The sequence below is a fragment of the Rhinopithecus bieti genome, unplaced genomic scaffold, assembly GCF_001698545.2.
Source record: "Rhinopithecus bieti isolate Rb0 unplaced genomic scaffold, ASM169854v2 scaffold_40803, whole genome shotgun sequence".
NCBI lineage: Eukaryota > Metazoa > Chordata > Mammalia > Primates > Cercopithecidae > Rhinopithecus > Rhinopithecus bieti.
The window spans coordinates 87,922-158,303 of NW_016816762.1; the positions used below are offsets into that span (position 1 = coordinate 87,922).

Sequence of the window (70,382 nt, forward strand, 5' to 3'; positions counted from 1 at the left end):
GACAATTATTTTTTGAAGAATCTTGTCTAACTAAATTATCATCATTCTCTGCATCCTCAGCCATTAATGACCCTCAGTTCTGTTGAGGTCAGACAGTGTGAAATTGAATTAGTAAGTCCATTTTTAAAATCTATGTTGCTATTAATGTGATAAAAACCACCTGCCACAGCAAGGAAAAGAATCTCACTGTTTTCTGGGGTTCCTAGCTTGTCGGAGATGAGTGGGTGACTTCTTGGCTTTTCCTTAATCTGATGAAAACCTACCCAAACCCTTCTTTGCTTCTGCACGAGGGGCTGGGAAACTACAGCCCTGGTCCTGCAGCCTATTTTTGTAAATAAAGTTTTATTGGAATGCAGCTACACTCCTTCACTTACATATTGCCTAAGTGTGCTTTTATAAGACAACTGCAAATGTGAGTCTTTTCCACAGAGGCCTCATGGCCCTCAAAGCCAAAATTATTTACTGTATCATCTGCCCTTTGCAGAAAAAAATTGCTAATTTCTGCTCTACTCCAAGGATCCATTAGTTACCTCATTTTTCTCTTTTTAAAAATAATCTTTATTTTTATAACTATTTTAGGTTTTGTATTAGTCCATTTTCATGCTGATAAAATCATAGCCAAGACTGGGAAAAAAAGGTTTACCTGGACTTATAGTTCCACATGGCTGGGGAGGCCTCAGAATCATGGCAGGAGGCGAAACGCACCTCTTACATGATGCTGGCAAGAGAAAATGAGGAAGAAACAAAACAGAAACCCCATAAGCCCATCAGATCTCATGAGACTTATTCACTATCGTGAGAATAGTATGGGAAAGACTGGCTCCCATGATTCAGTTACCTCCTCCTGGGTCCCTCCCACAACAAGTGGGAATTCTGGGAGATACAATTCAAGTTGAGATTTGGGTGGGGACACAGCCAAACCATATCAGGTTTGTAGGAAAATTACGTAGATAGGACAGAGAGTCTCCCCATATTCCTTCTCCCTCACATACATTTGCCTATACTCAGCATCTTGCATTAATTAGTGTGGTCCACTGGTTACAACTGATGAACCAATAATTATAGATTATTAACTACAGTTCATAGTTCACGTTAGGTTTCACTCTTTCTGTAGTACATTTCCATAGGTTTTAACTAATCGTTTTATTTCTTCATTCAACATTTTATTGTTACTTTTTAACTATGAAAGTAAGCACATGCTCATTATAACAAGTTTGAACAATATAAACTGTGTAAAAGAAGCGAGGGAAGGTTCCCCACTGTACTTTCCGGGTCAATCCTAACACAGCTGACCACCTGCCCTTCCTGAGCTGTTCCCACACACACAACCCTGACACTCGTGGGAGTCTGGGTTTTTTCTAAATGTGGAACTATGCTAGGCAAGGTGGCTTGCAGACTCGCTTTTCCCACTTAACTGTCTTGGTTTTCTTCGTTTGCTTGTTTGTTTGCTTGTTTGTTTGTTTTGAGGTAGAGTTTTGCTCTTGTTGCCCAGGCTGGAGTGCAATGGCGAGATCTCAGCTCACCATAACCAGGTGCTGAATACTTTATTGAAGGTGTGTGCCTGTGTTTATACACTCAACACAGCCTGTCCATTCATCCTGAAGCACTTCTGGTAGCATTTATGTGAATGGAGTTCTAGAACTTGGACTGTCCAATCAGAAAATGTGAACATTTTTAACCTGGTGAGAAAAGGAACAACTTGGTAGCACTCACACACCCATCCTCCTGCACACAGAGTGAGGATGGGGGGCAGTGTAGATCCCAGGGCACCGGGAGATTAAGAAGGAGAGTGCACAGGGGTTAGGGCAACCCCAGGAGGCTTCCTGGAGAAGGTGGGTTATGAGAAGGTGAGCTGGATGCACAGGGTCTGGAGGAGTAGGGGAGCGGGTAATTCAGACAAGAACCACCTGAGCAAAGCCTGGGCCCTTTACGTGTCCCAAGGTCACAGGCTGCTCCTTAAAAATTGCATCATGCCTATTTCTACTGAGAAGGAAAAGATCTGGTAGCCAAGACTGAAAATCAGGTCTAGTCTGCACCCTCAGTAGGCCGGGAGGAGGAAGCACTGGGCAAGGGGCACCATGGCAGGCATTGGGGGGATCGGACACAGGTTTGCTTTCCTGGGTGCAGTCTCGATGGGGACCCTATGCTGCCCCAGTCGGGAGCAGACAGGACCTCACAGTCCTGTCCCAGGAAGCAGGAAGAAAGGGAGGGAGAAAGAAAGAGAGGGAAGGAGGATGGGTAGGAGGGAGAGAAGAAGGAAGGGAGAAAGGGGAGAATGCATCGGCCTTCGCACACTCCCTAGCAAGACACAGAGAGTTTATGGCAACATGTCATCATAGCCCCAGACTGAGACAGTCCAGAAGAGCATTCACAATGGAATCCCACAGCAGAATACCACACAGCCGTGAAGAAGAACAAAGGCCTGCTGCTCAGAGCATCGGGCGGGGATGGGCACACGGGGAGCCTGGGAACAACAAGGTCCTCATTGCTCTGTGTTCCTTCCCAATCCTAGTCCCCTCCGTCCCATCCCCCTCTTTTCTACCCAGAGAACTTTTGCCGTAATAACTCTTTTACTTTCCTTTATGGTTTACCGCCTAAGCCTGCTTTCCTAAATAGAGGATTGCTTTTTTTCTCCAGAAGGTGTTTCTTTTTCTTAAGGCAACGTGGAGGCAGGGCTGGTCAGTGCTGGCCACAGGGATCTGCTTTGTGATTACTATTGAGTTGTGTTGTTGTTTGTTTGTTTGTTTTGTGCACGTTCTTCTATGTGTGTCGTATTTAACAATAAAGAAGTTTCCCCACCTTTAAAAGTCTGAAAACGGTTGCTTTAGTCTGCTGGCTACATTATACATAAAGTAGATCAGTGTACACCTGTAGGTACTCCACTACATGCTTAGAGAGAGGGGGACCTATGTTTACTCCTCTGCGCTTACAGGATGTCCCCATGAATGCAGTGCAGCAGGTCCCCAAATAACATCATTTTGTCCAATGTCGTTTCATTACAATGTTGATGAGGCAAAAAAATCACTCCCCAACCAGGGGCCTCTGTCTGTGTGGAATCTGCACATTCCCCCAGTGTCCGCGCTAGTGTTCTCCTCTTGCAGCCCAAACTGTGCACATTAGGTGAATTCGCAGGTTTAAATTGTCCCCATCAGAAGGAATGTGGGTGTGGGTGCGCCCCGTGATGGAAGGGTGTCCTGTACACACTGGCTCATGCCTTCCACCCGGAGTTGCCGGGAGAAGCTCCAGACAATCCACCCTGAATGAAATAATTGAGTACATAATTATCTTACTTGTTTTTTGTTTATTTTGTTTTTCTAAATGTTTTAAATTGTCACATAATAATTGTACATATTTGTGGGGTACGTAGTAATGTTTCCATCCATATGATGGATAATAGAGCGGGTGGACTAAAGCAATGCTTTCAGACTGTTAAAGATAAGGAAACTTCTTTTTTGAGATGGAGTCTCGCTCTGTCACCCAGGCTGGAGTGCAATGGCGCGATCTCAGCTGGCTACAACCTCTGCCTCCCAGGTTCCAGTGATTCTCCTGCCTCAGCCTCCCAAGTAGCTGGCACTACAGGTGCCCGTCACCACACCCGGCTAATTTTTGTATTTTTGGTAGAGATGGGGTTTCACTATGTTGGCCAAGCTAGTCTCAAGCTCCTGACCTCAAGTGATCAGCCAGCTTCGGCCTCCCAAAGTTTTAGAATTACAGGTGTGGCCACCTCGCCCGGCCTAAAGATGGGGAAACTTCTTTATTGTTAAATATAACACAGATAGAAGAACATGTGCAAAACATTCGATGGTAACCAGATCAGGGCAATGCACCCAGCCCTCATCTCACACATTTATCATGTGTTTGTGTGGGCAACACTCACATCCTCCCTGTAGGTGTTTGAAACTATATGATATATTATCATTAACCAGTCATCCCACAGTTGCATAGAGCACGATGACTTATTCCTCCTATCTAGCTGTAATTTTGTGTCCTTTAACAAGTCTCTCTCTTTTCCCCTCTTCCCCCATCCTTCTCAGCCTCCAGCATCCCCTGTTCTACAATTTTTTTTTGAGACAGAGTTTCATTCTTGCTACCCAGGCTGGAGTGCAATGGCATGATCTCCACTCACCACAACCTCTGCCTCCCGGGTTCAAGCAATTCCCCTACCTCAGCTTCCCAAGTAGCTGGGATTACAGGCATGTGCCACCACGCCTGGCTAATTTTTGTATTTTTAGTAGAGATGGGGTTTCTCCATGTCAGTCAGGCTGGTCTTGAACTCCCAACCTCAGGAGATCCACCCGCCTTGGCCTCCCAAAGTGTTGGGATTACAGGTGTGAGCCACCACACCTGGCCCCTGGTTCTACTTTTCATGTCTATGAGATCCACTTTTTTTAGCTTCTGTGTGCGCGTGAGAGCATGCAGGGTTTAGCTTTCTGTTCCTGGCTTGTTTCACTCAGCATCATGCTCTCCAGTTCCGTCTGTCTGGAGTGAATGTGGATGTGGATCTGATCCTGCAATGGAAAGCCATTACCATGAATGACAGGATCTCATTCTTATTTATGGCTGAATAGTATTCCATGGTGTATCTATACCCCGTTTTTCTTTATCCATTCATCTGTTGTTGAGCACAAGCCAAGATTCCATATCTCAGCTATTGTGAATATAATAACACTGGGAGTGCAGATGTCAGCAGAATAAAACTAGGCCCCCCACTTCTCACCGCATACAAAAGCTAACTGAAAATGGATCAAAGATCTCAAATGCAAGACCCAAAACTATAAGACTCCTAGAAAAAGCAAAACAGGGGAAATGCTTTAGGACCTTGGTCTGGGAAAAGATTTTACGAATGAGACCTCAAAAACACAGGCAACAAACACAAGAATAAACAAATGGGACTATATCAAACTAAAAATCTTCTGCACAGCAAAGGAAACGATCCACAAAATGAAAACACAATCTATAGAATAGGTGAAAATATTTGTAAAGTATTCATGTGATGAAGGATTCGTATCCAGAATGTACAAGGAACTCAAACACCTCAAGAGCAAAACAACAACAACAACAAAACCAATTCAATTTAAAAATGGGCAAACGATCTGACAGACATTTCTGAGGATAGACATAGAAATGGCCAACACATACATGAAAAAAGGTAAAGAAGGCAGATTTCTGCCTTTCTCTCACGGGTGGTGACTAGCTAGGGCTGGTGTCACAGGTGGTAAAGGTGTTTGCCAAGACAGTAGTAGCTAAAGAAAGGCAGATTTATTAGAGTAGGTATGAGAATATGTTGCAAGCTTGCAAGGTTGCAATGGACTGTCTACAAAAAGGCAGGGGCTGGAGGGAAGTTTTATAGGATCATGCTAGAGGGGCCGATAGAAGGAGGTCATGATACTAGGGCCACCAGGAACTAGGTCATGGTCATCCTGCCATCAGGTTGTTTGTGATTGGCCATCTCTCAGAACAACTATTCATTGTTATTCCCCACCTGGGGACCTTCCCCACCTGGGGCCCTTCCCAATTGTTGCTTACTTATCTTATCAGGACTCCACACTTTTCCTGATGAGTGTTCTTGGTGCCTCTGTCAAATATCGGATCGCTATAGATACATGGATTAATTTCTGTCAGTAATTTGTTTCATTGGTCTATGTGTTTGTTTCTATGCCAGTGCCATGCTGTTTTGGTTACTATGGCCTTGCAACATATTTTGAAGTCAGGCAGTGTGATGTCTCCAGCTTTGTTCTTTTTGCTCAGGATTTCTTCGGCTATTTGGGGTCTTCTGTGGTTCCAGACAAATTTTAAGATTTTCTTTTCTGTTCCCCTGAACTATTTTGACAGAGATTGTACCAAATCTGTAGATTGCTTTGAACAGTGTTACTAGTTTTATATTAATTTTTCCTAAATGTATGAAAAGCTCGTATTTGTTTCAATGTTTAATATTAGAAGTGTTTTTATCTTTATTTCAAAATTTGGGCCAGGTGTGATGACTTATGCCCATAATCCCAGCACTTTGGGAGGCCAAAGGAGGAGGATTGCTTGAGACCAGAAATCAAGACCAGCATGGGTAACATAGTGAGACCTCATCTCTATAAAAATTTAAAAATTAGCTGGGTGCGGTGGCTTGTGTCTGTGATCCCAGCTACCTGGGGAGGCTGAGGTGGTAGGATCACTTGAGCCTGGGAGGTAGAGGATGCAGTGAGCTGTGATTGTGCCACTGCCCTCCAGCCTGGGCAACAGACGGAGATGATGTTTCAACAAAACAAAAAGCAAAATAAATAAATAAATAAGACCAACAATAAAAACTTGGTGATGTTTTCGCGACCAGAAACATGCCTTAGGAACTTAACTCTTGTTTATATCAACTAACCTGTGGTAAACTGGTCGCATTCTATGTCGTTTTGCCAAAAGTCACAGTTTCCAAGAACCTATCAAGCGTGTTAAGTGAAGACGTACTGTACATACCTATAAGAAAAAGAAACAACAGAATGAGGAGACGCCCCGACACGTGGGGGTACGCCTCTGTGGAAGGTTGCAGAATCGCTGCTCTCATAGTTCTGTGTCAGGCCGTCTACCCCAACACTGTTTCCTCGTCCACGTGAGTCAGTTCTGCAGAGGCCTGGCCTGGCAAGCGCAGCCGTGACTTCTCGCTAATCTTCCTGAGAAGCCGCTCCACCATCCATTCATCCTTAAGAACCCTGGGTGACTCATGACGCTCTGCACAGGATAATTGAAAATGTATGGGGCAATATGTTCGCCTTCACAAGCCATCTAAGCAATGATGAGCAATTCAGGCAGCTGTGATTAAAAAGAAAAAAAAATTGTTTTCCATCATGCAGTTCTCCTGAAGAAGCCAAAAGCACCGAGGGCTTGAGGTTGTGTTGACAGAATCTTAGCCAACTCCTTCCTAGGGATTTAAACTGTTGCACCATCAATCATTTGCAGAATTCATGGCGATTATCATTTACAACCACAGTTTGAGAGTCAAAATGATCAACCTCAGTCAATACCTACACATGAATTGACGGTCTCAGTCATTTGCCCTAAAGCTGGAATTCTGTTTTATTTTTTGACCTCTCCCTTTCCCAAAAAGACAAATCCCAAGTACACATGTCAAGCTGTGGTTCAAGCCGAGGTCTGTCTCCCCTTGGGGTGCCAAATGCATCTGGGGGTTCTCTCTCCCTGGGCCGGCTCTACACGGTCGTGGAGCCCACCTCACCCTGCCCTCACCGTGTTCCTTGTGCTTCCCTGTCGCTTGAAGGGAGGCCCTGGCCGCCACAGGGAAAGATCCAGCAGGAGAGAGGGTGGGGGGGCCGGCCTGGGCTGGGCTGCAGCTGCTGATGCGGTTGCCAGCCTCCACATGCGTTTGCCGAGGCTGCTGTGATAAAGCCCCACAAACCGGGGACTTAAAGTCACAGAAATCGATCCTCCCACAGTTCTGGAGGCTGAAAGTTTGCCATCAAGGTGACTGCAGGGCTAGTTTCATCGGGAGGCTCTGGGAGAATCGGTCCCTGCCTTTCTCCAGCTTCAGTGGCTCCAGCAATCCCTGGCTCTGCTTGGCTCATGGCCACATCACTCTCTGCCCGCACCTTCATGTGGCCTCCTCCTCTGTGTCTCAATGTGACATTTTCTGTCTCTGATAAGGACACTCTCATTGGATTTAGGGCCCACTACAGCCCAGTATGACCTCGTCTTAATTTCACTACAGCTGCAAAGAGCCGATTTCTAAATAAGTGCACATTCACAGGGACTGGGGATTGTGAACATATCCTTTTGAACATATCTTTTTAGGGGACACAATTCAACCACTACATCCTCTCACAGAGGAGAGCTGAGGCAGGTCTGGCATGGGGCCCAGGCAGGGCTGGAAGAGGGCAGCAGCCAGTGGGAGCACTTGAAGAGGCCCTCCCCCCACACAGCAGACGTCTCATTCATGAGCAGGAGTACGGGATGAGGTTTAAGATCCTGGCAGTCCAGGAGCTCTTGGAGGGAGAGTGGGTTATGTCCTTTCCCGAGAGTGGGTAGGCGTGGAGGTGGCACCTTCCTGGCAGCGGTGAGCAGGGGCAGATGGGAAGATGGGTGGGAAAGGGTTGCTTTGCCGCTGTGCCTATGGAGATGCCAGGAGAGGAGTGGTGGACACTGGATGTTCCGGAGCTGGCCCTGCAGAAGAGGAGATGGGGTGACCGGAATAATGTGTCTACTAGAGCTGCTGCATGAGGGCACAGGTGTCCCTCTGGAAGGAACAAGGGACACTGGGTGTCCTGCCCTGGGGTTTGGGGGTGGGGCACGATTCCACCTGTGACTGCAGCAAACAAGAGAAATAGGCCCAGCTGTGCAGCTGACGGCAGCTGGCGCGGTGCCCGGCCTGAGGGAGGATCTCCTCAAGCAGAGGCTTGACTGATGACCTGGAAGAGGTACGGGGTCGGGGAGTCATCAAAATAGCGTTTCTGAGCTGCAGGGGGGCTTTGGTTTGTCCTGTGTCGGGAGTGCCAGAGGGGCTCTCTGGCAGAATGAGGCAGAGGCAGGATGAGCGCCAGCCCGCACAGAGGCAACGTGTCTGGGGACACCCAGCAGAGAGGGCGGCAGCCCTGATGCTTGCAGTCCTTGGGCAAATGTCTCAATCCTGTGATGAGTGCACGGCACCCAGGCTCCGTCTGTGTGGTTGATGGGGCTGGGTGGAGGCCGGGGGGTGGGGGTCTCACCTCCAGCTCATAATTGTTTGCCACTGACTTGTGAATGTACCAGCAGTCAGGAGCCCTTTCAGGTGCTTTGGATTGAAGCTTAGACAATTTGCTCTCTTTAAGAAAAATAATATAAAGTCATTAAATCAAAGTAAGATACAAATACGAGTTCCGATTTAGAAGGTGAATAAATCACCAGAAAGTAGTAGCGCCATGGAGATTCGGGTCTCTTCCTCTGCCCTTCTGCAATCTCTTTTAAATAGATTGAATTCTGGTGTCCTCTCCTCACCTACAACCCTCTATAGCTCCCAGAAGCTCTGGGTGCTCCCTGGGTTGGAGTAGAAGTGGGACCCTGAAGTTTCGGCTCATTCGCTTCCAGGTACAGCCCCTGCCATCTGCAAAGGGGAGGGTTACTTCAGGCCAGGTGTGGGTGTCAAGGGCGGGGCTCCGCTGTGGGCTCAGGCAGATCCTCTGTGCCAAGAGGTTTGGAGGCCCCTCAGCCTGGGCGCCAGGCCCAACTGGAAGGCAGTGACCAACTTCCTCTTGCACCTGTCACCCTTCACTTGCTTCCCCAGATGGCCCTCAGAACTAATGCCAGAGGGGAGGACTCCCTCCAGCAGCAACACACAATTACGGCCCCTCCTTCTGACCCAGCTCAAGATCTCCACTGGCAGCTCATTAAGTCAGGAGTAGCTTGAGAGTCGCCACACTGAATGCCGCTGCACTGAATGCCAGTTTTACGTCACTTGTAAGAAGGGTGGGGGGCGGGTAATCACAGCCCTCTGCACCACATGAAAGGTGTGCAGGGAAAGGGTAGGTGTAATTGGGGGCCCCTGCAGCCCCTGTCCACAGAGCAGAGTCACTCCCCAGGTTAGACTCTCCCCAGAACTGCTAGCCTGGCCGGGGCCTGCCAGCTGACTTGGGGGAAAGGCAGAGGTGGAGGCCAGGGAAGCCGGGAGGCTGTGGCCCCCTATCCTCAGCCCCCCACAGCTCCTGAGCATCCCTTTCTCCCTCTGTCACTCTCCTCTCCTGCTCTGCACCTGTACATCTAAGCCTGGGTCCTGCATGTGCTGCTGGGGTAGAGGACAGAGGGGCTTCTCCTCCTTCTAAACACCCCATAGGTAAGCTTGGCTCTTTTCAGTATTTCATTGAATTGCCTGCCACAGTGGGGATTTGGGCAGGATCCCAAATATCTTCCTTGTGTCCCAGAATCCTGTTCATTTTTCTATCTGTGCATCCATCCACCCATGCACCATCCATTATCCATTTGTCCATCCATCCACCCACATGCATCCACTGTCCATCACTCATTCGTCGTCTGTCCATCCATCCTCTCATCTGTTCATTCCCCTTCTATCTATTTATCATCCATCCATCCTTTCATCATCCATTCACCATCCATCATTAATCTGTCACCCATCGGTCCATTATTCATCCATCATTAGCCCAACTGTCCATCCATCCATTCATCATCCACCCACCAACCATCACTCTCCATTATCTGTCCATCTGTGTATTAATCTCTACATCTATTCATCCTCCATCCATCCACCACCCATTCATTCATCATCCGTCCATCTCATAGAAAAGTTTTATGTACCTACTAGCATGCATGCCAGGAGCTGTACTTGTCCCTGGAGCTACAGAGGCTTTTGAGACCAGGGTCTTGCCCCCCGTGGCACCACTGGTCTACTGGGGAAGCAGACAGAGCAGATTGAATGGGCCCAGCCACAGTCATGGGGCACAAGTGTTGCCATGATCCCGCAGCAGCTGCTGAGCTGCCCCTCCTCCTTCCTTCTCCCAGTGTGTCTCTTAGCAGCCCTGCACTCACGGTTGGGTGCACCCCCAACCCCACTGCCCCCTCCCCTGCTCCGCAGCCTGGGAACGGTTCCTGGGAACCGGCAGGTAGAGGACTCATGGCCCCAGGCAAGGTGATTACCCGCCTTACCCCTGCCAGTCTCCACAAGACTTCCCCTGAGGCCCAGCCCAAGAATGCACTACATTTTTCTCATCTCAATAAAGGTACAAAGGGTACTTCTGGAGCCAAGAAGCCAAGAAACCTTTCAGGTGCATTCTTGGCTGCTGTGTTGAGGATTCTTTTTAGGGGGTTGGTAATGCTGCTTTATTGGATAGTTTACCTCTCTGACTCAGATCTGAGGAATGCCAGTCCGCCCCCTCCACCCTAACCTGCAAAACCCTCAACCTGTGACTGTGGTAACAAGAAGGATCTTAGTTAATCAAGGCAGGGAGGGATGTGGAAGCACAGGTTGGGAAAAGGGAGGCCCACCCAGCAAGGGGGGCAGCGAGATAAGGAACTGAGGTCCTGTGAAGCCAAGTGGCTTGAAGCCCCACACGGTGATGGCAGAGAGAGTACTCTGGGGGCTGCAGCAACTCTTGATTTCATCACTTTCCTGTGCAATGTTGGTTTGTGGACACACCAGCCAGGTGGCCTAAGGATAAACCTTGGCCTTCAAATCTTGAAATTCACCCATTCCCAGTTCCAACTTTGACACATCGAGTGACTTAGGAGGAGTCACTTGGCTTGCCCCAGTCTGGGCGTCCTTGGTTTGAATATGAGTCGGTTACAGCTGTGACCTCACAGTGTGTCGTGAGAACCAGTGACTTACTAATGCTTATGAATTCATGGTTGGGCTCTCTGAGAGCTAGGGCAGGGCAGACCATACAAGACACCAGGCCCACAGGGCGGTGAAGGGGGAAGTCNCTCTCCATTATCTGTCCATCTGTGTATTAATCTCTACATCTATTCATCCTCCATCCATCCACCACCCATTCATTCATCATCCGTCCATCTCATAGAAAAGTTTTATGTACCTACTAGCATGCATGCCAGGAGCTGTACTTGTCCCTGGAGCTACAGAGGCTTTTGAGACCAGGGTCTTGCCCCCCGTGGCACCACTGGTCTACTGGGGAAGCAGACAGAGCAGATTGAATGGGCCCAGCCACAGTCATGGGGCACAAGTGTTGCCATGATCCCGCAGCAGCTGCTGAGCTGCCCCTCCTCCTTCCTTCTCCCAGTGTGTCTCTTAGCAGCCCTGCACTCACGGTTGGGTGCACCCCAACCCCACTGCCCCTCCCCTGCTCCGCAGCCTGGGAACGGTTCCTGGGAACCGGCAGGTAGAGGACTCATGGCCCCAGGCAAGGTGATTACCCGCCTTACCCCTGCCAGTCTCCACAAGACTTCCCCTGAGGCCCAGCCCAAGAATGCACTACATTTTCTCATCTCAATAAAGGTACAAAGGGTACTTCTGGAGCCAAGAAGCCAAGAAACCTTTCAGGTGCATTCTTGGCTGCTGTGTTGAGGATTCTTTTAGGGGTTGGTAATGCTGCTTTATTGGATAGTTTACCTCTCTGACTCAGATCTGAGGAATGCCAGTCCGCCCCTCCACCCTAACCTGCAAAACCCTCAACCTGTGACTGTGGTAACAAGAAGGATCTTAGTTAATCAAGGCAGGGAGGGATGTGGAAGCACAGGTTGGGAAAAGGGAGGCCCACCCAGCAAGGGGGGCAGCGAGATAAGGAACTGAGGTCCTGTGAAGCCAAGTGGCTTGAAGCCCCACACGGTGATGGCAGAGAGAGTACTCTGGGGCTGCAGCAACTCTTGATTTCATCACTTTCCTGTGCAATGTTGGTTTGTGGACACACCAGCCAGGTGGCCTAAGGATAAACCTTGGCCTTCAAATCTTGAAATTCACCCATTCCCAGTTCCAACTTTGACACATCGAGTGACTTAGGAGGAGTCACTTGGCTTGCCCCAGTCTGGGCGTCCTTGGTTTGAATATGAGTCGGTTACAGCTGTGACCTCACAGTGTGTCGTGAGAACCAGTGACTTACTAATGCTTATGAATTCATGGTTGGGCTCTCTGAGAGCTAGGGCAGGGCAGACCATACAAGACACCAGGCCCACAGGGCGGTGAAGGGGGAAGTCAGGGGAGGGAATGTTTCCCCTGTGTGCCCAGCCCTATGCCCTTCTAGGGCCTGCCTCTAGTGCCCTATGACCTTGGGCAAGTCCCTGCACCTCTCTGGGTCTCATTGCCTCAGCAATAAATGGTGTTATTAATAGCACATCTCTGTCTTCCCTGCTGGAACGTCAAGCAGTTTCACAGCATCAATAAAAGGCTTTGAGCTTCTGGGAGAAGGCGCCAAGGAACTCCAAGGTGTTATTAGAAGTAATTGGGTCTGCAATTGAGGAAACCTTCAAAGCTGCCAGACTCAGTTTACTTTACCCACTTTCTCTCTTTCACCTTTCTCCTCCCCCCACTACCTTGCTATTGCCCTCCTTTCCCTCTCCGTCCTGCAACAATTCTTTCTCATCCTGTCTCACCTGCAAATTGCTCTCACACTTTCCCTGCCAGCATAAGAACCACCCTCACCCCCCACAGCCAGCAGTCTGATTCTACAGCGATGGACCCTCACACAACCAGGACTGGCAGGAACCCTGGAGAGCATGGACTCCAAACCTCAAACCAGAGAGATGAAGGTTGTCCATCCATCCATCCACCCACTCATTCATCCTTTTATCATCCATCCATCTATCCATCTACTCACTCCATCATCCATCTTTTTGTCTATTTACCCATCATCCCTCTATCCATCCACCTGTCCATCATTCATCCACCCAGCCAGCTACTCCATTTGTCATCCGTCTATCCATTCATTCATCTACCCACTCCATCCATCACCCATTCGTCTTTTCATCCACCCATCCATCATCCCTCCATTCATCCACCCACTCCATCCATCCATCCACTCATCCATCTATCTATTCATTAATCCATTCATTCATGTATCTATCTACCCACTCATCTATCCATCCTTCCGCCCACCCATCCATTGCTGACTCTGCCAGGCCTGTGTTTCTTCTGAACATACCCACATAAAGAATTTAGGCCTGCCTCTAATGTCTAGTCAAGATGCGGAAGACAGAACCCTCCTGTCTGGACAGGACAAACGTGGGGCAGTGCCCTGGCTTCTTACAGGGAGCCCCTTATCCTGCCCTACACAGCCCTGTGGGGCCTTTCTTCATTCTCATTGCCCTGACTCACACTCCATGTTGCTCTTCGCAGGGGTTGGGGTGAAGGGACAGGGGGATGACTCCAATGCTCCCCTCCCTGTTCTTCTGACCTCATGACTCCTGGATGTTCTCTGCTGGGGAGATCATGTGCAGACAGGTAAATATGGGTCCTGGAGAAAGAATCAAAGGTTGGGGCAGTTTCATGAGAGGGAGGTCCAGCAAAGAGAGAGTGATCAGAGGGGACCGCCAGCTCTGCTGGCCCCTCCTCTGCCCACAGTGGGTTCTGAGGACTCTCTGTCATCTTTGACACACATCAGAGTCCTGGGGAAGGCAAAAAGTTCCCAGGGAGCAGGACCGCCCAGAGTGGCCCAGGCACTATCTGCATCAGAATCTGGAATCGCAGAGGAGCTTGTTAAAAGCATACATATGTCTGGGCCCAGCCCTTTTGAATTAGGATCTAGGCCGGGCCCAGGAATCTGCATGTTAACAAATTCCCAGTGTTCTTTGTACACAGTGTTTGAGAACTGTGGCTCCAGAAACTCAGTGTGTGGTTGAGGGTGGGATGTTCCCAAACACCCTGAAGCTGATAGTGCCACAGTCTTGCCTATGTGGCTGAGATCCATGCACAGCAGAAGGGCTCTTGCTACTGTTGGGTGGCCCTGTGGAGATTCCCCTTCTTGTTCTCAATCCTGAACCCAGGGGATGCAGGAGAAGCCTTGGATTTGCAGGGGAAGGGGAGACAGCCAGGCTGGCTTCTTCCTCCACTCAGGACAAAAGCCAGGGGTTGAAGCCAAGCCAACCCCACACAGAAAAATTCAGAGTGTTTTGAGCCCATCTTCAGCTCCAGCCCCCTGCTCTGAGCCCTCTCCCCTTTCATCTGCCTCCCTCCCCTCAGTTCCCATGCTGTCCGCATTGATCCTCTCCGAGGGGATCTGTGGAGTGGGACGCTTTGCTTTATGGGTCTTCTGTGATGTGCTGGGCAGCCTGCCAGGTGTTTTCTGTAACAACCTACTTACGAAGTGGGCTGGCCTTCCTTCCTTCTTCCTTTCCTCTTTCTGCTCTGCCTTTGTGTCTTTCCTTCTCTCTTCTTTCCCTCCCCTCTTCCTCCCTCTCTCCTTCTTTTTTTATGTTTTATTTACATATATATATATTTTTTTTTTTTCTGAAATGGACTCTTGCTCTATCGCCCAGGCTGGAGTGCAGTGGAACAATCTCGGCTCACTGCAATCTCCACCTCCTGGGTTCAAGCGATTCTCTTGTCTCAGCCTCCTGAGTAGCTGGGATTACAGGCAGGTGCCACCACACTGGGCTAACTTTTGTATTTTTAGTAGAGATGGGGTTTCACCATGTTGGCCAGGCTGCTCTCGAACTCCTGACCTCAAGTGATCCACTCGCCTCGGCCTCCCAAAGTGCTGGGATTACAGGTATGAGCCACTGCGCCCAGCCTTTTCTCCCTCTTTGTTTCTCCTTACTTCCCTCTTTTCTTCCCTCCTTCTCTCCCTCTTTCTTTCCTTCCTTCCTGTTTTTTGCTGAGTGCCTATAATGTGCCATGCATACTCTAGACCCTGAGAAAGGCCCCACCTCAAGGAATTCACATTCTTGAGGGGGAGACAGACACACAGAAATAAGCAGATAAATCTGGGAAGCCTCCAATGGTGGTAAGTCCTTTGGAAAAGATGAAGCTGGGGAGAGAGATTGAGAGGGTCAGAATTTTAAATTGGGTATTCAGGCGAGATTTGAGCAGAAGCCTAAAGAGGTGTGGGAACACCCCAAGCAGGTAGCTGGGAGAAAAGAAGGTCAGGCTGGGAGACTATTAAGTGCAAAAATCCTAAAGCAGGACCGTGCTTGTGGTGTTTGACAACAGCAAAAGGCACATGACCTGAGGTCAGAGAAGAAGCAGAAATGACAAACCACCCCCACACTGCACAGCTGAAAACAACCCATTTTATTTCTTCATGTCTGCAATCTGGGCTGGGCTCTTCTGGGCAGCTCTTCTGCTGGTCTTGCTGGTGGCCCTCCATGTGGCTGTCATTAGCAGGGTATCAGCTGGGCTGGCCAGAATGGGGGTGCTGGAATGACTGGATTTCTCTCTCTATGTCTCTCCATGCGGTCCCAGGGCCTCTCTCCCTTCTGTGCCCTTTCTGTGTGTTCTGTCCATGAAACTCTTGGCAGGGTAGCTGGCCTTCTTATGTGGTGGCTCAGAGCTCCCAAGAGTGCAAAAGCGGAGGCTGCCAAGTCTTCTTAAGGCTTAGGCCTTTAAGTGGCACAGCACCACTTCTGCCACATTTAATTAATTAAAGTGAGTCCTGGGGTCCACCAAATTTAGGAGGAGAGGACCATGTAAGGGCATGCATGTGTGAGGTGTATGTTCTGTAGTGGGCAGGTCTATGCAAACCTACCTCCAAAGTCTGAGGAAGCTGAGAGGCTGAAGAAAGAGGCTGAAAAATCCAGTTTCTTAGAAAGAAACATTTATTTATTCATTAATTATTTTAGAGACAGGGTCTTGCTCTGTCACCCAGGCTGGAGTACAGTGATTCAATCATAGCTCGCTGCTGAGTTAAACTTCTGGGCTCAAGCGATCCTCTAGCCTCTGCCTCCCTAGGAGCTGGGACTACAGGTGTGAGCCACCACAGTAATCCAGAAAGAAACATTTAACAGGGACTTGCAAACAGAAGCCATGTCTATATCTCTGCCAGCAGCAAGACAAGATGGTGGATCCCCATTACTCCTCAGGCTTACATAGTACCAGAAGGAAGGTGTAGGATAATTGTAGGGAAATTTCATATATGCAAGAATGCTATGTGAATTTGCCTAAGGACAGGAGTTATGGTCAAGGTTGTTCTGACCTAGGGGTGGGATTTCAGTGGGTGCTCTTACACAACAAACAGCAGATAACTTAGAAATCGTAGAGGCCTTCCAGAACTGGGGTCAATTCAAAGTCAACACGGCGGGTTGGCATCCAAGCTGGAGTTGCTTTTGCCTCCACATGTGGTTCCCGGGGGCCCACCCCAGGCCTGCTGCCTCCGAACCACGCTGGCAGGGGTTCTGGGGCTCCTCACGCTGCCGGCTCTCCAGCTCTCTGTTGTTTGAGAACAGTGAATATGGGGCTGTGTAGGCTGTTGAAAGGACTTTGGCTCTTGCTTTGTGTGAAGCTGGAAGCCGTTGGAGAAATGGCTTAGAGCAGAGGCGTGCTCAGAGAATCCCTGCGAACGGGGCAGGGCTCTCAAGACCAGGTGGGGGCTGTGGCCAGGACACAGGTGAGAGCCTGATGGCGACGTGGCCCAGGGTGGTGTGAAGGGGAGAGTGAGAGGTACCTAGGTGGGGACGGTTGAAGTGGAGCCACTAGGAGTTCCCAACATGCTTGATATAGACTGTGAGGGGGGCAAGGGTTGTGAGGCAGGATCATGCCTGCGATGTTCGGGAAACCGAGAACACTGACAGGCTAGAGGCAGTGCAGTGGAGAGACAGAGCAAGTGAAATGAGTGCTGCTTCCAGCTGTGAAGTTCCGGGGTGTTTGTTACCCCCTAGTTCCTCTCAGGCCTCAGCTGGACCAATCAGAAGAGTGCCATTTCCACTGTGGAGCTAAGGAGAAAGATTGCTCTGGGTGCGGGAGGCAGCCAGGAGCTCAGCTGGGATGAGTTCAATGTGGATGCTCTAAAGACATGAACACCATGCAGGTTGAGAGGCCTGGGGGAGCCATACAGCCATGGAGGTGGAGAGCTCTCCATCCTAGAGATGGATCAATTTTGTAGTCAGCTTCTAGGTACCTAAAGTCTTGAGACTAGATGGATTTTCTTTTCCTTTCTTTTCTTTTCTTTTTTTTTTGAGAGGGAGTTTTGCTCTCGTCCCCCTAGCTGGAGTGCAATGGTGCGATCTTGGCTCACTGCAACCTCCGCCTCCTGGGTTCCAGTGATTCTCCTGCCTCAGCCTCCCAAGTAGCTGGGATTACAGATGCCCACCACCACAGCTGGCTAATTTTGTGTATTTTTAGTAGAGATGGGGTTTTACCATGTTGGCCAGGCTGGTCTCAAACTCCTGACCTCAGGTGATCCACCTGGCTCGGCCTCCCAAAGTGCTGGGATGACAGGTGTGAGCTACTCCTCCCAGTCAACTGGATGGATTTTCTAGGATGTGAGGGTGGAGAAAAGAAAAGGTGAGGGAGGCAGCAGAGATTGAAAAGGTGTGGGGGTAGAATGATGCCCTTGCTGAAGCGGAATTTTTTACAAGTTAAAAGTATGACTGTTGTATAACAGGAACGTCTGTCAATGGTTTATGGAACTCAGTATGGAAGCCAGCATGGTGGCAGAGCTGGTTCAAAAAGTGGAAAAAGAATGAAAGACTACAGTCCCTGACAGAAGGCATGCTGGAAGGATGTTGCCAGATCACAGGGTCCTACGGTGCAATAAAACAGTCCCTGTTGGGTGATGTCTATTGTTCAGTAAGCTATTAGCATCTCGACAAGACAAATTCAACTGTATTGCCACCAGATAGAGTCAGTTGCATCACTGTCCATTTTCTTCAAGTTAATATGAACGCTGGCAGAGATGTCAAATGTCCCATCGATGGAAAATAGCCAAAGCAAAAGGCCGTGCCCCTGAGATAACTAGCGGTCCCTGGCACACCACCACCGGCTCCTGAGGGCTTGCTAACAAGACAGTGTGTGACCTGAGATAAGGAGAAGGTGACCAATGTTCCAAACACAGTTGAGAACTGACTCCTGCATGTTGGTTGTTGCTGTCGCTAACTATAGAAGAGAAATCGGTGCGGGATCATCTAAACCTGGCAGAGGGTGCATGGCCGGAACGTGCCGGGTCAGACTCAAACTCTGGTCTCTCTGACACCAAGGCCCACAGGTGCTGAGTCCAGCCAGCGCCTTTCCAGTGACCTCAGTCCCTCTCAGGACGTGCCCATCCAAGGAGGATTTGCCTCAAGGGGAAAGCAATGACTAGCCCAAAAGGAATGACCTGGCAGGGAAGTGACTGGGCTGGGGGAGGTACTTCCAACACCCTGCCTAAAATGCAACTTCTATCCACTTTTCTTTGCACAATATTTATTGTTTCCAAAGAATGTCTAAAGACTGGCTACAGAGGAGAGATTCCAGCCCTCTTCATGCTGCAGATTGTGATTGTTAGAGCTGGGGCTGCATGTTCCCTGGGACAGGGACAGGCCCACGTTAGGCGGCTGCTTCTCACGGGGGGTGCCCTCGGTATGGTGGATGCTAATAATTGGGTAATAGAACAAGACACAGGCTTTCACTGAATCTGTCTTTTCAGCAAAGGTAATAAAACTCAGAAAGGAAAGAAATCATCCTATGGGTACTGTGGGAGAGGGCCGGGAAGAGCCAGAGAAATCCACAAAGGGCAAAAGGGCCAGACCCTATCAGGTTCCCCAGGGAGCCAGCAGCTTATCACAGCTTAGTCACAGGGTTTTAAGAAAGCCCATGCCTTACTGGAAACCCCCAAAGAACAATGACCTCATTGATCCAAATCACATCGTGGCCCTTGGAGTGCTCAGATCCTATCATCAGGGGCACAATATCCCCATTTTGGGGCCTCCATCGGAAGGCTGGCCGGCACATCTGTGAGTCACAGAATGGAAAGGAAGGCAGCGTGCATGTTCATGGAAAGAAATCCCTTGCGAGTCAGGCCCTCAATGTCTCCCTTAAATCACTTTGTCAGAATTAGTGAAAGCAGAATCTCTGCAGTGAACAAGTTATTTATTTTAGAAAATAACACAACACACAGGGAATTCTCAAAAACAACCATGCAAGTGGTGGCAGGAGCGGCTGTTGTAGGGGAGTGAGGAGCCTGCTAGACAAAGAAGAGGCTGGGTGCAGAGGCCTGGTGGGAGGGGACAGTGTTTCCAGGTGGCCAGCCCAGCTCAGCTTCGCTCCCCTGCCCCATGGTCATGCCGGCAGGTGGACCCCGGGGGCTCTGGCTTTATTCTGGGGCCTCTGAGAGCCAGGTCAGCCCATGTCGGCTCCACGATGTCACTGAGCCATATGCTTATGAGGGCTGAGTTACTCTAGGACCCTGAGAAGGACAAAGATGAAAATGACTCAGTTTAAAATCTCACTATTCATCCACAGCCTAGCATGTGCCACACACATATAATTATCATCTGCTTGGATCTCCACAGACATCTTGAAGCAGGTACCTCTATCCCACACATCGGGGACAGGCAAATGCACCATGGTCGTATCCTGGGACCCCATCTGAGGCAGGCTGGCTGCAAACCCGGAGACCTCTCTATCCTGTATTCTCCCTGGCCGGCAACCTTCACTGTTCCCTGTGGAAGGATGTTAAAGGTAGCTTCCCGACACTTCCAGACCAGGGACCTTGGGCTGCCTGCTGGGTCAGTGCTACATGGCCCCCTATGAAGAAGGGCACAGCTTGAGGACCTGGAGCTCAAGGGATCACCTATTTAGATTCGCAGTCAGGACATCCAGTATAGGAGGAAACCGGATTTGGAATTCTTCTGGGAAAGGGGCCAGGAGGCACACAGGGTAGTCGGGGAGTGGGGGCTTGCAAATATCAGCAGACAGCCCCCTTCCCCGACTCCTCCTTCCCACCTCCCACCCGCCATTGTCTCCCCTGGTCGTCCCTCCCCTCCTCACCCGCGCTCCCAGGCGGGTTGACAGTCTCTCTGTGGAGCTTCATGCCCTCGGAGCTCACCTCTTGAAAACCTTCAAGTCTGCACCCCTACTGCGCTTCCGTGACTGCGCCCTGCTTTCCACCCAGGATCTGTGCTGATTGGTTTATTTGTAACCACACCGGGCACGTTGTCCATGTAGACACTTCATGAGGTTAATGTTGCCCCATTAATCCTCAGGACAGCCACCTCCCAAGTCTGAGATGCACAACTTGCCCTATTATTCATTTCATCTTTTTCTTTAAATTGGTCCACTTTTCTTTGGCCCTAAAATGTATTTAAAGCGAAACTTTAAATTACTTTTATACTTGGAAATGCTAACCTTCCCAGCCTGGGACCAAGGACTGCTAACATAAATAGCAATTGCGCTCCCGGAATCCCAGCGGGTCTGGAACTCGAATTCACAATTCCTGTAAAGGTGTTTGTTTTTCTTTTACCAGTTGTCATGTGAATCGGTAAAGCACTTCAAAGTCTGCAGAGGAGCCATATACCAAACCAGGTTCCTGAGCCCAGCCGTGATCTTTGGACCCGATCTGCTCACAGCTGGGAGCTGGCTATTTTGGTCTCCCGGGGCTCTGGTCTCCAGTCTCAGGCACCCGGTACTGAGCCAGCAGCAGACACTCCATAAATATTTGTCAAATGAAGCACACAGATGATTAAATACATGAAATTGGAGCGTTTTATTACTTGATGGTGTGGGCTGTTAGTCAGCCCCAGCAGCGGAGCTGTGTGCCTTGGAGACTGTAGAGGCAGAAGGGTACTTTGCTAGAGCTGACCCCGGAAACAGTGCAGATGACTCACTTTCCAGTCCATTCATTTTTTTCCCACCAAAATAATAACTATGTTTACTTCCAAGTTATCTTCATAGATTCAAAACCCCAATTATTTTTTAAAACATTAGTTCAAATGTAAGTTACATTTGTGACAAGCTTAAAACAACTATTTGCCACTCCAGCCTTAAGGAGACCAGTTTTAATTTTCAGAGTATGTGGGAAAGGAAGTGGCTCCCTGGTGCCCCCAGGAGGCCCCCGAGCAAGCATCGTCATGTTGGGATGTGTGAGTTCGCTCCAAAGAGCGGCCGGATGGGAGTGGGGAGGCAGTGGGGAGACGCGGCTCCCCGCTACAGGCTGTGAAAGAAGGTCCGTGCCCGTTTGGAAGGGGGAGCCTGGAGACGCTAGGTCTGCAGCTTCCAATGCGCTGACTTGGGGCAGCCTCTCTCTTTCCGAGTGACTAACACAAAAACACAGTTAATGTCGTTAAAATACCCTCTCCTTTAGCTCCTCCCTCCTGTCTTCATTATTCATCTCCTGTAGCCAAAAATAAGCCTTCACTCACTGTTGCGTCTCAGGAATGTGTGAGTGTTTTCTGAGGTGTGGATGTGTGCGTGATCTGCGATGCACTTTGGCCTCTAACCCAAACATCCTTCCAAGGCTGGGAATTTTTTTTTCCCGTATGTGAAAAAAACATCTTTCCTCTTCAAACCATCTGTAAAAAGAGGCTGTTATTTAGGAAAGGATGAGGGAACTCTTGCATTTGAAATGTACTTTAGATTTGCTGTTGGGTAATATTTTTTTAAAAGTTACTTTCTAAGAGGAAACTCGTGTAAAAAAGCAAGACATGAACCTGCAGGGAATTAGGCTGACGAGTGAAGAAAGCCAATTTCAAAAAACTAGGCGCTGTATGATTCCTGTATCTAAACATAATATTTCTGAAATAAAACAATTTAGAAATAGAGGAAAGATTAGTGATGCCAGGGCTCCGGGCTGCGGCTGTAAAATCGCCACAGGAGGGGCCAGGTGGGGGTGGGTACGAGAAGCTACACAGATGATTACATTGTGTAAACCTAATACATGCAAAGCAAGACAAGTAAAACAGGGCAAAACTCAATAAGATCGGTGACTGTATCAAAGTCAATATCCTAGCTATGAGGCCGCAGTTTTTTTTGATAAAGTTTTGCAAAGTGATAGCACTGGGGGAAACTGGGCAAAGTGAATGATTTCTTACAACGGCATGTGACTCTGCAATTAAGGGGGAAAAAAGCAAAGAAAAGCAGGGCAGCTGATGAGCACGTCGAGGCCCTTCTCACGGCCTGAGCACCCAGGGGAGAGCGCAGTGACCCGGCGCGTCTATTCATCGGTCCGCAGTCACCCGGCGCTGGCAGGGAAGTGGGCGGGGCAGAGGGGCGGGGCGATCGACGGAAGTGACGTAACGGGGCGGGGCGCGCACCTGGGCACCTGGGCGGCCGCGGCGGCGTTGGCTAGAAGCGCGGGATGGAGGGCGACGGCGGGACCCCGTGGGCCCTGGGGCTGCTGCGCACCTTCGACACGGGCGAGTTCACAGGCTGGGAGAAGGTGGGTTCGGGCGGCTTCGGGCAGGTGTACAAGGTGCGCCATGTCCACTGGAAAACCTGGCTCGCCATCAAGTGCTCGCCCAGCCTGCACGTCGACGACAGGTGAGCGGCCCGGGCGGGGCGCTGGGGCGGGCGAGGCCGGAGCCGGGGTCGGGGTGTCCGGTCCCAGAGTCCTGCCTCTCTCTCCCGAACTCACCCCCGGAGCAGCTTAGGGGGGTAAACCAATTGCCGGCGAGTCCGCGGGACTCCGGCAGTGACCACTCGGCCTGTCCCGGCAGGAGGGGCGCGGGGGCTTTGGCGAGCCCGGGCGCGATCGCGCCCATCGGGGCCGGGTCAGGCGGCTCCTCTGGGGCTCCTCGGGAGCCGCGTCTGCCCGGACGTCCGAAGGCGCCCAGTCGTGCTTCCTGACACTCCCCGAGTGGCCCCGGTTTTTTGGGGTCTCCAGCTTGCCTTGCGCCTCGGACCCGTGCCCTTGGGAGGCGCGTCCGGCCCGCCCGGGACCTCCTGGGGAGCTGCGGTCTACGCAGGGCTTAGAAAAATTGCCGTGTGGGCCTCTGGGCTTTGTGAGTGGAGTTAGCCTTCGTTCGACTGACTTAGTAATTTACGTTGGAACACAAATTGGTGTAAGACAGTAATTATTTCGGTCGGAAGCTTCGGCTTGGCTCGGGCGAGGTTTCCCGGGCGCCCTGCGCTTGCGCGTTGGAACTCCAGGGCTCGGACCTGGCAGTGGGGTCCGGCATGGGGTCCGGCATAGGGTCTGGGGTGTTGATCCGTCCACCCAGCCCCTTCTCGCCGCACACTCTCGTTTTAGCTGACTTAATTTCGAGACCGAACCGCTGGGGAAGGGCCTTGCGTTAATGCTCTGTGGCCGTGCCATGGGGTCCCTCCTGCAACCCATTTTCTCTGTCCAAAAGTCAGAATGAAACCTGTCTGTACCTAGTACCTAGCAGGAGTGTTCAAGGTAACAAAGACGAATGGGAAGGACGCAGAGCCGCCCCTCTTAAATTCGGTGGGTCGATTGTCGTCTGTGCATAATTTGAGAGGTAGGGAGAATGTTCTTGAACAGCACCTCTTTGTTGTTGTAGATTTCACTGTTTACAGTTGATTTTGATGGTTTATATGTAAGGCTTAATTTAGCACATTTAAATTACTTATCCTTTAATGAAGCTTACATTCTACATGGAAGCTATGCTTGTATTTTACCTAGAGATTCCCTAGACACATACACTCAGAAGCGGCTACTTTTAAAAATACCATTTAGCCTTTGCTGCCTGGCAGACTTGGTTTCGAATGTTTGGCTGATTGAGTGATGGGCCCGCTAAACCCCAGCTTTTCTGCAGAATCGTTGTGATGCTTGTGTCTGGGGTGGCAGCGCGCGTGCTGCAGCCCCATGTCGTGGCTATGACGCCTCTGTAGATGAGAGACCCGTCCTCTCCCTTTGCGTTTTTGTCCTTGGCTAGGAGACTACACAGCAGAGCTATTGGTGGCTTTTTGCTGTAACCTTCAAATGCAGTGTTTCTTGGAAACATCAATAGAGTGTCATCCAATCACCACTAGTTCAAAGGTGAGATGCTGGCCCAGGCGGTGCACTTTTTCTCCCCTGCCCCAGATCCTGGGAACTTCTCAGGCCAGGAGGGGTGCTGTGGTTATTTTGATGAAATCCAAACCACTTTGAGTACCAGCCAGTGGTTAGGTTCAGAAAGGGAACCCTCTCCATAGGGGCATGCGTTTTCTCTCTTGGGGATGTGTGTCTGATGCAGTCTTCTAGTTGCAGCGAGCTTTAATCATCAGCGAAAATTTTAACACCACTTTCTTGTATTGGAAGAGCAAAGTAAACAAGCACCTCCCCAGACTGACTCACCAGCTCACATCCTTAGGATCTTCTGTTATTTCTAGCGACCAGTCCCTTATATCTTGGGTGGCCTAGTTGGAGGGAGGCTTTCTACACTTGAGGCGGATCACTTAGGATATTGCATAGCTTGGTTGAAAAGTGTTTTGTACTTTAACTGGAAGCCTTTCCTGCCCTGCCCAAAGCAGACAGGTGGTGGCATGTCAGGTGGCGAGGTCGAGGTCAGCATCGCCTAGCAGGAAGCATTTCACCTGCTGTGCTCTGCTGGGCCTGGTAGAGCAGGTTGGGGCTTTGCCGTGTGCAGCAGTGGCTGATCTTTCTGAGAAGATGGTCAAACCCCGGCTGTTTGCGAAGTTGATTCCTTTAGGTTAATTATTAACTGTATTCCGCTTGAGGTTCTTGTTAGGCATGTACATCAGTCCCGCTGTGCTCCAGGAGCTGGTTGCATTGCCGTCTCACAAGGTTGCACCTAGGCCTTAAGGTAGTTGCTGTGTCATGTGCCCTGCCAAATTTCTCAGTGTTTTTCTGACGAGCTGCCTCCCACCCCAGCCCCTCATATTTGCAAGATGTTCCCTGAATTGGGAGATAGGATTTTCCTGGGGTCTTTGTGTGCAGCCCCCAGCCCTGTACCCCTTCTGCCTAAGTCTTGCTTCTCTTCTCGGAGGGACAGCCCCTCTCACCCCTGCCACATGGGTCTGAGCCTTTTCCAGGCTGCCTGGGGTCAATTATGGTCCTCTCCACTTGTTGCATAAGAGCCACCACAGGTACAGGTGCAGGTGAGGCTGATTTTCACTGGCCAAGGCTGCTTGCCTCTCAAGGTGATCTGGGGTCTCCTGGCTCCCTGCAGCTCCCCTGGGCCCAGCCTTTAGCTACCCCTTGGCCACAGCACCTGCCCAGGACTTCTTTGATTAGCAGGCTGCGTCAGGCCATGTGAGTATGCTTTTCTATGCAAGAAAGGTCGGGGGGCTGCCTAGCCCCTAGACACTTGGCAGGGCTCCCAGGAGCTCCCAGGGCTCCTGGTAGTTCACAGGTGATACCTCATTGATCTGAGGTTCCCTTCATCATGGGGCTTGGTGCCTCGGAGGGTCCTGTGGGGTGGCTTTGGAGAGATAGCTGGCCTCCCTGGCTGACCCTCATTGTGGGGGGGTCACAGGGCCTAGGGTGGGGTGTAGGGATGGGTGCTATGTACAGTTTGGAGAGAATAAAGCGATCCCAAAGGCCCCGTTCTTCCCGTGCCAGCCCCCAGCGAAGGGGATGCTCAGAAAAAGCCAGTGCCAGCGACGGCTGGGAGCCACTCCTGCTCCTGCCGCATTCAGCCCTGGCTGGTCAGGGCGAGCCTGAGCAAACCCCAGGTTTGTAACAACAGAGCTGAGAGTTGAACAAGCCCATTTCTTGTCAGTTTTAAAAATAGCCGTGTGGGAACCCCTCGGAGGCTCCCTGGGAACATAATTGGATTTGTGTGCAGAAGGCCTCACTGAGAGGCATCAGCTAACAGATGATGAAACACATTTTCCGGCTGCGTTTTCCCGAAGGTAGTACCTAGGTTTCTCTTTAGGAGCTCTTTGTTACCTGAGCGGTCTCACCGCCTCCCCCACCTCCCCGCTTCTCACTTTTCCCTTCATTTACTGCTTCTCCACTTGCACAAGACCACGTCCCAGGGCTGTTCTTTCCCCCTTTCCAGGTTGCGTGCTTCCAGGGGAAACCGCAGCTGGCCTGTTCCACAGGTCTTTGGGATTTCTGAGCCTGGAGAAGAACCCTGGGACTTCTTTAGGAAGTTCCTTTTAGAAATGGTTGGTGTGATGATATTTCTCGTATTTCTTGCTACTCCAGTGCCCTCCCTGGGAGGGGGAAATACACTTTGGCTAGCCCTAAATGAGGAGAAACCCGAATTCATGTAAGTGCTACTCATCATATCTTTAAAAAGTTGAACCACAAGTTAATCCTAATTAATGCCCAGAGATTTTTCATGTGGAACCCAAAACAGGGCCCAGGGGACTGTGGGGTGGGGGCTTTCCTCGTTCCTGCGCGGAAGCAGAATTAGCAATGCTTTCCTCAGCAGCGAAGGAGAGGGGAACAGGGCGCCACCCCCTCCGAACTGTGCCTAAGCCTATCAGCGCTTGGAGCGAGGCACAGTTTTTAGGTTGTGTTTTAATTAACACCGGCGAGAGGGGGTTCTGGTCAACCCAGAAACGCTGACCTCACCGTCCACAGTAAGAAATGCGATTTGGAGACAGTGCGAATGTGACTATGTGATGTTCCGCGCTCCCTGGCCGCCACCCCAGCACCTAGGCTGGATTCGGCATCTTTCCACGTCTTAAAATAATGATAATAATAAATCTGCAGTTCCTTTTGTGTGGTCATCACAATAAGCCAGAAACACTGCTTAGAAGAAAAAATGTATTAAAAAAATTAGTGCCATTGCTAAAAAGCAATTGGTGGGTTCTTTCTGTGCTCAGAGTACCTGAGCACTTCGTAACCTCCCCCCCTCGGAGGAGCCTCTTCCTGCGGCTTGCAAGGAGGCCCTTTCAGGCTTATTGAATGGCAAATGCCGCCGGGCGACACCTGACCCCAGAAGGGCTGGCGCTTCCTAAACCACTGGAGTTTCCCAGATGGCGCCTAGGGAGCACCTGAAGAGAGGCTGGAAGGAGGGGTTGTGTGGGTTTTGGCCCAGCGGTTACTGGATGGTAAACAGTATGGAAAGTTTCTGAGGATATGCTGGTGCTTCTGAACGAAATCCATGCTGGTAGGCAAGAGAGCCGCTCCACCTCCACTCCTGGGCCTCAGATCTTCCACGGGGCGGTCCCGGGACCCCCTTCCTCAGCTGGAATCCTGCCTACCCCAAGCCAGTGTGGATCATGCTGTCACAGAGAAGACACTTTTGTCCACGGAAACAATGACTTTTTTTTTCCAGGACAGCTGATTTTCCTCGTGGAAAATGCGTGGCCCGTGGAAGGGGGACGTCGTGCTCGGCTCCCTTCAGGCAGTTGTGCAAAGATGGGGTGGACTCCGTTAGGAGGTTCCAGCAGGGACCCGCTTTTGGGAGCCAACAGCAGCAGTGGCCCTTTTCTGTTTGTTAGTTGTTTCTTTTAAAGGAAAGTAAATGGGGTCTCTGTTCTGCAGATAGGGCCTGGGGCAGGAAGAGTCGAGTACTTGCTGAACTCGGTGCGCTGGGGAGGGGTGTGCTCTGCCGCCAGCCCGTAGCTGTGAGAGTTGCTAAGAAGCTCGCTCTGCAATCAGAAGTCACCTGGGTTTTACGTAGTAAGCCCTTTGGGCAAATAGAAGAAAACACTATTTGCAGAGTGGCTCAGAGCTTCCACTTAATAAGCTACTCAGCCTTCCTTGGATTGACTTTGTTCTCAGAATACATGTTTGTTATCAGTCAGCTTTGGCTTAGAGAGTTCACACTCAGAATGTCTACTAAATGTAGAAAAATGACCCTTGTAAATGGCCCGCCTCTAAACACCTGAATTGTCATTTCCTCAAAACCCTCCGGCGAGGAGGGTGTGCCTCACACGGTTGCACAGTGGATGTGGGTCTGAGTCCTATGTAAGGACTTTGGCCCGCGCCCCCGGGGCAGTGTCTGGAGGAGGGAGGCCGCACTGGTAGGGGAGGGGCGGCAAGCTGGCCACATTTGAGCAATCGGAAACAGGCAAATCATAACTCTGATTCTTAACAAGACAGAAGCAGCAGCTGGTACCACGTCCCAGTCCGACAGTTTGGAAGTTAGCGGCTGCTGCTGGGGTGGAAGTTGTGCTTGTATTCCTTTAAATAACAAATGAGGGCCTCAGCCAAGCCAACCAGTGTTCCCCGAGGAGGAGAAAGGCCAAAGGCCGGGAGCTGAGAGGTGTCATTTTCCTTCTTTGGTGACCGGTTTCATTTTAGCTGATGCTTGACATTGGCATCAGGCCCTTTTCCTTTTTTCCCAATGCTCATTGAGACTGGGAACTGGGTTGAGAGTCCCCCCATCCCGTGATGGGTCCCAGAGCCTGGCCCACACCGGTGGCTGCAGGGAGAGGGATTTCCCCTGGAGGGAGGGAGCAGCCGACGGTATGCTGGTGATGGGGCAGCTTTCAGCTCAGCCCAGGGACCCCCACAGGCCAGCACTGCACACTGGTGGGCATCTTGTTTGCCATTGCCACTGGTCATTTAACCAGAGTGCTAGGAAAAGCAGGCCATGCTACCCTCCGTTTTGTCTCATAATAATTTCACATTCATTCCTGATACTTGCTTCACTTGTTCCCAAGGCCAGTGGGATTCTTTGCTCCTTGAGTGTATTCAGACACACTCTTGACCTGCCCGCCCCGCACGCCCCCCGGCTGCTTCTCCTGGGGTGCTCCCATGTCCACCATGGGGGGCTGCCTCGCGACCCCTCGCACAGCTCCAGAGAGGTCCTGCAAACCTTTCTCCTCCACATGCAGTCAGTGGGCCCGTCCTACAGATTCTTCCTACGGAGTGTGTGCCCTGCTGGCTTCCCCTCTGCTCTGCCAAGCCCAAGGGGGTCCATAGTGACCCCTCTGCTTTGCTGGCCTCCCGGGTGCCCCTGGACTCTGTGCGGGTCTCAGCCTTCCCGACTCTCTCAGGGGCCTTTTCCTACGCTGACTTCTGACTTTGGGTCTCCCTTGATTCTCCATAGCTCCCTGGACCTTCCTTTCAAGAGGCTTAGATATTTCAACCACACCTCTCTTTTGGGGGTTATTCTCCATCTTCTCCCTTAGAGGGTACACGTAAACACCGTGAAGACAGGAAAGGGACCTCCTGTCCTTAGTTCTGACATATAGTGGATTCCAGCGAGCACTTACCAGTACACAGAACTGCTTAAAATAAAGGTCAGGTGAGTGCTGGGAGTAGTGAAGTGGTGATTCTGGACAGTAGTAGTTTGTTGGCTGAAAATGCACTCACTTGGTTTACATCGGGGTTATTAAACTTGGCACCACTGGCATTTGGGGCTGAGTAATTCTTAGCCTTGGGGCTGTCTTCTGCATTGTAGCCTGTTTGGTAGATCCTTCAGTTTTGACAACCAGAATCTTTCCAGACATTGCACAGTGTTTCTTGGGGGGTGAATTTTCCTCGAATTGAGAACCAGTGCGCTATGCCCTGAGACGCAGAGCCCTAGCTGCAGGGCTCACATTGTGGGGGGCGGGCAGAGTGAGATCTCCAAGCCTTTGGTACCTATCCCATGCATGGGAATTTCCACAGCAAGAGCTAAACAGTAGGATCCACGGGTTCCTGCTGGCTTTTCCTGCGGGGAAAGTGTTTTCACTACCGTGAGGGAAGCCTGGGAGGGGCTGAATCTCACAGGGGAGGTCAGATCATTAAGAAATGGATGCGTTCTGTTGGCACTGTTTTGGATTCTCCAGCAGGCGAGGAAATGAGAGCCACTGAGTGATTTCCCAGCACCTGCTCCAGGGTTTGTCACTGGGAGGAGCAGGCCTGTGTCCAAGCTCCAGAAGCGCCCCCTGCTGTGGCAGCAGAGACTGGGCTATAGGCAGGGACTTGGGCTGGACTCTGGATTCTGGGGGAATTACCTGAGGGCCACCCCAGCCAGCTGCCTTGGTGGCCTGTGTGTAGACATGGAGCTGCTGGGTTTCCTGCTCTAGGAGGTCAGATCTCTCCAAGTGTGGTTCTGAACGTTTCCTTTAGGGAGCTTATTATTATATTATTAGAAAGCAGATTGGCCGGGGACAGTGACTCATACCTGTAATCCCAGCACTTTGGGAGCTGAGGCAGGCGAATCACTTGAGTCCAGGAGTTCAAGACCAGCCTGGCCAAGATAGCAAAACCCCATTTCTACTAAAAATACAAAAAATTAGCTGAATGTGGCATACCTGTAATCCCAGCTACTCTGGAGGCTGAGGCATGAGAATCACTTGAACCCAGGAGGTGGAGGTTGCAGTGAGCCAGGATGATGCCACTGCACTCCAGTCTGGGCAACAGAGCGAGACTCTGTTTCAAAAAAGAAAAAAAAAAAAGCAGATTTTCCAGCCCCAACCTGGAACACATTCTCAAGGAGCGAGGCCTGGGAACCAGCATTCCAGCCAGCTTCCTGGGTGCTTTCTACCATGTCTGTGTTTGGGACTGCTGACCTAGATCCTCCATGGCGAGCGTGCATCTTCGGATTCAGCCTCTTACCCTGAACGCATTCTGAGACTTTTGACCCATGACACTAATACAGACCATTGCACTGGGATTCCAGTCTGTGAAAACACAAGCTGCACCAGGGAAGTGACCTTAGACCAGAGGTTGGCAAACTTTCTCCACAATGGGCTAGAGAGGCAACATTTTAGGCTTTGCAGGCCGCAGGGCCTCTGTCGCAAGTACTCCTCTCCCCTTTGAAGTGCAAAAGCAGCCACAGCCAGTATTTTAAATGAATGGGTGAGACTTTCTTCCAGTAAAAGTTTATACAAACAAGGTGGCAGGCTGTGGGCAACTATTTGGCAGTTTCTCAAAATGTTACACGTAGAATGTGACCAAGCAATTCTGCTCCTAGGTATATATCCAAAATAATTGAAAGCCAGGTCTCCAGGCGTTTGTCCCCCAATGTGTGCAGCTGTACAGCATTATCCACAAGAGTCAAAAGGTGGAAATGGCCTGCACCCACGAACAGATGAACAAAACGCAGTACATTTCATGCAGCGGAATATTATTCAGCCATGAAAAGGAAGTTTTCATATATGTTACAGCGTGAATAAACCCTGAAAACATGCTTAATGAAGCAAGCCAGACACAGAAGGGCAAATTTTATGTGCTTGCACATGTATGAATTTGCCTAGAATGTAGAAAAGAGGTTACTGAGGATGGGGGTGAGGGAAGGAGTTACTGGTTAATGGGTGCAGACTTTTTGTTGAGGATGATGGAAAAGTTTTGGGTATAGATAGTAGTGATGGTTGTACCCTATTGTGAATGTGTGTAATGTCAGGGAATTGTACACCTGTGAATGGCTAAAATAATTAATACTATGTTATGTCTATTTTACTACATTTTATCTCCCTATATATGTGTGTGTATATATATATGTATGTGTATTGTGTGTGTGTGTGTGTGTATATATATATATATAAAATTAGAATTTCCCTTCTCCTCACTTCTGATAACCCTGTGTTGCACAGGTATATTTCAGCAGCCTCAGGACTGAGATTTTGGAAAGCCCTGTGTTAGTGATATGACAGTAAAGTGTGCCCCGTGTGTGTGCACTTGAGGCATTTGCTCAGCCCTCTGGAGCCAGTCGTCTTCTGGCCAGGTTGCTGTTCTGTGTTTGTGGCTGAGTGACCACTGCGTGTTCTTCATGCCTTTGAACTTTTTCAGGGAGCGCATGGAGCTTTTGGAAGAAGCCAAGAAGATGGAGATGGCCAAGTTTCGCTACATCCTGCCTGTGTACGGCATCTGCCGCGAACCTGTCGGCCTGGTCATGGAGTACATGGAGACGGGCTCCCTGGAAAAGCTGCTGGCCTCAGAGCCATTGCCGTGGGATCTCCGGTTCCGCATCATCCACGAGACAGCGGTGGGCATGAACTTCCTGCACTGCATGGCTCCGCCACTCCTGCACCTGGACCTCAAGCCCGCGAACATCCTGCTGGATGCCCACTACCACATCAAGGTGGGGAGCCGCACGGTGCCTGAGGGAGCTGGGCGGGGGGGGGCTGTGTCTTGGGGAGCAGGGCATCAAGGGGTGAAGCCCTGAGGTCAGGACACTGGCGGAAGAGGAGGTGGTTCTTCTTGGAGGAAAGGACTTGAAACCAAGGACTTTTGCAGCATGAGGACTCCAGGAGTCTAAGCTTGTCCTGGTCGGTATGAAAACCACACGCTGTGTAGCTGGAGGGTGGGCTTGGTGAACACGGGGGCTGTTCCCCCAAATCCTGGCATATGACTCATTCCGGAAAAAGATTGCAGGTTTGTGGGTTTTGGTCTTACGAAATCAGGTTAGAAACCAGCCCGTGGGCCAGGTGGGTCCTTGCGAGACCTCAGGCTCTGCAACAAAGGGACGAGTTTCCCTCAGTGTTTTCAGGAGCTCAGGGTGGTGGGAATGTGGGGGTCCTCTGCAGTGGGGTCCTCAAAGTGCTGTGGAAACAGGCTGTGAGGAGGGTCTCGTTGCCTCTGTCTGCCTCTGCGTAGAGTGTGGAGGAGCAGCGTGCTGTATTAGTGCAAGGCCTGGGAGCTGGAGCTTGCTTTTGCTTTGCTGATTGGTTTTTGAAACACAGAAAAGTAAGAGGGATAATATAACTGAAAACCAGCATTGCTGCTGGGCCTTGGCAGGTGTTAGCATCATCACCTTTGCATCAGGTTTTGCATTTGTATCTCCTTTGCATTTGTATCTCCTTTGATGGCCTTCATGGCTAGGGTTGTACTGTCGTTGACATGTGGTGGTTACACCTGGCACACTGTAGTTTTTCCCCACGGGGTGATGTTCACATGCTCTTGGGAGGCCCAGGGTAATATGCTGGTCCACACGACACTGGTGTCTGCCCTGGGAGTGAGAAGGAGCCGAGAGCCATGGCCCGGATCCATGTAATTCATGCAGGGAACAAGCAGAGGAGTCCCTGTCTGGCTTGGCTGCGCTACTATTCCTGGTGGCACAGCACTTCCAGGCCTCTCTGATGGCCTGACCATTAATTAGGATAGACCTGAATTCAGGGCCCGGCCCTGCCCCTGAGCTCTTGGGGGGGATGGGAGTGGTGGCCCATGTGGCATGTGCACAGCCGCTCCCTGTGCCCAGACTCTGTGGCCGAGTGTATCTCGCGTGCCTTGCTCAGCCAGGGCGGCGGTGAGGAGGTCAATTTTTCACTTTGGGCAGTAATTATAAGTTGTCTCTTGGGTAGGTGTTGCCCAGTAATAAGATTTCAGCGAGAAGATGAAGCACTGTCCTGCTAAGTGAAGTAGGAAGTTGAGATAATGGAGACAAAAATCAAATGACTGGGCTTGAATGGGCTCTAGGGTGGCTTCCCGCATCTGCTCATGTTCTGGGACCCCTGGGATTCCCGTTTCCTGTGACGGGCAGGGCTGGGCTTCACATGCGGACCCTCCATTCCCGCCAACATTTATGGGCTTGTTTCTAGGTAGCTCCAGCTCTGGGGCCCTAATGACTGGTAAGGTCTGCTGAGCAACATGCACTAAATACCAGAAAGGGCATGCCAGAGGCTTCACCTGTGGGAGCTGCCCCCATCCTCAGAGCAGAGGTGCAGAGTGGACGGTGGCCTCTGGTTCTCGCTGAGTCTCGGCTCAGAGTGAGTCAATTAGCAGCCAGGATCGTCCAGCTGTAAGTCGTGGAGCGGAGACCTTGATTTCCACCTGGCCTGCCACTGTGCTTGACGTGAAAGAAACCAAATGACCACTGCACGTAGTGGTCACTTGGGGGCAGAGCATGGGACTTGTAGGCAGGGCTTGGAGGCAGGCCTGTGGGAGGGGATGGGAGTGCTACTGGGGCTGGGCCTTCATACAGGGTCGGGCTTTTCTGCCCTCAGGAGTCGGGGGCAGGCAGCCGCAGAGCGTTTAGGTGAAGGAAACAGCCTGAGAGACGCAGGGAGAGCTCTGGGCTTTTCTTGCAGGGATAGCAGGCAGCAGGGCTTCCCTGTCTTTCAGGATGGCTGCAGCAGACAGCTACTGCCTGGAACTGCTTTCTCAGGGAGGCTGCTGTTGAGGAAGTGACGGACATCTCTGCCTGGCACCCCTGGGACATCTTAGGGCTCTGTGTACCCTGACAGGCCGCAGGAAAGATGGCTTTTGTGTGACATCCTTCTTAATCAGGCATGTTAGTCACCATCAAGAAGCCCAAAAACAAACAGAAAAATGTATTTACACGACATACTTATTTTTTCTTAGAAATAGCTACTGGTGTGTGTAGAGGGCAGCAGGGAGAGTGTTGGGGTTCTAAGAGTCAGCACCGTTGTTCCTGAAGATAAAGTGTGGAAGCTTTGCATGGACTGGCCATTGGGCTTCTGGGCAGTCCTCAGTAGACAGTTATTCAATGCAGGAAAACTTTAATCTAGAATTCTGAAATTAGATCTTAAGTCGCCATTCCAGTCCTGCCATTTGCCTCTGAGATGGGCTGCCTCGGTCCCCAGGGCTTCATTCAAACTAAAAATACCACAGCAACTGTCTGCTTCACAAAGTATATATATATAAATAGTATATAAAGTAATAGTATCAACTTACTACTTGATATTATTCAACATTAAATATACTAAATACCAATATTAAGATATTAGTTGGAATCAATTTCAAGTTAAAAATGACATAACTTGGTTTAAAATCTCAGGCTGCATTTATATGACCAGTTAGCCCAGAACAGACGCTTTTCAAAGGGTCACACGTGGGTTGCGTTCTGCTGTGTCTTTCTTTTAAAGGCAGCAAAGCCCCGGCAGGGCCACTTTCTTAGTCTTGACAGCTGGACCTTGAAGTTGAAGGACCCTGTGCCTGGGGGCAGCTGTGAGCCCTCAGCTCTTAGAGATGCAGAGATGCAGAGTTGGGTGCTGATGATAGTGTTTGTAAGTGTGGAGGCATTTGCTGGTCAGAGTGGATGCCACAGTGGCTCGCTGTTAAGGACACGGGGCAAGGGGCGGCTTGGGTGGGAACATGAGGAAGGGCGGAGGGGAAATGCAGCTGGCCCAGGGTCTGAGATGTAGAGAGGGAGGAGAACACAGAGAGTCAGCAACCCTCCCAGAATTCTCAATTCCGAGCTTGCATTTTGTTGCCAGAGGTTTTGCAGAGAATTTCTGCTTGTTTTCTTTTCACCAAGTATAGTCTGGAGTGGCTGGCTGTATCTGACACAGACAGCGAGGCGGAGAAAAGGCTGCAGGGCCGGGGAAGCACCAGGCTGGGATCTCTGTGCCCCAGTCCCTCTCATTTTTTTCTTTTCGTCTTTCTTTTTTGTTTTCCTAATGATCCGAGATGTCATTTAATTTTCACAGCAAAGCTACAGGATGGGTACTGTTATTGCCTCCTTTTATGGAAAAGGGAAACAGGCACAGAGAGGCTAATTGTCCAGGACTAAAGAGCTACTGACTTGTACAGGCAAGATTAGAATAGTGAGTCTGATCCTTAACTAACCGTGAGAGGATGATACTTTTTTCCTACATTCAGCCATACAGGGGGATGAAGGAATTGCCTAGAAAGTGTGTGATGCTTTCTTTATTATTGTATTTTATTTTACTTTTCGTTCCGGGATACATGTCAGGACGTGCCGGTTTGTTACATAGGTATATATGTGCCATGGTGGTTTGCTGCACCCATCAGCGATCTAGGTTGTCATCTAGGTTTGAAGCCCCACATGCATTAGGTGTTTGTCCTAATGCTCTCCCTCCCCTCTTCGCCTACGCGCCGACAGGGCCCGGCGTGTGATGTTCCCTCCCTCTGTCCGTGTGTTCTCATTGTCCAACCCATTTCTGAATGTGAAGGCTTTCAAGCCGCCGATCACTGTTGAACTGAAACTTCCTGTACTCTTGAGCTTATCTGGAGAGTTAGGACACGTTGTGTCCCAGTGTCCAGCTGCCGCTGGGGTTTGCACAATCGGGTGATGGCGTTCCTCTGGGGAGCTGATGCTTTCCCTGGGGTGCAGAGTGTGGCTCTCAAGGCGGTGCAGGCCTGAAGGCCCTGGGAGAAACGGAAGTGGGAGGACGTGAGAGCCGCTGGGGTCGGGGCCTTATCCTGGTGCTCCTAGCTGCAGACGAGGAGGGCCAGTCCCTGCTCACAGGCCTTTCCCCCACCTCCCTGCAGATGTGCTCAGGATCCCTGGAAGCCCGAGTCATGGGTCATAAATTCTCCCTGCTGTTTGGTGCTGATGACAGCAGCCCTGTTGGCTCACCACATGGGCACGGCCAGCCCAGAATTAAGGCCGGACTCAGCCTCATTTCCTGTCACTCCATGGGTGTGTTGGAGAGGAGCTCAAGAGTTAATGAAAAGGGTTTTTAAAAAATATCCATATGCCTTGAAGGAGAGTTGAGGGCGGCACTCCCCCTGGATCAAGAGTCCTATTAATGCTAATGACTTGTGGCTTCATCCCACACACGGTTTTCAGCAGCTTCAGAGGGAACTGAGTTACACTGGAGAGGGGAGGACAGTGGCAGGAAAGGGGATGCCCCCGAGAGAGGTCAGGCCGGGGGTCTGTGAAGTCTCCCCAGTGAGCTCCAAGGTCACCTTTGCCTGAAGGAGACCTGAGACCTGCCTCCCCCGAATGCGGACACTGAGGGCATTCCTGGAGGAGCTGGTGGCTGGTGCTCCTTGGGGCCCGGGCCCTGCCAGCAGAGGTGTTTATCAGACCTTTGCTTGAACACATGTGTTTGAAGCAGCCAGCCAGTGTCTGATCACAAAACACTCCAGATGGACGGGGCTGCGAGGCGTGTGTGTTGTTTGCTTTAAAGTTTAAGCTTCTGAAGGTATGTTCCCCTTTAAAGGACTTGCAGCCACTTGCCCGCCAGCCTCCCCAGCTGGCAGGTTGCATAACCAGCTGCCCGGCTTCCCGAGCAGCAGACCTGATCTTCACATGTGTCTCTCTTTACCTGAACCCTCTAAGGCCGGCTTTTTTCCCTTTATGCCGGCTCAGCTGGCTGTCAACCACAATGGCAAACACGATGCCTTGCAGAAGGTGGGTTCTAATTCTTCCTGAGTTCTGTCTCAGAGAACTCCTTCCTTACAGTACGATTCTTTAACCTGCCCATCAAATGTGCTGCTCCTAATGCCTCCAGGCTTGCTTCTGCCCCAGAATCTGTCTTCCTCCCTGCCTGGGGCAGGGCTACCTGGAGAGGCACAGACATGGTTCTCAGGGGCTCTTAGAAAGCTCTCACCCACCCTCAGATTGCAGAGGGCAGCTTTTGATAAAGCATCATAAAATGTCACTGTTGAAGGCTAATGAGCCCTGCTCTGATGGCTGTGTTGCAGATTTCTGATTTTGGGCTGGCCAAGTGCAACGGGCTGTCCCACTCGCATGACCTCAGCATGGATGGCCTGTTTGGCACGATTGCCTACCTCCCTCCAGAGCGCATCAGGGAGAAGAGCCGGCTCTTCGACACCAAGCACGATGTATACAGGTGTGTGTGACATGCCACCCCCCATCCCCTATGGGTGCCAGGGGCTCTGAACCTCAATGCTCCATGCCCTGAGCTGCAGCTTTCAGAAAGGCCTCTTACTGCCAGTCAGAAATGGGGTTCGGGCCAGGTGCGGTGACTCACACCTGTAATCCCAGCACTGCGGGAGGCCGAGGCGGGAGGATCGCTTGAGTCCAGGAGTTTGAGATCAGCCTGGCCAACATGGTGAAACCTCATCTCTACAAAAAATACAAAAATTAACCCAGCATGGTGGCGTGCACCTATAGTCCCTGCTACTGGGGACTGAGGTGGGAGGATTGCTTGAGCCCAGGAGGTAGAGATTGCAGTGAGCGTGATTGCACCACTGCATTCCAGCCTGGGCAATAGAGCGAGACCCTGTCTAAAAAAAAAAAAAATAAGCAAACAGAAAGGGGGCTAAGTCCACATGAAACGGGTGGGTGCTTGTAGAGTTCAGGGATTTCTTTGCTATGAGTGTTGCTGGCCAAGGAGGAAGAATGTTCCTGGGTCCACGTTCGAGCCAGGCTGACAGCTCTGCCCTGTCAGAGCCTTGGCGATTTCATGACCCGTGGGCTTTATGGCTTGTCTGTTGGAAGAACCTGCTGCTTTCAGTGGTCTGGGTGTCTGTACGTATGTGTGTTTGTACTTCCCGAAATTCACTCTGATTTTGTGAGGTGAGCAGCTCATCTTCTTCATGGCACTTCACCTTTGTTGGTCAGAGATCACTCCCCAAGTCACCTGGTCCCTTCCTTTTTCAAATTGTAAAGGTCTTAATCACACAGACTTCTTAGAGAAGAAAAGTGGGCGGGAGCATGTGAGCAGGCACTAAGCCTCCCATTGTGTCTCTTATCCTCCAGCACTGTGACTCTGATCTAGCATTTGAGCTCTGCCTTTTGGTCATTGCCACCAGCAGCAGCCCAGGCTGACTGGTTTGACAGTAGCCATTGTGCATGTGCTTAGCCGGGGGTTTAAGCTGAGAGTTGCCTGGAAGTGTCACTTTGGAGACTAGTCACAGCTTGTAGAGTTAGGGGAGAGTTAAGATCCTTTCCATTTATTTTAGAGTTTGGAGTTTCAGCTTTTGAACCTGCTGTTTGAACTAATTTTTGATAGTAAATTCGGTGTCTATAAACAGCCACTCTCACCAACTCAGTGCTTCCTGGAGGCTCAGTTTTTGGACTTCTGTTTTCTTTTCTTCTTCTTTTTTTTTTTTTTTAATCAATTTAGGCACCTTTTTTGGTGTATCCAGAGTAATGTACATGAACATATCCTTCATATATCTATATATTTCTAAGCAGCCCCCGAAAAAGGCTTTGGGGCATTTGGCTGTGTTGCCTCCTGTGTTTTCTGTGTGGTTTCTTTAACAGCCCTCTGACAATGAAATGTCAGCAAGCCTCAGTTAGGAACGCTGAAATCTCAGCAAGCCTAAGTTAGGAACCAGAATCCATGTTTTCAGAGAATAAAATCATTGTTGGGGGAGGGGGACATGGGATTTGCCCATCACTCATTCATCCATTTCTTCAGTAAATGCCTGCACAGGTGCTCTGTGCCCGGTGCTTGCGAGGAGATGACAGTGAGGCACACAGGTGCTGTTCCCCAGGAGCTCATGCCCCATGTAGTGTGGCACCCTCTCTGGGAGTCCCTCAAGCTGCCTGAAGATTTGTAGCCCAGTTGACGAAGTTACTTGAGTCTGTCTGACATCTGAGCTGTCAACATGCTGGGCTTCACTATAGAGAGTTTTCTCTTTTTAAAAACAGGAGAAATATCTCAGTGTCGTGGCTCTGTCTTTGGAAGGCTTCAGAACAGGTATCTTCATGCCTCTTGCTGTGCACGAGTGCTTTCGGCTTTGAGTCTCTGGCTGTGAGATGCTAACGTGCCTGGTTTCTCTTCCAGCTTTGCCATCGTCATCTGGGGCGTGCTCACACAGAAGAAGCCGTTTGCAGGTGAGTGGAGGTGTAATGTGCTTGTCTTTCCTGGAATAATGGGGGGACACCTTGTTGTCCTTTATCCTAAAACAGAGCCCGTGACCCGCGCCGCCGCAGGTGCTGCTCTGTGGTGTAATTTGCACACAGGAAAAGGCACAGGTCTGAAGGGGCCTGTTCAATGGAATGTTTGTAGGTGCCAGCTAGTTTTCTTTGGGGTTTTTTTGGTAGTAAAATATATATAACATAAAATTGGTCATGTTAGCCACTTAAAGTGTTTAATTGAGTGACATTAACTACATTGGCAGTGTTGAACAAGCGTCACCACTGTCTAATTCCAGAACATTTTCATCATGCCAGAAGGCCAAGCCCATGGCCATTCCGCAGTCCCTCTCCCTTCCTCCTGCCCAAGCCCCAGCAACCACTCATCTGCTTTCTGTCTCCATGAGTTTGCCTGTGCTGGTATTTCCAACTAATTCTTTTTTATTTACTTAAAAAAAAAATAATAAAATACACATAACAAAACTTAGCATGTTGACTGTGTGAAGCGTACAGTTCAGGAGTGTTACGTGTGCCCACGTGCTTGCACAGCCAACATCCACAGCCATTCAGTGTCATGGATTTGCATGCAGAAGCAGCAGCGCCCCTGCCCAGCCTGAGAGCTGTGCTGTTTCCTTCCCCAGCCAGGCAGCGACCGTTCCGAACACCATTCTCAAAGTTGTCACACCTTGACTTACTTATCATAAAAATCTAGGACTTTTTAGCTTTGCTGGACAGATTCCCTTTTCCTCTAAAGGCATTTCTGGGCTACTAATGATACTTTGTGGTGTGACCGAAAATGTCTCAAAATGAAGATGAGAGTCAAGGCCTACCCCCTCTTGTTAGCTGGGGCTCAGACTAGGAGCTGATATATGGGAAAGGTGCTGGGGCGAGAAGAGATCTTCCCAGCATCGCAAGGTCAAGTATCTTGGCAGCTTTGAAAGAATGCCAACAGAAAGCACGGAACGCGTTCTGCCAGGCCTCTGCCGGCCGGTGTCTGGCTGTGTTGCCTGACCGCCTGTCGCCTTTCTTGCCTTCTGTACGTTCTCCTGCACAGTGGCCTATGGCCCAAATGCTTGTGAAATGTGGCGGTGTCTGATAGATGAGGGGGTCTGATAGATGTGACACCCGAGGCTAGGCACAGGGGACAGATCAAGGCTCAAGTCCCTGTGCTTTATTGCTGAATATGCCTAGTGTTCCATTGTTGGAATGCTAAGCATGTGGGAATTATTCATATCCTACTGCTCAAGGTCATCGTCAAGGTCTGATTTTTCAAATGCAAAAAGTTGCAGCCTCAGGCATAAACGGGTTAATAGATTGGGGGGGGGGGGTTCCAGGTGCAAGAGAACAAGGCCTCTCCCCAGCTTTTCCAGTCTGCGTTTGGCAGCAGGACATATTCCAGGTGTTTACTTCAGTTCACTTTCGTTTTATTTAGAAGAGCTGTTGGTTTTGGAAGTCTGAATAATCATGGAAATAGCCTGTTAAATACTTAAGGTATTTATTGCACAAGATTTAATGGGAAAGTGGAGCAAAACATCGTATGGAATCCTGGCAGCTGTGGGTGATTCTCGGCGGATTTTCCACACCTGCTGGGGCACACGGCCTCTCCAAAGAGCTGCCATTCCATGGGCTGGCGTGTTTGTATCTGGAGGGCGGAGAGGGCTGTTGGGAACAAGAAGCTTGGAGTCCACCTTGAGGGTTCCAGGCTACGCAGAAAAAAGAACTTGGCCCACTGGAAGTCACCCTGAGCCCTTCTTCCCAGTCAGGGTGGAAGTTGTGGCCATAATAATAATAATAGTATGCCAGAGCCCGTGCATGCTAGTGAAGGCAGTCAGAAAGGACAGGCGCGGCCCCACATGGTGAACTGAAGGGAAAGAGCCCTCCCACACTCCCCAGCCCTGATGCAGCTACAGGGGAGGCCAGCTGGGGACCTGAGCTTGGGACTGGAGTTGGAACTGAGGAAGACTTCTTCGCCATTGTAGAGAGAGTTGGGTCTCTGTGGATGCAGTACGCTGTGGCTCCTCCATGGTGCGTGAACCTCATTCCCTTTGCTGGCTTGGGCTGTTGATGGAATGAGCCTCATAAGATATTATTCTCCTTTGAACCTCATCCTCCTTTGGGTGGGATGCCGAGAAAGATCTGCTCTGTGACCAAACACACTCCATCTGGTAGATCAGAACCCAAGGAAAGAGGTCGATTTCAAAACCAGGAAACTAGAGAGCACGGTGCCCCGTGAGGATGAGGGTTACAGGAAGCTCTGGCTGTGAAACGGGAGGGGAAGCCGTCTCCCTGGGATGGTGTGGGGATGGTCCCACCGTGGTCCCCAGCAAGTGTGTCATTTCCTCCCAAGAGTGAGATGCTGCCACCCAGCCCTGCAGAGCCCCTGACTCGCATCCTTCCCTTGGCAGATGAGAAGAACATCCTGCACATCATGGTGAAGGTGGTGAAAGGCCACCGCCCCGAGCTGCCACCCGTGTGCAGAGCCCGGCCGCGCGCCTGCAGCCACCTGATACGCCTCATGCAGCGGTGCTGGCAGGGGGATCCGCGAGTTCGGCCCACCTTCCAAGGTGAGTTCCCCAGGGTCTCCCCGGCACGGTCTGTGGGTGTCACAGGAGATAGTGGTGACGGACAGGACAGGGTCAGGGACCAGGCCTGGGTGAGAAACGAGGCGTGTAACAGGTGGGCCGAAATGAGCCCTGCACAGATAGGTTGGCCCCAGCACCTGCCTGTGGCCTCTGGTACTCAAGGCTCGGCCACAGCAGCTGGAACTGAGTCGCTTCCAACGATCCATCCCCTGCTCCCCGCCAGGAACTGGACTTGCTGCCCAGAGGAGTCTGTATGGGAGCCTGAAGTTCAGGTGCAGCCGAGCTCTTCCCGGGGACTCACCTGGCTGGTGGCTGGAGGTGTTGCCCCTGGGGAGTTGACTTCCTGGGACAGATGTGTCTCTGGCATAGGAAAGTCACCCTGATGAGATGGAAACTGCTGCATTTAAAGCTTACAGCAGGAAATGGGATGGGGAGCTCATCCGCCAGGTGCTGGCAGCTCTGCTCCCTGCAACTGGCAGGTGGGGCTTCCCCGGGGAAGGCTTCTGCTTTGAGTCTGGTGAGGCCTGCAAATGATTGCAGGGGGGCCTGGGTTTGGCCAGCAAATCGCCCATGTAGGGCCCCTGGGCTTGCCTGGCGAGCTCAGCCTGGGCCGAGGCATGTGAGAAATCCCCCAGCTTGTGGAGGCCCCGCCCACGTTTAAATGGAAGGCTTGTGTACGCAGAAGTCATCATCCGAGTGACATGTCCCCTTTCTTCCCCACAAGAAATTACTTCCGAAACCGAGGACCTGTGTGAAAAGCCTGATGATGAAGTGAAAGAAGCCACTCACGACCTGGACGTGAAAAGCCCCCCAGAGCCCAGGAGCGAGGTAATGGGCCCTTCCCACAGGGGTCTTTTGTCTCCTGGGCTTCCAGGCAGGGTTTCCAACCCTCTTCCTCTCTGCAGACTCCTCCGCCGCCCGGACCACTCTCCCGCTCTTCTGAGCCCATCCCGCACCCAACTCCGTTAGAAGTGTAGGTCCCACGGGGGCTCAGGTCCACCTGCCCGGCTGCATCCCTGCCCCACCTCCTGTCTGTGATTCTGCATGAGTAGTGTAAGGGCTTCCCTGACACTAAATAGCCACTCATTGGATGTGCGTGGAACCACGGGGATCTGAAGGCCCAGCCCCAGACGGGGAGGGAGAGCTGGTGTCTGGTTTGGGGATCCAGTCCCTTTATAGCTGCTCATAAATGGTCTGTACTCTGATGAGTGCCACCTAGGTGATTTCAAATGTGATAAGAAGTTCCAAGTGCCAGGGCTGGCTAAATACCCTTTCAGGTAATGAGACTGGAGCAGACCTGTGAGGCAGAGCTAAGTGAGCTTTATAATGTGTTATCTGGTGTTGGGCAGTTGATCCCAGCCTGTTGGTGTGAGCTCAGGAGATCAGGAAACATGTAGGGTGTGCCCACTGTCTCAACATAAAGTGCATGCATGCCAGTGAGTCTGGGAGCAAAGGTGCCTGGGGGTTGCTAGTGAAGAGGCAGACCTGGGCCCTGATAAGGGAAAGAAGGCAACCAACATGTGGGGGTGGCTTGGTACACCCAGCAACAGTGTGGGACATCGAGCCGTCCCACAAAGGTGGGGATTTGGGACAAACAGGTGTGCCTAAGGGAAGAAACGTGAAATCCTGTCAGATTCCACTCACCCACCAGAAACCTGCTGCCCCTGCAGTCCGTGAAGCGAGACCCTTTATAAGGTGTCATTGGTGTGTGTCAGATTGGATCATCCCTCGTCCTTGTAGCCGGGCCCTTCCCCCTTCCCTGGTCCCCACACAACCCCCAGGCCAGCCCCAGGTGGTTCCGCGGGGAGGTCGCAGTTGTAGCCACGGGTGGGAATCCTGCCCAGTTCTTGTCTATCCTCTGGTTTCCTGCCAATGCTGGCCTGTGCTGAGCAGCTGTGTCCCGCCACGCATGCTTCACAATGTCAATCTGCAGCTTGACATTGCCTGCCTTTTGTCTGGGTGACTGACGCTGTGTGCAGTGCTACTGAGCAGATGGCATCCAGAGCTGCATGAGGCTGGATTTTGCACTTTATGAAGTCGATCTTTCCTTAAAATGTTTCTGTGCTGGGTGGAGCCAGCACAAGTCTTTATAGCTCCAAGTCTTTGAGCTCCCTGGTGCTGTGCGGGTGCGGCCTCTGAGCTCCCTGGCGCGGTGAGGACCGACGTGGCGTCTGAGCTCCCTGGCACTGTGCGGCTGCGGAGTCTGAGCTCCCTGGTGCTGTGCGGACCGACGTGGTGTCTGAGCACACGGGTGCTGTGCGGACTCGGCGTCTGAGCTCCCTAGTGCTGTGCGGAGGCGGGGTCTGAGCTGGGGGACCGATAGGGTTCAGTCCTTTCTTCCCCCACCTCCCTCCCATGACCCACCTTGCTCTTCCATGTTTGTGTCATGGGCGGGCCATGCGGGGTATGGCAGGGTCTTCACCCACCCCCTCTTCTGCATCTTCGCAGGTGGTGCCTGTGTCTGCCAGGCTCAAGCGGGCCTCCGCCCCCACCTTCGATAACGACTACAGCCTCTCCGAGCTGCTCTCACAGCTGGACTCTGGAGTTTCCCAGGCTGTCGAGGGCCCGGAGGAGCTCAGCCGCAGCTCCTCTGAGTCCAAGCTGCCGTCGTCCGGCAGTGGGAAGAGGCTCTCGGGGGTGTCCTCGGTGGACTCCGCCTTCTCTTCCAGAGGATCACTGTCGCTGTCCTTTGAGCGGGAGCCTTCGACCAGCGGTAAGTGGGGACGCCTCTTTGTGTCCCAAGAGATGCTGGGCTCGGCGGGACAGTTGACTGGACTCAGTGAGCAGCTAAACGGAATCAAGGGGAAGTTTCTCCACCCAGCAATACTTCTTCTTTGTGTTCTCTCTGTCTGAAGTAATTAATTTTGGGTGTTGGGCATTTGGCTCCATCCTGTGTCACTTAGCATATGTGGGGAACAGGCCACATCACCAGTCCATGCAACAGTCTTGCCTGTGCCAGTGCCATGGGTAGAGGCTGAGCTCTGGACTACAGATGGGAAACCCCATCCAGTGCAGTGAGCCCGGCGAGGAGCTGAGCCCCACTCCCTGGCAGGCCTCCTGTCTCCAGGATGGCAGTCCCACACCCTCTGCTCAGATGCTGTTGGGTACACACCCATGCCTTCTCATATGTGGGCTCCCCATTCATGGTAGTCCAGGGCTTGTAATGCGTTGGTTATCCTTGGAGGTTTTAACACCAGGCCACCTTTGCAAACCCCCTGTTAGGGAGGAGCACTTCTCACTTAGCTGATCTTATCTTTTTGTGTTAATTTTGATGGCTTTTGTTTTTGGAAGGTGCTTTTTTTCCTATCCCTGCCCCAGGGTGCTGGGCCTGGTGGTCATTCTGGCTTCCTCTTTGCCAGCTGCAGGGGTAAGATGTGGTCCTGCCCTATTCCTGAAGGGGCTGCAGCTCTGATGGAAAATACAGGGATTTACACTCAGGGCTACAGCCACGGGGGCTGAGGGCCAAGGCTGTGATCTTGCGGGGAAGGAGAAGTTGGTTTTTCCTGGTGGATTGGTACATCCTCTTGGAGGCAAAGACTTTTCCTGGATCTTACAGACCTCCTGGGATTTTTAGATTAGAATATTGGGGGCAAAAGAGGGTGTCTTGGGTTAAGGAAATGCTATATAGACACAGTGGGGAAGACCTGGTGTGACGGCAGATAAGCAGTAGGTGATAGGGTTGAGGGAGAGAATCAGGGCCGAGTCTAAGACTGGGCAGAAAGACATACCACCATCTCCCATGGAGAAGTACATTCTCGAACATTCTCTTTGGGTCTAATACTCTGAAATGATACATCGTCTTCATGCTCGAGAGCGGATTCCTTTACTGGCTCTACTCGGAACACCAGTGTTCAAACACCAAGTCTGACTGGGAGGTTCCGTTTTCTTAACACCTTAGCAGCGCCACCTTCCAAGTCCCCATGTGTTTCACATGAGGGTGGAGGAGAGTCTCATTTCAGGGACTCAGAATTCCAGGCACTACAGTAGGATTTTTGTGGTAAATGCAACTTTTCATCCTGAGTGCTGGACTAACATCTTCCTGAAACAAGAGGCTCAGTCTCTTCAGGATCATCATAGCAAACTTCCCTCTTGACCTCCCCAGGTCAGGAGGTGCCACTTCGAGGTGGGGCAGGAGCTGCAGCAGCCCCTTCCGGCTCTGGGCACCAGCTCTGCAGGCTGCTAGGCCTGGGGTGTCCGTGGATGGCAGGTGCCAAGGCTTCCAAGCAAAGGGGGCTCCAGCCTGGTCTTTTGGTCTGTGCCCTTTTTCCTTTCTTTAATGAAGGAATGTTTGCAGTCACTGCCATCTCTAAGCACCAAGGGGGTTCAGCACCCCGCAGGACAACAAGAGTGGGTTTTATTCTGCAGACCAACTAACGAGCACCTGGAAGACATTCGCCAGCCTGCCCCGGGGCCCCCACTAGGACTGACCTTAATCAGGAGGCACAGATAATGCTTAAACATGGTCAGGTGTCCAGCAAACAGCCTGGAGGCCTTGGCACTCCTCCACCTGAGCGTCACAGCCAGGTTCCCAGAGACGCTGCGTCCCTGGACGTGCAGCCACGCTCTGACGCTTGCCTCTCCTCTCCTTGCAGATCTGGGCACCACAGACGTCCAGAAGAAGAAGCTCATGGATGCCATCGTGTCTGGGGACACCAGCAAGCTGATGAAGATCCTGCAGCCACAGGATGTGGACCTGGTGCTGGACGGTGGTGCCAGCCTGCTGCACCTGGCGGTGGAGGCCGGGCAAGAGGAGTGTGTCAAGTGGCTGCTGCTCAACAATGCCAACCCCAATCTGACTAACCGGAGGGGCTCCACTCCACTGCACATGGCTGTGGAGAGGAAGGTGCGGGGCGTCGTCGAGCTCCTGCTGGCACGGAAGATCAGTGTCAATGCCAAGGACGAGGACCAGTGGACGGCCCTCCACTTTGCAGCCCAGAACGGGGACGAGTCTAGCACGCGGCTGCTGCTGGAGAAGAATGCCTCCGTCAACGAGGTTGATTTTGAGGGCCGGACGCCCATGCACGTGGCCTGCCAGCATGGGCAGGAGAATATCGTGCGCATCCTGCTGCGCCGAGGCGTGGACGTGAGCCTGCAGGGCAAGGACGCCTGGCTGCCGCTGCACTATGCCGCCTGGCAGGGCCACCTCCCCATCGTCAAGCTGCTGGCCAAGCAGCCGGGGGTGAGCGTGAACGCCCAGACACTGGATGGTGAGGACGGCCCCTGACCTGGGCTGCACAGGGGCGGGCCACTACCGCGTGGCCCGCACACTCATCGACCTGATGCTCTGACGATCAATGTCTGCAGCCTGCTGGCACAGACACCCACTGCACTGGCCGCGGAGACGGGCACACGAGCACTGCCAGGCTGCTTTCTGCATCGGGGCGCCAGCAAGGAGGCCGTGACCTCCGATGGCTACCACTGCTCTGCACCTGGCTGCCCCGCAACGGACACCTGGCCACTGTCAGCTGCTCGTCGAGGAGAAGGGCCCGATGTGCTGGCCCGGGGACCCCTGACCAGACGGGCGCTGCACCTGCTGCTGCCCAACGGAGCACTCGGGTCGGTGGAGTGAGTTGGTCAGCACCGACGTCATTGACCTGTTTGACGAGCAGGGGCTCAGCGCATTGCACCTGGGGCCGCCAGGGACCGGCATGCCACCAGACAGTGGAGGATCTGCTCAGGCATTTGGGCCGCCACATCAACCTGCAGAGCTCAAGTTCTAGGGCGCCATGGCTCCTCTTCTCTGTCCACCCTCCTGCGGAAGGCTCTGTCCTCTGTCTGCCTATGGAGACCAAGGGGTCCATGTGGGGCTCTTGTCCTGTCCTCTCTTCCTCATGGGGATGGAACGATCCTGCGTGGGGCCCTGTTGTGGCTTGCCTAAACATTGACCAAGCGGAGGTGACATGGTGCCGTCGGGAGGTGGCTGCTGCTGACCGGAGTGTCCCCTCCAGGCGAAGCTGGCTCAGGTGCACGTGCCCGCTCCATCACCGATCTAGGCACCTGCTGTCAGAAAGGACCGTAGGTCAGAATCATTTCGTTGTGCTCCTAATGGGCTGCTGAGGCTGGTCTCTCAGTGATGAAGCCCCAGGCGAGGAAGCATCCACTCTCTCCTGGGGCGAGCCATCTTGGGTCGCTGGAGCTCACCAGTCTTGAGGGAAGAGGTGCAGGAGAAACTGTGTTTTTTATCTTTATACACAGCAGTGGGCAGAGAGGCCTGTCTTAAAGTTTTCATGGAATTGTTTTATAAAATATCTTAAGAGATGAATGCCTTATCAGCTGCTGTTTGAAACCTGTTAAAAATGTTCATAACATTGGATAGTCTAGTCTGTAAATGATGACTAAGTAGTGGGGTTGGCTTTGAAAACAATGTTTTATGCAACAAGGAGTGAATGGTAGCAGCCAGCATTATGGGACGTGTGTGTGGCCAGCTCTTAACCATTCCAGTCTGTTACTTTGGTGAGTCCTTGCGGACAACCACACACACGTGCTCACATGGTGCTAGCTGCTGTTCATTTCTCATTGTCTAAGATGTTTTGGGAACTCTAGAGCCACAGGCGTAAGAGTCATTAAAAAATTCTCCGTTTGTAACCTCAGTCCTGGGGACTGAGGCGAGCCCCGCCAGGTCACTGGAGTGCACCAGTCTTGGGGGAAGAGGTGCAGGAGAAACTGTGTTTTTTATCTTCATAGACAGTATGAAGATAGAACTATGTAGTATTACCTAGACATGGACAGTATTACCTAGGTAGATGCACTGCTCATCTGCACCCTTTCCAGCTCTCATTTTTGGTAGGTGATTTGGGATAAGGATAGTGTTTTGGGGTTACAGGGGGGAGGGTTTCTGACCTGCTTTGCAGACGTGCATCCGCACCTCAGCAGTTTGGGGTGTGGCCCCAGGGCGGTTATTGGATGTAAAAGATGCGGCCCATCTAGTCTCGTAACTTAACTATCACCTGTGTCCCATAGGGTGCCTTCCTAATAGTGTTATTAGAATAAGTTTGTTGCAGAACGTGACCCTGTGTGCAAACATGTACCGTGGCCTGGTATATGATAGAGATTGATATTAATGTACCATGTATGTTAATGTGAATCTGTGGGCAGGATACTTGTCCATGACAGGAAATATCCAAGCTGTTAAAACTGGCTATGTTTTAATATGCCTCATTTTGCCTTTACTATGTTACGCTACTATTGTGTGGACTGCATGAGGGACGAAAAGTTCCATTTGGTGTCAATAAAGCAAAGTACTTGCCTGCTTTTTTGAAGCTGGTTGAGACTGCTTTTTCTTATCAACAAGCTTGTGTAATCTGATTTCTGAAAACCAAAGACTTGAGGCAGTGACAGAAGCTTGCAGATGGCCTTCTGGAAGGGCCCCTGTGTCCTGAATTAACCCAGGCCGTGGGGCCGTGAGAAAGCAGAGGGTGGAGCCGGGTGTCGTCCTCTGCCTGGGTCCCTCCACACACGGGTGATCCAGTCGGGGAGAGAAATGTGTCTGGATGAAAGCTCCCAACACTAAAGTTTTTATTGAAATGTTATAGTTCTTATGTTCTGTATTTTGAAATAATTTCATATTGCAGAAAAGTGACAGGAATAGTGCATAGAACTCTGGTAACCCTTTAGCCAGATTCCCTGTTTGCTTGTATTTGATTGCATTTGACTGTCTCATCCACCCACCTACCTGTTTTGAGAGTAGGTTGCAGACAGTGTGCCCTGTTACTCCTAAATACTTACGTGTACGTTTCCTAAAAGCACGAGTTTCTCCTACATCACCCACAGTTTACCCATCACATTCAGGAAATTAACATTGGTACGATATTACCATCGAATGCACAAATTCTCTTCAAATTTTGCTAATTATCTCAAAACTGTCCTTTATAGAAGAAGAAAGTTGAAAAACACAGCAGCACCTCTTTTTTTTCACTCTGGCCTGGGACCCCATGGTGTTTCAATTGCCATGTGGCTTCCGTTTTCATCAATCCTCAGTTCTCAGTCTTCTCTTTTCTGACTTTGAATTAACTTGTGACATGAGGCTTCTTCATGGGTTCATTCAGACCTTTTGGGAAGTAAGGCCAGTTATTTGGTGGAGTGTCCTCAGTTTAGGTTTATGTAATTTTCCTCAAGATATGGTTTAGGTTACACGTTTTTGTCAGAAATACCACAGACATGATACTGTGTACCAAGGAGGGCTTTTTCCTCTCCCACTTTTGTTTATTTACATCAATATGCAGTCTTGGCTCCCTGTTTAATCGATAGGTTATACTCTTAATTATTCTGATGGTCAGGTTAGCCCTGATTTGGCTGGTTTGGGCACTTCTATGCAGGCTCCTGTGCTCCCTCACCTCCCATCTTTCTCTGCTTCCTTGCTTTCTGACACAGTTCCAGCCCACCTTGTACTTACTTCCCCAGCCTTGGAAGCAGGCATTTCTCCAAGGAAACTGTTTCTCTGAGTGGAGAATGGTTCTTAGAAGCCAAGATCTGGGTGCTGGAGGTGCTCATTGTTCCTGGGCTGTCATTGCTTCTAGGCCCTCAGCAGACAGACCTAGAAAGCTGCGTGTGACTTACGTGAATATCACATATATATTTCTGTGTCTTATTAGAAACATTTCACATCCGTGCCTTCGGTTACAGCCCAGCACCCTAGCAGTCACTCTTCCTGGTCTGTATTTGTGTCTGTTTTCTCTGGCTATGAGAGCCATTTCCATCATCCTCAAAACACACACATGAGGTCAATCTTGGTGTGTGATGATCTCCCTGACACACTGGTGGCCTTGGCTGTGCCGTGCCTAGTGACCCTGTCATCTGGGCTTCCTGGCCCTGCAGAATGGCAACTCACCCTTAAAGATTTTTATGCCAGGTAGCGATGCCTAGGAACTGTTCCTTACTAAGACTGTCATTTGGCTTAATTTCCCTTTTGTTTTTCCATTTAGGAACCTACATTATTTCCTTGCCTGTCTTGAAATAGTGATAATTTAACAAGCCTCCCATTTTTCTTCTTCTTTTCCCAGAAAATTCGGGCATTTTCCTTCCCCTCTGATTCCTATTCTGTGTTTTTTCGTTCAGGAGCATCTTCTGGTTTGAGGATTGAATGCATTTTTATATCTTCCACTTTAGGAAAAGTCTGCCCCTTTGTTCCTGGGAGGAAACAAAAGTGGGTCTTATGCTTCACATGCTCTACAGTGGTTCTGGGGCCAGGGGTCTTTTAGTACACCCCTGGCTATTCCCTCCAGAACCCCAGCCCTGAGCAATGTCAGAGAGATGATGACAGCCTGCGTTCATCAGCTCTGACATGTGGAGATGGTAGGTTCTAGGAGAAAAGTGGTTCTCCCTGGCTGGGGCAAGCCAAGGTGCAAGACAGGTCCACATGCACTGACATCCAGGCCCCCAGACCATTTAGCTCACTGCAGCCCTCCCAGTGGCCGGGGGATGAGGTCAGGACCAGGGGGATGTGGTGCCAAACTTCCCCTCATTATTGATCGGGATATCCAGTTCAGGTACCAGCCAAAGAGTAGTAGTGGAGGACTCCACCCAGGCTTCCCACTCTGCCTCACTTCATTCACACCTCTATGACACCAACTCAGGAAACTCCTGTCCTTGGGATGCTTTCTTCCTATGCTCCTCCGTCCTCAGCTCCAGCCAAGTCAGAAACAGCCTGCTGGGCTCAGATGCACCAAGATTTCATCATCAGCACCCCACCTAGACCCACACCTGAAGCCATGCTCTTGGAGAGCAGAGGGGAACACCTGACCCATGATTGGCATGTCACTTCTGGTTCCGTGGTTTCAGTACCTGTCCTATAAATCTTAGGACTTTTGGGCCCCATTTCAGGGTCCTTCTGAAGTCCCTCTTGAGCAGAGGGCGGTGTCCAGTCAACCTCTTGGTGCTTCACCAGGACGGCTGACAGCACCAGGACCTGTATACCTGAGGGCTTCCTTGGCAAACAACTGATTTACCGAGACTGTTCCACTCCCAGGCTGTTGAACCAAGAGTTGCCATCTTCTCCCAGGCCCTTGAACCTGACTGACCCCAGTACTTAGGGGACTTTGTTTACCAGGACCATCCACTGTGCCAAGGTTAGTTGCTCATTTCAAAAGAGTGGGTGTGGTGTGTGAAGGCCTCCTACTGGCACTGCAGAGGGAGGGGCAGGCACTGGCACAAGGTGATATTTGGAAGACAGATTCCCTGCCCCAAAGGAACTTTGGATGCCAGGTTCTTGACATCTTGGACTATCAACCCTGAACAAATTGTCACATAAGATCAGGAGTTCAGAACTCCACTGCACGAGGCAACGGGCCCCTGTTCTCAGGTGCCTGGGCTCTGACCTTCTCTGTACCACACACCTGTCCACGGACATTGATGTTCAGGAGGGCAGCGGTACCAATGTTTACTGCAGAGTGAGGAGGCACTAAGTGGCCAGTCTGTTCCAGGAATGGTGCTAGTCACTGCTTTAGGCCCTGCAGGCAAATAATAATGATGATAATAATAATAATAAGTACTGCTTCATGAAATCCAGTGTCAGAAATGGCTGGATCCAGATGTTCAGTGTCTCCTTTCCCTGTGTCACCTTTAGTAATGGGTGAGCCCTTTGTAAAATATATCCCTGTCTTCTTGTCTCCAAGGTTAAATGGCCTGAGGATCTCAGCAGAAAGAGAACTTCTTTCTCCCAATAGTTCCCCTTTCCCAAACTCCAAATTAAACATCATTCATAGTTTCTTAGATGCTATTTTTTCTGCAGTCTTTTTTTTTTTTTTTTGAGACGGAGTCTCGCTCTGTCGCCCAGGCTGGAGTGCAGTGGCCGGATCTCAGCTCACTGCAAGCTCCGCCTCCCGGGTTCACGCCATTCTCCTGCCTCAGCCTCCCTAGTAGCTGGGACTACAGGTGCCCGCCACCTCGCCTGGTTAATTTTTTGTATCTTTTAGTAGAGACGGGGTTTCAGCATGTTAGCCAGGATGGTCTCGATCTCCTGACCTCGTGATCCACCCGTCTCGGCCTCCCAAAGTGCTGGGATTACAGGCTTGAGCCACCGTGCCCGGCCTTTTTCTGCATTCTAACAGCTATGAGGGAGTCAATGGCCTCTTACAATAGTCATTGGCAGCATTTTTTCCTATTTTGGAGGTGATCAGGACAACAGTACATTTAGAATTCATGGCATCTCAGAATAAATGCAGTGTGGTGACCCCGCAGCAGGTTGCGCCCATCCCCAAAAGCCAGCATTTCAGCCTGGGGATGGAGGGTTCCAATGGCCCGGGCTGGGCTAGGCTGGCAGATGCCACCCTGAACGTGGAGGGAGGTGGTAGTTTCCCAAGGGAGAATCAGGAATGCCGTTCCTGGAAAAGGTGACCCAGAGGCCAGTTGTCACGGCCACAGAAGTCCCCACCCAGGGTTCCTCACAGGGGCCCTATGGAGGGCTCAGGTACCACTGGAAAATGACCTGGAATTGGATGTAGAACACATGCATTTGCTCAGAAAAATGGAGGACTCCCTCATCCAGGGTGTCTTCCTTCTGAATCATGGGATGTTCTGGAAGGTTCTGGAAGGTCTGCCCAGCAGCGAAAACTGTGCACAGCAGCTTTGAAGTCATAGTGGGTGGGTCAGAGTGAGAATCTGGGACCACCCACTGGATCCATCAGAGGTGAGGGAAGAGCCCCTGGCCACAATCCTCGGTGAAGTTCCCAAATTGCATCCAGAGTGAGGAAGAAAGTCATCTCCACATGCTGAACTCCAAGAGAGTCAGGGTGACCCAGGGTGGGACCTAAGAGAGTGCACGCTTACTAGAAAAGGTCATGGCCCTGAATGAAGGTGAGCCCTGGGATGAACAACCCCCTTGCTCAGCTGGGCACCTCAGCTGGCTTCAGGAGTCAAAAAACCTTCCGGAGCCTTCCAGGCAACTGCAGTGGCCATGATGAAGGTGCTCAATAAAGGGTCTGTTTCCTAAAGAAACGTGCTAGGATCTACATGTAAAATGTTAGCACACAAAGGAAGGAAGTTTAAATTAAAAAAAAAAAATGCGTTGGATGCTGAATTAAGAAGAAAATGCTGGATTCAGATGAGAAAGTGAGGAAAGCCGGGGGTGAGGGGGTGGGCAGGATGAATGATCGGCTTCTCATTTCTCCACACAGCATGATGTAAACCCGACAGTATGAATGTACAGCTGGATGGAGCTCTTCAGAAAGGCATTCCCCAAAGCATGAGCAGGGCTGGCCCCAGAAAGTGGGACTCAAGGATCAGGGGAGGACCTCCTTTTACATTGTCATGTTTGGATGGACCTCACCCCTTGGAATAGAGCCTAGAGGTTTCAGCAACCTCAGCCCCTCTGAGGCAACCCAGAGGAACCTGGTCTCTCTGCGGTGTCTTCCTTCCTCCTTACATCACTGCCTGATCCCAGTGGTGCTACTGGAAAAACTAGACTCAGGGAGTTGGCACCTGGCAGCTCTGCAGGTGGGGCTGGTGGGGAGGCTGCCCTTCTTCCAGGAGAAAGGACGGGGCGGCCTCCTCCTGGACTTCGGAATTCAAGCAGAGCCTCTCTTTATCCTTTGCATCTTTCCTGGTGGCTGTGGGGAAGAACTTGTTCTTCGAGGGCTGCCTTGGTTGGCGTGGGGAAGGACACCAGGCGATGTGGGACCCCATCTTTGCCTTCAGGGAATGACCTTTTATACATGGGATGATGCTGGAGCCCAGGGGAGGGCATGGCCGCATGCTGGCACACAGCCAAACCCATCACCTTTGTGGACTCAGTGAAGCCAGGCCAGGCCCCCTGAGGAGGGGTCTGCTGAGGAGCCAGCCCAGCTGGTCTCTCCAGGGTGCATGGGAAGGGGTGCATGGAGGAGGAGGAAGGGAGGGAGGGTGCGGAGGGATGTGTCCCCGAAGAAGAGCTGGAAAGTACCCTCTCACGATAATGGTGGAAATAGATTTGCTGGCGTTTCCCTTCATTTGTTGATCAGCCAAGGTGTGTGACTGACAAGCCCACCTGGTGCCCTAATGAGGCTGTGGCTGGATATTGTTGCCTATAGGCCCGCCACGGGCCCGGTGGAGACCACACTGGGAGGTGGTGCGAGTCTCTCTGTGGGCCGTGTGGCTCTGAAAACCATTTGTTCCTAGACCACAATGAGCTGAACAAGCATTTAGAAAATGTATGCTCATTAGACAGAATAATGTTGTCTGTTGAATCTACCACCAATAATGTCAATCTTCAGGGGTGGAGGCACCAGACTCTGGAGGACAGAGAGAAGAGTGGGACAGGAGAGGACTACCTGAGCGCCCTCACCAGGAGCAAGTAGACACACAGATGGCTTCCCACTCTCCACTCCATCAGCAGACAGGACAAGTTTGAACCAGGTATGCCTGAACCCCACAACTCCAGGCATATCCAGAGAGGGGCTGGGGGAAGCAACTCAATAGGAGGAAATTGAGTAGACTCTATGTACTCAAGGTATCACCTGCACTCCACCTCCATCCCTACAGCCTCTCTCCCTTCTCTCAGCACCTCCAAGCAGGAAAAGATCTGCAGACCTGACATTTAGAGGTTCCCTCCATCATGCTGCAGTGACAGTCACCCAGTGATAAGCTCTCCCACACACATAGAGCTTCCAGATATCTGTGGCTAACTCATCTGAAAAAAGAACAGAGAGCCCACTAGAACAAAGAAAGCCCTAACATGAAAGACAAAGACATGACCATCCTAACCAATCCAACAAGCAGCTTAAAAAATCAGAGAAAACAAAGTATGGATCAGAAGATTTTTTCAAAATCTATAATATCTCAGAGAGAACATACATTTTAATGAACACCAGCTCAGGAATGTGTGTGTGTGTGTGTATTTAGAGAACAGAAATGGAATTTTTTTAATGTGATGAGAAAAATAAAACTCTCGAAAGTAGAAAATAAGTCTAAGAAATCAAAGATAATAATTTATCACAGAAAAAAGAACAAATAGACAAAGAAGTGGAACATAGGAGAGGAAAGGAAAGAAAATCAGAGAATTATTCCAGGAGGCCCATCATCCCAATAATAGGAGTTTCAAAAAAAGAAGAAGAAGAAAATGTTTCCAAGCTAAAGAACAGGAATTTCACATAAAGAGGACTCAGCAAATGCATACATTGGTGGCTAGAAGAACGGCCATCACAAGCCTAACATGGAAGGATGCCAGGTTGGGGATGGGGTGGTGATGCCAGGACAGGGATGGGGAGGTGATGCTAGGATGGGGCTGGAGAGGTGATCCTAAATGCTTCCAGGTGGAGTGCAAGGAGATACTAAATCAGATATCAGATGCATCAGACTTCTAGACAACAAAAAGGGAAGCTTGAAGGCAAGAGAACAATGCTGTCAACATTTGAAGAAAAGTGATTTTCAATTTAGAACTCCTTTTAATTTTGTCCTTCAAATATCAGCTTCCTGTTCATATTTCCGTTTATCTATCTCTTTGTGCTACATTCTGCGTAAGTTACCTTTAAATGGGAACTGTCTCTTCTAGTTGCTGAGTTGAGCTAACTTTGTTATAATGAGGCTGTATCTATTCTGCAGTTAAGATATCCACTGAGATTTTTATTTCACCCACTATACTTTCCATTTCCCAACGTTCTACTCCATTGTTTCTGAATCTGCCTTGTTTTCTTGGTAGTGTCTTGTGCTCATTTCCTTGCTTTACATCTATAATCATTTTAAACATACCCGTTTAAAGCATTCATCTGATAATCCTATTACCTACAGTTCTTAGGGATCCAATTCCTCTGCTTGTTGGGTCTGCTGGTGGATTGTTTCCTTATGTGTTTCATAATTTTGGATTGTGAGTTCATTTTCAGTGGGGCTCTAGCTGTGAGAATCTTTTGTGCTTGGGCTGAAGCTGTCTTTACTGAAAGATTTTGTGTTTGCAAGATTCTCAGTTGTCTTGCCAGCCTGTGATCATTTTTTTGTGCTAAGTCTGTGGCTCTGTGAGTCCTGGACTGTGCAGGGGGTATAAATTCAAATCCCAAACCTGAACAAGACAGGCCCATCATTACAAGTTCTCAAGGGGCATTCCCTTCTCTTCCCTCCCCTTCTTCCTTTCCCTTCTTCCCTTCCCTTCTCTTGCCTTCTTCCCTTCTTCCCTTCCCTTCTTCTCTTCCCTTCCTCCCTTCCCTTCTCCTTTCCTCTCCTCTCTTCTCTTCTTTTTTTTTTTTTTTTTTTTTTTTGCTCCTGGCATGGTCTGAGATAGATATGCTTTCAGGTCATCTTCCTTTGCTGGTGGGTGGCCAGCATTTTCTCTCAGGGTGGCTCTTCAAGAATTTTGCTTATAATATCCTACCTCATTTGGGACCCCTGGCCTTATCTTCTGTCTCTGGGCTGTTCAACTCAAGGTCCCTGGGTGCCAGTATTAGTGCAATCCCCATGTCAGTCTCAGCCCAGCCGGTATTCACTACTCAGATTTTATTTCCCTCTTCTTTTGGTCCCTGGATATTTTGTCTCTTTTCTTCTTGTACGTTTAGCTAGTTATTTAAAAGGAGTCTCACATTTTATCCAACACTTGTAGCTGTGCAGTAGGAATGTTTTCATGTTTAGTCCATGCAATTGGCAGCAAAGAATGCCTCCTCCAAACTAGAACTCAACATCCAGCCAAATGAGCAGGCCTGGGTTGGGTGGAATCACATTGAATCACAATGATGTACAAACAGTGGATTTTGATTTCATTGTAAGTGATGACATAACTCTATAGGGTGGCTGTGGGTGTGGGTGGGGCTGTCAGGAAAGCACTAAATCTTCATCTTCCCTAGTTGGGAATAAATACATAAAACCTTAAACAAAAAAGCAAACAAACATCAGTGTAAGCATGTGATGGGGGGATACTAGAAGAAAGCGCTGCAAGATTGGAGAGTGACTGCCTATGGTGTGAGACCTGGATTTCAGGTATTAGCAGGTGGGAGAGCAGGGCTGCATGCGTTATGTTTTCTCGCCCTGAGTTTTTCAGTTTTTGCACTGTGTGCATTTACTGATTTGGTAAGGCACAGACAATAAAAAGGGAAGCTTGAAGGCAAGAGAACAATGCTGTCAACATTCTAAGGAAAGTGACTTTCAATCTAGAACTCCTTTTAATTTTGTCCTTCAAATCTCAACTTCCTGTTCATAACATCTTCTGTCTCTTTGTGGTATATTCTGCATAAGTTACCTTTAAATGGGAACTGTCCCTTCCAGTTGCTGAGTTGAGCTAACTTTGTTATAATGAGGTTATGTCTATTCTGTAGTTAAGATATCCACTGAGATATTAACATGAGAGAGGTGAAAATGCTACCTAAACTTGTTTTTGTCGGCAGGAGGGTCCAAGAGGGCTCAGAACAGGAGTGAGCCGGAGGCGGGCAGAGGCGTGGGGAAGCGGTGGGCGTGCCTTCTCTCCGTGGGATCCCAGAATGACAGGCATCAAGGGCATCTGCTTTTACTTTCTATGAGGGCTACCTTGGGTTTCAGCATTAGTTCCTACAACAAGCATTTTTTTCCACACCCCCTACATGCCAGCTACTGGACTAGGTGTTGAGAATTTCACAGCTTTTGTGGAGGAGAACAGGTGACATCCCAGGTGCATGAGTGACTTCCTAGTTGATGACATAAGGGATACCATAAAACCCGCTCCATTGATTTAGAGCTGATTCATTGACGTACAATGATCCACACCAGATTTCTCTTTCCATGCAAACAAACCCTCAAAGGCTCACAGTAGCTCCTTGGGGAGGTGGCATTAGCAGGGAATTTTCCTTCCCTTTCCTTTAGCCTGGAGTGGGAATAATCGATGTTTACCAGGTGCTGAGTAACTGGGTGGGGCTTCTCTAATGAGCCTGTTCCTCCTGCTCGCCTCCATGCACCCAGACTCTGAATTTGCCGCTGAAGGAAGCAGACGGCCCTTTGCCTCCTGTCTCTGACCCCTCGGGTGGCTCCAACCTTGACCCCTCTCTGAAGCCCTAACCAGGTTTCCTCTAGCTGCCCCCATGTGTGGGCAAGCCTGGCTGCCTCCTGTGACCTTAATGGGTGGTGGGAGGCGATGGGATCCCGACTTTAACAGCACTGCCTGCGGCCTGGCCTGGTGGGTGTTGCCCAACCTGCTAAGGTGAGTGGGTCACACCCTCCGTTTCCTTCCATGGGGACCTTCATCCTCATGGCAGTGGAGGGTATGATCAGGAGACCAGGTCCCAGGCCTGGCCCTGCCGTTCCTGACCCTCTGTGCCCTTGGTCAAGTCATGCCTGGAAACGGAGGGAGGTTGAGGTAGACATTCTACAGATCTAATGTTTTATAAACTATGAAAAACTGTTGGTGGCACAAAGAATTGGGACTCCAATGACTACATGTACACCTGTGTATTTGCATAGCAGCACTATTCACAGGACTGAAAGAGGAAATAGCCCTCATGCCCATCCACAGATCAATGGACTCACAAAATGTGGTCTACCCATACAATGGGATATTATTCAGCCATAAAAAAGAGTGAAGTTCTGATATGGGCTACCATGTGGGTACACCCTTCAAACACGATGCTGAGTGAGAAATGGCAGGTGGAAAGGCCACATATGGTACCACCCATTTTATATCAGAACAGGTGAATCCACAGAGACAGACTGGTGGCTGCAGGGGCTGGGGAGACACTGTTTCACAGGGCCACGGTTTTACTTGGGTGAGAAGGGATGTTTTGGAGCTCGAGGGTGAGGCTGGTTGTACAACATTGTGAATGCACTAAGTGCCAGGAATTGCTCACTTTAGAATGCTCGGTTTGATGCTGTATGAATTCTCCCTGAATAAATTCAACACCAATGTGGCCGCGAAACAGAGGCAAGTCCTATACGGCCAGGACACGAGCTAAAGCCAGCAAATGGGCGTGTGTTCACGTGACTCTTCCGGTCCCATTGGAGGGTTGCTGTGACGCCAGGCGTGCTCATGACAGTTTTTTTTTTCCAACCTTCCTTTTTTTTTTTTCGTAATTTGCCCGATTGCTTTTAAGCTGTGCTAACATCCTGAAACCTACCTATGTGGTATGAAGTCAGACTAAAGCATTCATTCATTCATTCATTCATTCATTCATTCATTCATTTCTGCGGTCGTTTGATAGATGTGTACTGCACGGGACCACACGCCAAGGGAGTTGGCCGTCAACAGGACAGTCAAGGCACCAGGGAGCCCAAAATCTCCCAGAGGCACCCAGCTCAGCACACTGGTAGTCACTTCCTGTCCTTGGGTTTACAAGGGTCAGGACCACCAAGTCCACTGCCTTCTTCCCTCTACCCACCTACTGTGTGATGGTGGCTCACCAAGGGAGCCACATGAGGAGGTGCCCAGGCTGGAGGGCCCGCCCTCACACATCTGACTGTCCTGCAGGAAGAAGCAGCAGGAAGCCCCCTCTGCCAAGGAGAAGGGAGGCATGCTGGGGAGTGCCCAGGGGCAGGTGCTGCTCATTGGAAATGGGGAGGACGTGGGGATGCTGGGAGCAGCCCCAGCGTCACCCTCAAAGTGATTTCTGGACCCTTTTTGGAGCCAGCTGGGCAGTGGCTTAGAGCTTTCTCCCTGGGGCCCCAGCACGGGAAGGAGGTGCTGATGAGGAGAGCGTCTGGCGGGGTCTGGCTGGGAGACAGGTGCCAGGTGGGAACACTCAGCCAAGTCTCCCTGGTCAGAATTCCCTGCGTGGCCCAAACCTTAGCTCCCATGAAACACGTTTGTGGGAAGGGGTGGCTCGGGGGGGTGCCTTGAAGACCACACCTTCCTAGGGGCGCTTCTAAAACGGCAGATCAGAAAGACTCCCAAAGGGACCGGGGAGGTGCCGGGCACAGAAGCGCTCTGTGGGGCGAGGCCCTGTGGCTTTTCCTGGAGGGCACTGTGGAGGTGGCTGTAATGAGCAGCTCCAGACGCCTGGGTGGAGCAGCGGGGCCGGCCCAGGAAGGAGGGGCCACAGTGGGCGCTGTGGGGTCTTCCAGGTGATGTTTTGGCCACAATCTGACCCCTCCTGAAGGTCCCCTCCACCCTCACTGTGCCTGGGGAGCTGTGAGTCCCCACGGAGCCTGCCCGTGCCCTTCCTGTCTGCACTGGCCTCAGGGCTGTGCACACCATCCCAGCTCCTATTGGCTTCCACTACTGGGGGATAGGCAACATCGTTTCCATTCTGCATGGGGTGAACTCAGGGGAGGGGACCCAGTGTACCTGGCTTCCCAGGGGTGCAGGGTGACCTGGAAGTCCCACATGTGTGCTGGGCCACGCTTCAGGAGGGAAGGGGTTAACCAGACAGCCGGGCAGCCTCTGAGGCTGCCAAGACACCAGGAACCGCTTCTACCTATCCAGGCACATTTTTCCTTCATTTCTCAGAGCCAGCGCAGCCTGTTGCGACCTGCCAGCGGAAATCATCACCGTGACCTACCTGAGCAGGCCTCCCTGGGGCGGTGGTGGCCTCCCCAACGGGCGACCTACCTGGGGGCCTCCCCTCCCCTTACAGCTCAGGGCCAGGGGGCGTGCTGTCCCGCCACCCACTGGGAGGGTTAGGACGTGACAGCCAGGGGACAAGTGGTCTGGTCTGTGTTTGTTAAAACAGAGGCCATGGTCATCTTTTCTTAGGACATGGACTAGCTCAGGCCCCAAGAAAGGCCGAGAGTCCAGCCTTGTATGCATCCCCGCAAGGGGAGACATTAGCAGTGGGAGCCTGAGCTCCCTGTGGGTACCTGAGCCTGAGCAGCCTGTGGGTACCAGGTGAGGGGCCTGGGGTTCCACTTCTCCCAGTGCAGGGACAGGAGGCTGGTGGCCAGAGGTGCAAGGCCTCGGTGTCAGTGAGACCTGGGCCTGAGTCCCAGTCTGCCACTCGGGGGTCAGGGGTGAGTCATGCCTCTGCAGTGCTCAGCACACAGGACCCTCCATCAATCCACGCCAGCCCCCATTTCCCCAGACCTGCCGGTCCTTTCCTGCCTTTCCTGGAGGTGCCAGGCCCCTGCCTGCCCCGCCCCCTCGCTGGGAACCCTGGAGTCTCCCATGGCTCCTCCCTTGGCCCACTTAGCCCAGCCTTGCCACCTCCTAATCTCTTCTACTCCTGTATTCTGTCCTTGCTGCCAGCCTCATCCTGCCATCGGCCTCTTCTCCAGAGCATTTCTTGGGACCCACAACACTGTCCTGAAGTGTCCTATCCTCCAGCTGACCTTCAGGTTCCATGACACCCTGGCAGGGGAGGGTGCAGGTTCCATGACACCCCAGCAGGGGAGGGTGCACCCTGGCTGCCATGGCTCTTTCCCACCTCTGCGCTTACAAGTCCCTCTTGCCGTTTGCCAGCCCGGCAGGCTACCTGCTCTCTCCTCTAACAGTTGCCCCAGCCCTGCCGTCCAGGCAGAAGCAGTCCCCATTTCTTCAGGTCTGGCAGCATTTTGCTGGGACTTCTCTATGGCATGAATTTCATTCTGCTTTGTGTTGTGGTGTCAAGGAAGAAGAAAGAAGAAGAAGGAGGGGGGGGGAGGAGGAGGGGGAGGAAGAAGAAGAGGAAGAAGAGAGAGGAGGAGGAGGAAGGAGGAGGAGGAGGAAGGAGGAGAAGGAGGAAGAAGAGAAAGAAGAAGAACAAGAGGAGGAAGAGGAGAAGAAGGAGAGAGGGAGGAGGAAGGAAGGGAAAGGAAGGAGGAAAGCCAGAGGGAGGGAGAGAGGACACATAGAGAACCCAGACTCCCTTTGGGCCCCGCACCGAGCATTTCACAGACCTGATTTTGTTTGGTCCCTGCAGCCTCCGCAGCAGCCTGCCTGGCTCTGAGAGCAGGGCTCTAAGGCACTTGCCCATCAGTTCCTGGGAAAGGGAGTCTGTTAGGGTTGCCTCTGCTGAGGAGAAGAGGGCCTTGACCTGGCTGGAGGCATAGCTTTCTATAGGGAGGTCAGGCTGGCCTTGCTGCTCTGCAGCCTGCCTGCTTTGTGCCGTGGAGGCAGGAGGTATGGGGAAGGCCAGGAGAGGCCCTGGACATGGCCAGTTTTATGTGGGTTCTTAGGGAACTGACAAAGGCAACTTTAAGCTTTGGGGCTCTTCTAAAGGACACCAGTGTTCATCATGAGGAAGGTGCTTGGTTAGAAAACAGATTCAGACTGGCTGTGAATCCATTTCAGGGTGCTGGACGTGTGCAGAAGGCAAGTGCTCCAAAGCAATGGACCCGCTGCTCTGGGCACAGCCCCGCATGCCTCCCGACCATAGGCTCCGGCCGTCCTGAGTCAGACTGGGTCAGGCCAGCACAGGCTGAGCTCAACCTTCACTCCAGAGCTTGGGGTCTTTCGTCCCTCTTGGGGCTTTCACCCTGTCCCCTGAAGAGTGAGCAGTGGGCAGTATTGCAGGGAGGGACCTCAGGGAGTCAGGTGGTTCCCGGGCTGCAGGAGTGCTAAGGCTGAACTGAGACGGGTGGGGCTGACGCCAGAGGCAAGAACAGGTTTCCAGCAGAGTTAAAAGGGGCAGGAGTAATGCTCAGGCAGGGGCTCTCACCGTCACACTCAGAGGGCGTCTGGCCGCTGGTTTGCCTCATGCACCCTGTGTGTACCTGCGAGCAGCAGGGGAAGACACAGCCAACCTTGTGGCAGAGGGCTGCAGCAACTGCCAAGCTTCATCAGGCAGGGAAAGCTGCCTGCCAGATTCACCAAATAAAAGTACAGGACGAAAGTGACTCCGGGACACCCAGTTACCTGTGAATTTCACGTAAACGACAAATCATGGTTACTGTATGTCCCACTTATTGCATGAGATGTACTTATACTAAAAAGTCGTTCATTATATATTTAATTCAATGTTTGACAGTTCAACTTTACTAAAATTTTATTTCAAATTTTTACTGAACATATTCATTATATTTTAGCATAGGTATATTTCAAATATTGCATGGGATATACTGATACCATTAATAAAAGTTTATGAATAATCTATGAATACTTGTAACTTATACATTATTATTTATGAATGTTTATACTAAAAGTTATTTGTTTTAGCTGGAATTTTATATATACATATATAGACATATATATGCACACACACACACATATATATTATTATATTTTTTTTCTTCTAGAGACAGGGTCTCACTATGTTGCCCAGGATGGTCTCAACCTCCTGGACTCAAGTGATCCTCCCACCTTGGCCTCCGAAGTGCTGGGATTATAGACATGAGCCATCATACTCAGCCTTTAAAATTTTATTTTTATGATTAGCTGAAATTCAGATTTAGCTGGGAGCCTTGCATTTTATCTAGCATCTGTACTTACGTCGCATCTTCCTAGTAATGCTTGGTTATTAGAAAATAATTAAATTTATTTTTAAATTCTCTGGAATTTGGATTTTCCCTCAATAAGTGTATTCCCCAGGTTGAACTATACCCCACCAGCAGAGAGGTTCCTTCCCTGCCTGACACAGACAGCATGCTCTGTCGCCTGCAAAGCTGCACACAGTGGGAGGGGTCCAGGGAGGGATGCTCCTCACAGTGCCAAGTCTCCTGTTGCACACCAATGACCAGGACTTAGGGGAGCGCTATGAGGGTCACAGAACCGCAGGAGACCCAGACCTGCATGCAGGGGCTGCAGGCTCCACGCCGAGTGCTGGGCCAGGGGCCAGGGGCCAGGGACAGGGGCACGGAGCTGGACCTGGGCAAAACCACCCTACAGTAGCCGGGCTTAGGAACCTGGCAGTGCCAAGCCTCTCCCACCCTCAGTCTTTTCCACAGGATGGAGTGAGGACAGTGCTGGATGCAGAAGAGTGCTGGGAGGATTGAGTGAACTTTCACATGGACAGTGTGGCACACATCCGGCTGGCAGGACCAGCTCAAGTCCTGTTAACCGTCGGTCAAAGATGTCTTCAGCATTTTCCTATTAGTTTCCTATTAATGTGATTAGTCAGTCAGGACGGTCCCACAAGGCAAGGGAAGGATGGGGATTCTCACTGAAGGTGGAGGAACACTGGGGGAGAAGGGCAGGCATCAACCAGCTCTTTCCTCCTAAGGCCGCTGATAGGGTCTGGCTGTGTCCCCACCCAAATCTCATCTTGAATTGTAGTTCCCATAATTCCCTTGTGTTGTGGGAGGGACCTGGTGGGAGATAATTGAATCATGGGGGCGGTTTCCCCCATACCGTTCTCGTGGTAGTAAATAAGGCTCACGAGGTCTGATGGTTTTGCTTGGCTCTCATTCTCTCTTGTCACCATGTAAGACGTGCCTTTCACCTTCTGCGTGATTGTGAGGCCTCCGCAGCCATGTAGAACCGTGAGTCCATTAAACCCCTTTTCTTTTCTTTTTTTTCTTTTGGAGATGGAGTCTTGATCTGTTGCCAAGGCTGGAGTGCCATGGCACAATCTCAACTCACTGCAACCTCCACCTCCTGGGCTCAAGCAATTCTCCTGCTTCAGCCTCTAGAGTAGCTGGGATTACAAAGGCGTCCACCACCATGCCTAGCTAATTTATTATTATTATTATTTTTAGTAGAGACAGGGTTTCCCTATGTTGGCCAGGCTAGTCTCGAACTCCTGACCTCAAATGATCTTCCCGCCTTGGCCTCCCAAAGTGCTGGGATTATAGGCATGAGCCACCACGTCCAGCAAAACCTCGTTTTCTTTATAAATTACCCAGGCTCGGGTATGTCTTTATCAGCAGTGTGAAAATGAACTAATACAGACCCCAGCCTGCCTGCAGCACTGAGAAGGCCACACGGGGGAGCGAGTATGCGCAGGGTCTGGAGCCCTGAGCTGTCTCACACTCATCCTACCCAGCCTTTTTGAGCAAGGCTTTCAGCTGAGCCTGGTCCTCAGGCTTCGACCTGCGTCTTCACCCTTTCCTACGAAGCAAGGCCCGGATGTCGGAATTCTCACCCCTGCACTCCAATGAGGAGACTAAGGGTCGGGGAGGCTGCACACCTTCCTCAGAGGAGAGGTTTCACAGCGGAGGCTAGGTTCCCACCTGGGTGGTCAGACCCAGAGCCCGGGCTCCGAACCTCCACGCCTGCAGTTAAGCTGAGGCCAGATCCTATCTTACAGACTTTGGGGTCTTAATGTGAATTCACCCTATTAGAGCAGCTAGGGGCGGGTGGAGTTGTTTTTCTCTTTCCTAAAATCTCAGCGAGCTGCTGATTGCGTGCCTGCTACTTCAGTCCCCCCACACAGTGCCGAAATCCAGAGCTGTGCGTCCATCCATCCTTCCTCCAGGCCAGGCCTGCCCCTCGGATGCCCGGAGTCGGAGTGTGTGTGTGTGTGTGGGTGGGTGCAGGGTGGGTGTCAAAGCAATAGGCAGTATGAGGAGGACGCATCGTCTGTCCTTCAACCCGTGCCATGGGCTCTGCTGTCCCTGCCCCTTTGGGAGTCCCTGGTGTCCACCTGAGTCTGGGGTAGCCTTCCTTCTCTTCATGCCCCTCCCCATATCCAACCAAGCCTTGGGTTCTGCCCTGAATCTCCCTTGAGTCTGAGCCCTGACCCCTGCTTTCCTTCTCCCTGGGGAGGGCTCTAAGAGGCTCGAGGTCTCTAGGCCTCCCTCTGGCCGGCCACTCTCAGCCCCTTTCCCTGCAGCAACCCTGTCTCCAGCCCCATCTCTGATCCCCCTCCAGACCCTCGTCCCAGCCCCCGAGTCTCCCGTGGTCTGACTTGCACACTCAACTCCTCCTCCTGGGGCATCCTGCCTGGCCTGAAGCCCTGCCCTCCTCTGCCCGGCCGCTGCCTTTCTCCAGGGAGCCTCCTGGCTCCATGTCCAGGTGTCATGTCCTTGCCTTTAACCCCATAGGAGAAGGCACTTTATCTCAAGGTGGTATTTCCCTGTGTATCTGCGTCAAGGCAACCAGGGAGGGTGTGTCCCCAGACACCTCTTCTCTAGCGCCCAAGAGATTTCCAACAGAGGGCACCTCCCAGCAAGAGAAAGGTCTTTTTCTTCACACCAGGTTCCGGGCAGATCAATGTAACAAATGGTGGTAGAGAACTGGGAATGTTGAGGAAGAAAAGGAGGAGGGAAGAAGGGTGGGGGACAAGGGCCAGCACTGGGGCAGGGTGAGGGCCAGCAGCTCTGGCAAGGGACTTTAGTAAGACAGGACAGGGGCTGGGTGTGGTGGCTCACACCTGTAATCCCAGAACTTTGGGAGGCTGAGGCGGGCAGATCATGAGGTCAGGAGTTTGAGACCAGCCTGGCCAACGTCGAGAAACCCCATCTGTACTAAAAATACAAAAATTAGCTGGGCATGGTGGCATCCCCCTGTAGTCCCAGCTACTAGAGTGGCTGAGGCAGGAGAATCACTTGAAACCGGGAGACAGAGAGATACTCTGTCTCAAAAAAAAAAAAAAAAAAAAAAAGAGTCTTAATTGACTCCCAGTTCCACATGGCTGGGGAGGCCTCAGGAAACTTACAATCATGGAAGGGGAAGCAAAAGGCGGCAGGAGAGAGAGGAGTGTGTGAAGGAGAAACTGTCAAACATTTATACAACCCTCAGATCTTGTGAGAGCTCACTATCACAAGAATAGCATGGGGGAACCGCCCCCATGATCCAGTCACCTCCCACGAGCTCCCTCCCTCCACACATGGAGATTATGGGGATTACAATTCAAGATGAGATTTGGGTGGGGACACAGGCCCAAACTGTATCTTGGAGTCTCTGTAGAGCCTCTCAACAGGAATGCAGCTGGGCCGACATCCAAATTCTATCCTCAAAGAACCTGAGTGAAGAATCCAGCCCTGCTGGGCTGCAGAACTGTGAGTCAATCAATGGGCGTTGCAAGCGGCTGTGTTTGGGAGTAACTTGTTATGCAGCAACAGAAGGTGTGTACAGGTGTCTGTGATTTGGGATCTTTCTGAAGCAACTTGAGCAGTTGCTGAAAACTGGGACATAAGCCTCGTCACTGCCAGCGCTGCTAAACCTCATTTGCTTCACAATAAACAGCAATAGCTATTTAGATTCCAACTTTTTGGCGCCAGGTACTAGACCCACATTATGAGTAAGTGGAAAAGTTCACCTCGCCACTCCGGGGGGGTTTGGTGTTATTTTTCTGGCTTTCCTCACCAGGAAGCTCAGAAAGTCATTATTGGCTCAGATCACCTACTGGCTAAGTGCTGGAACAAACACGGAAAGCCAGGCCTCCTGCCTCCAGGGTTTCAGCTGTTACTCCACACCCTGTTGCCTCCAGGTTTACCTGTTTTCAAAATCATTGCAGCTTTCTCCAAATAAGATATAAAAATGGCCAACAAGCTCATTAAAAGATGCTCACAGTTGTTAGTTGTTAGGGAAATGCAAATCAAAACCACAATGAGCTGCCATCTCACACCCACTGGGATGTCTATAATCAAAAAGTCAGAAGATGTGGAGAAATTGGAGCCCTTGGATGCTATACATGAAAATGTAAAATGGTTGCAGTGCCTGTTCCTCAAATAAGTTAAGCATAGAATTGCCACACAACCCAGCCATTCCACTCCTGGGTTTATACCCAAGAGAAATGGAAACATATGTCCACACAAAAACTTGCACGTGAATGTTCATAGCAGTCCTATTCCTAATAGCCAAAAGGTGGAAATAACCTAAGTGTCCATCAACTGAGGGAGGGATACATAAATGCAGCCCATCCATACAGTGGAGTATTACTCAGCCAGGAACAAAGGACTGACACACACTAGAATGTCGATGAACCTTGAAAACACTGTGCTCATTGACAGAAGCCAGACACAAAGATCACCAATGATATGATTCCTTATATAGAAAATGATCAGGATAGGCAAATCCGTAGAGACTGAAAGAAGACTGATGGTTGCCAGAGGCTGGCAGGACATGGAGGAACTGTGGGGTGCTAGCTGAAATCTACGGGCTTTCTTTTGAGGTGATAAAAATGTAGTAAAATTGACTATGTTGATAGTTGTACTACTGAATATTGTAAAAGCCATTGAATTGGAGACTTTACCTGGTGACTATGGTGGATGAATTATATCTCAATAAAGCTGTTACCAAAAAATAAAAAAAATAAAAATCATTGCTGCTGAAACGTAGCCCCCACACTGTCCTGTTCCCTGCTGTTTTGCTGTGGATGTAGCAGCTCCCTGGACAGATGCCATGCGTCAAGGTAGGGAGGCTTTGAGGAGCCTCCTCACCCGTATCCTGCAGAAAGACTCCCTCCAGGATCCCCTCCGAGTGTCCCTGGGAGCCTGTGCTCCTCCTCAGCGTCCAGGTCTGCAAGTGGGCAGCCTGCAGCCTCCAGGATCTGACGTTCTTGACCTTGTCTTCACAGGGAGGGTCGCCCTGAGGACTTACAGGCCTGGATGAAATGTGTTTTTTGTTTGTTCGTTTGTTTGAGACGGAGTTTGGCTCTGTTGCCCAGACTGGAGTGCAGTGGCACGATCTCAGCTCATTGCAACCTCTGCCTCCTAGGTTCAAGCAATTCTCTTGCCTCAGCTTCCTGAGTAGCTGGGATTACAGGCACACGCCACTGTGCCTGGCTAATTTTTTTTTTTTTTTTTTTTGTATTTTTAGTAGAGATGGGGTTTCGCCATATTGGCCAGGCTGGTCTCCTGACCTCAAGTGATCCGCCCACCTCAGCCTCCCAAAGTGCCGGGATTACAGGTATGAGCCACCGCACTGGCCTTCTGGATGAAATGTTAACTGCTGTTTTCTGAGGGTTAATCTCATGCAAGGCAAATGACATTATCTCTGTGAACTGTGGTTGTGGCCATGCGCAGGAGATGTTCTGTGCACATTTTGCAGGCAGAGCCTTTGGAGACCCTGCGGCAAAGAGGTTGAATGACAAAGAGGTTGAATGACAGCCAAGGGGGCAGAGCCAGGGTAGAGACCTTGGTCTCCAACGCTGAGGTTCTTGCCCCTCTGCCCCTTGGTTTCCTGATGGATTGGAAGCGACCAACAGAAGCTGGAGGGGGGCCCAGAAGAGACGTGCCTTCGGAGCCTCCAGGAGGAACTCACCCTACCCACACCTTGATTCCTGACTTCTGGGTTTGTGATACTTTGTTATGGCATCCACAGGACACGAATCCTCTTGCAGAGTCAAAGGAAAAATGCTCCTGCACACTGTAAATGCTGATTAAAGCTATGTTTGCTTATAGCTCTTCTAGAGTTATAAAAGCAAAGCAAATAGCCAGCCTCAGATAGTGTTTTGGAACAGGCCGGGCGAGGAGTGAGAGCAGGTGCCTCATGGTCCAAGCTTGGGGGAGCTGCTGTGACTGAGCACTGGCCTGCATGTGGTGGCAGCACCGTGAGGCTGGGGCCAGATGGCTCCCTTCTCAGGTCTTGTTCTCTTCTGCAAAATGAGGGGTTGGTCTTGATCATAATTTCTCGAATTTAGTGTATTAGAGTGAGTAGTGGCCCCTCAA

General features: G+C 51.0%; 1 protein-coding gene and 1 long non-coding RNA gene across 3 annotated transcripts; one reads left to right on the top strand and one right to left on the bottom strand.

The window, feature by feature from the left end:
• Window positions 1–19,426: 19,426 nt before the first annotated feature.
• On the bottom strand, window positions 19,427–20,452 carry LOC108517331 (uncharacterized). 2 transcript variants are annotated; one of them, XR_001882075.1, is made up of 3 exons: window positions 20,379–20,452; window positions 19,861–19,992; window positions 19,427–19,736 (listed from the first exon to the last, which is right to left on the bottom strand). It is a non-coding gene; the product is annotated as an uncharacterized LOC108517331 (long non-coding RNA). The 2 variants fall into 2 exon arrangements; XR_001882076.1 differs by having other exon boundaries at window positions 20,321–20,400.
• A 2,092-nt stretch (window positions 20,453–22,544) lies between these two features.
• Window positions 22,545–48,185, top strand: RIPK4 (receptor interacting serine/threonine kinase 4). Its single transcript, XM_017855192.1, is given in 14 exon segments — window positions 22,545–22,807; window positions 31,857–32,148; window positions 37,422–37,570; window positions 39,476–39,525; window positions 41,952–42,110; window positions 42,853–42,956; window positions 44,577–44,841; window positions 46,721–47,337; window positions 47,339–47,407; window positions 47,410–47,544; window positions 47,546–47,614; window positions 47,617–47,676; window positions 47,678–47,779; window positions 47,781–48,185. Coding segments are annotated over 14 exon segments (2,658 nt in total). The 5' UTR covers window positions 22,545–22,625.
• Window positions 48,186–70,382: the final 22,197 nt, after the last annotated feature.